This window comes from Zingiber officinale, chromosome 5B (genome assembly GCF_018446385.1).
Source record: "Zingiber officinale cultivar Zhangliang chromosome 5B, Zo_v1.1, whole genome shotgun sequence".
NCBI classification, from domain to species: domain Eukaryota; kingdom Viridiplantae; phylum Streptophyta; class Magnoliopsida; order Zingiberales; family Zingiberaceae; genus Zingiber; species Zingiber officinale.
In genome coordinates, this window is record NC_055995.1 from 138,990,867 (window position 1) to 139,062,147 (window position 71,281).

The following is a 71,281-nucleotide window of genomic DNA, read 5'->3' on the forward strand; positions in this document are numbered from 1 at the left end:
CGGAGTCGTAACTTCCAATTTGACTTACCTCTTGGGGCGGTAGAACGCTGAGCAAGTGAAATTCCGCATTTCCGTTGGCCACGAAATCAGCTTGCTCCTTCTTCATCCAGTTGTACTCTTCTTTGTCTTTTGACGATGCATATCCATATTTCATTATTAAAAGTATATCAAATTCAGTATTAAAAAATACTTCCATTCAGCATTTCCACGTAACGAAGTCTCTGTCGAACTTCGGGAGATGAATGTTTGCGCGCGGCCATCGTCTTGATCTTTGTGCTTCAGTCGACGGTTAGTCCTTCTGAGGTTGTCGGGCTCTGATACCACTTGTTGGTGCAGCGGGACTGGCAAGAGGAGGAGTGAATTGCTTGAAAAAAAAAATAAAAGAGTATACCCTCCTCAAGACTTTCAACTCAAACGAAAAAAATACAACAGTAATAAAGTAAACTAAAAGAAAAAGACTCAGCAATTTACTTGGTTACAACCAAGAAGGATGTTAATCCAAGGCAGTAGAAAAAGCTCTGAAAGATCTCATTCTCTGAAGACAGAGAAGCCTTTTACACGCTAGAAGCTCAGAACTATTGTTAGAAATGAATACAGAGTTGAATACTTGATTCCTAGCTCTAGGGGCTTTTATATAGCTCCTGAAAAGTCTATCTCGAGTGTTGAAGGTGCCTCCAAGAGAGTTGAGGGCGTCTCCAAGGAGTTTGACCGGATAAAGCTTTATCCGATTGCAAACGTTCATCTTGACTGGGTTTGAGGTGCCTCCATTGCCCTTGAGGGCGCCTTGGACTGTTTGAGGCGCCTCAAAGGGAATGGAGGCGGCTCCAAGCCTGCAGGCAGTGCAGGCGCCGCCAGCTAGCTTCTTCAGCTCCTTTTGGCTCCTTTTCATATTCCGAAACTCCGATTGATTGGGTGATTGCGGCCAACCGGAAGAGGGCTCACCCAAACCCAATTCCCGACCTTTTCCTCGAGCAAGTTTCCGTCCCGACTTCTCGTCCCTCGAACGTCGCACACGTTCTTCTCGTCCACTGGATAGCTAGCAGGACCTAACCTAATTTGATTGATCATATCAAAATATTTACGGGATCCAACAATTATCTCCGTGGTAATACTGACCATTAGCACAAGTAAAACGTCCGGCTTGTCGAGTTCCCTTCATGGGAAGGGAACGTCAGACTTGGCCAAAGTCGATATGTTGGTAATGTGATTCTCAACTTAATGTGTTAAATTGTGTGCTCTATGGCTGGAGGGCTAAATCGAGTGGATTGTGGAGCTGGACGAACTCAATGAGATAAGTTGTGCATGGGTCACTTACGGAGACTCATAAAATTTCAGAAACTATAATCAAACTAAACTTTGCACTGATATATACTCACTCAAATGTCAGAAATCAAAGTCGCAAAAACTTGCCCAACCAAGGAAGAGACACTTTCCTCTATATGTATGATCACTTGATCTCGACATGGACTTTGAAGTCTAAAAAAGAGAAATTTTAACAGCAGGCGATTAATTATGTCCTCTATACTGGTATGACATCTACTTTTGATGAGTCCTCACATCTCAATATTAATCCTTCAAGGTTTGCCGGAAGAATGCACTCCGACCATTGGTATCCAATGGGAAGGGGCTCTGAAGGGGGCACTATCGTTAAGACATTATCGTTCCTTCGGACGACCCCCATGATGCTAACGGTGCTGCCTTCTTTTATGTAGCTGCAATGAAAAAGGTGAACTAGTAAGTTGTTGAAGAGGATGATCTTTTGAAAATTCTTATCACTAGCATCTTGCTTCATATAAGTTCTCAATTTAGGTGCTTATGGTGTCACTAGGTTCATGTATAAATGTTTTATAAAGGGACGACAATATGCGTATGCAAGGAGTTGCTAGGTACCCTTCCTTCAGGCGCATTTCGCGATCATCACTCGAAAGGTTCCTCTTGCGCAACCACTTGAGAAAATCAGGAGCCATATCCTTGTTTTTTGTGTTTATGTCGATGACAACAGACTCGTCCACATACGGGGTCACTTGAGCACCGTAGCCAGCTTTGACTAAAGCTCGTAAGCCTGATTGGAAGTCTGAGATGTAGAAATCAACCACATGCCTCTGCAAAAAGAGTGATGACTAAACAAGCTCACACAATGCAAAATCTATAAGATTGAGGTTTTGCGAATGGTGGGAAAAGTCATGGAAGAACGTGAGAATGAAAAGCTGTGTAAAGGAAGCTATTGAATCTTAGTATACCTCCATTGATCTTAGTCCCCATGTAAAGCGTAGATGCTTGGGATTGGCAGCTTTCGAGTCCCAATCCCTATACTCATATAGAGAAGTAGATGTATAGACACATCGAGGAACTTTACAGTATGAAGATTCGAGGGGAAGATTACCACATGTTACAACCTGAAAGAAGCTTCAAAGTTTATCTGACTATGATAGAACAATGGTATAGAAAGTTAACTAATTCGGCTATAGTTACATACCCCAGTGACCTTAACATATTGCCCATCTTTTGCACTTTGCAGCTCAGCATCAGGGTATCGGGCAATAAATTGTATGACCGCTCTCTTCCCATAGAACGCATTCCAAATGAAAAATGCAGCGACTGCTCCAGAGGAAACCACAACAACGATAAGAAGAACAGCATTGTGAACAGCACCGAGAATGAAACCACCTGCTATAAACCCCATTGCAAACAACAAAACAACAGACCACCAAATCGGCTTTGGCAAACTCCCCTTGAATAGATAATCAGCATCCTGACTTAGATTAGTGACAGCCTGATTGCGGGCAATGCTCTTTGTATGTAGCCTCATTGATCCAGTCGAGTCAAGTGGACCAGATACTTTACGAGTAGCACCAGTTGAGTTAAGTGGTCCAGAATTAATTGGCCCAGATGTGATCAAACCCGTTGTCGGTAGCACTGGTGGGAGGGGGCCAGAATTCTGGCGAGCCATTGTGTTTACTACAGATTGTGGACCAGATGTCTTTTTAACTGAATCCCCATGTTTAAGAGGTCCAGAGTTAGAAACTTGTCTGTTTACTGACGAGCCAGAACCAGGAATTGCGGAAGCGAGAGAACCCGAATAGCCGGTTCGACCAGAAGCATTAGGCATGACAGGTCCTGAGTGAGGAGTTGTGCCTCTGAATGAAGCACTGGTGAGAGGTCCAGATTTTCTCAATTTCTCTGTGTGAAGATCAAACATTTTGCCAAGCTCACCAGATTTCTTTACATCTCCACCAGTGTATGGCATGGCAACTGAGCTCATTGTTGAAGGCTTCTCCTTTGGCTGCTCAGGCCTGCCTGAAACATACAAGCCATTGCTGAGCTGATGCGATGGGAATCTTGAGCCCATTATACTTCTGATAATAGCTCCAACCGATCTTCTATCTTCTACTATGGTTCACATAACCTGTGCTAGAACAATGAATTACATCATAGATCCATAACAACTAAATCATGAGTGAATGTACATGTTTAACATACTGCATAACAAACTGAGAATATACGATAAAGCAAATAAAACTAATATGCATATCAGCTTCAATTGTGACAACAAATTTGCAATTTAAACATGAAACTACAATTGTCGAGTAGCATCCAAAAAGATTCCTAATCTTGCAGCTAATCAGAATTTTTTTCTACTGATTTTGAAGTCCCTCTCTCTCTCTGTTTCTCTCTCTCTCTTTCTGAATTCAGATTTTATTCCTGGCTTAAGAGGAATTTTTGTGCTAGCTTGCATCTTAAACATACAAGAATATTATCATATAAACATTTTGGTAGACTAGTAAATTCGATGACTCAAATGCATCTCAAACTTCAAGTTGCAGGTAGTTCTAGATGTTCAAATTCACTCCCTTGTAAACATTAGAGTAATAAGGAGATTCCTAATAATGGGGTATGACACAGGCAGTAAACTATCTAGTGGAACAAAGTGTTCAAGAGGAAAAGGAAGTCTGCACGCCGCCAACTAAGGGAGCAAAAAACAGAACAATATCAGCAGCCAATTCTGGTAGCAAGTCAAGTATAAGATGCACATCATTACTCCATTTGCAATCTAGAACATGGCATGCCGCCTTGCAGGGCTATGGTAATCATCCAATAACATTAGTATCACACATAAAGTGGAGCTTATTCGTGAGTACAGACTGAAATCATGTAGACAGACTGATGGTCAAAAGCTCAACAGGAATGATTTGTTCATAGATTGAGATCTTGATGCAAACCATCACTGTGAGGTGATGTCAATAGCATAGACAAAATACATTCTATCATCCCAATGTTAATCTACTAGAGCTAAGTGAAAGATAAATAAACACGATAATCACAAGCTCTCATTTCATGAAGGTACATAAACATAGATCAAACTACAAATTCTCACATGGAAACTCCGGATCTTAAGCTTCTATTACTGTGAGACGATAAGTCCTTTTTACACATGAGAGAAATTTGAACAAGAGAAATCAAAATAGAGATTAAACTACAAATTCTCCCATGAAAACACCACAAATCTGTATATCATCTGTGATAATGATATCCACTCAAGAAAAATCGCCCTTTTTATGGCACACTGAATAGATCAAGACACCAAAATATCCCCAAATACATCCAACATACCGAATCAAAGGCGATTCACAGTTTCATTACTGATATCTGACAAGCATTGCCAAAACCAAAACATATGGAGGAAAACTTAAGCAATATACAATAGAACAATTTCTCACTTTACTAAAACTCTACTTTTTTACTGCCTGTGGACAGTATCAGTAAATCCAAACAAGCAAATCACTAATTCCACAGATCGATAAAAACAAACACGCATTTCATTTTAATCAAGAAGTTTTTTTTTTCGTTTCAAACTTTAGATGCCAATAACCTCTCCAAAACACAAACTTTTTAGCTTCTAATCAGCTCAAAGATAAAATCAAACAGCAAAGCGAAAGTTTAATCCACAATGTTCAAAAGGCACAGATCGCCGGAAAGGATTCGAAGCAGCAAGCAAAAGAGGAAGCAACAGATCTCCAAATACCTCCAGAAGTCGACAAAGATCCGCGAGATCAAAACCGTACTCGAGCAAGAGGCGCATTGAGCTGGAAATGGATGATCGTTGGAGTATCTTTATAGCTACAGCGAGCAAGAGAATGCGTACGTTGAGATCACGATCACGAACCCTTCACGGCTTCCTTCACCTGCCGTCGTCCAAAAAAAAAAAAATTTTTTTTAATTCTAAAATGATGTCAAAATTTAGCTTTTTTCATAAACCCCCCGAATTTTCTAAAAAAGAAACTTGGAGTATGTAATCATTAAATGGAGCAAAATGTTCCACGTGGCCTTTGGTGAGCCACGTAAATCGGCCATCAAAATATTATGCCGACATTTAATTACAAAAAAAAAGCATAATAATTTATTTTATTTTCCTTCGAGTTCAAGTTAAATCAAGACTTGAACATCACTCCATTGAGTTAGGTGAGTGCCAACAAATGGCTAAGTGAGATCAATTTTTCCTTAAGCAAGCAGTTAATTTAACTCCACCCTTTTCACAAATGTTTAATTTGGTCCCAAAATATTTCAATATTTAAATTTGAAGACTTGTAATGAGTTTATTAATCCATGTAGGACTCAGATAATTCTCACAAAAGTCAAAGCTCTATAAGCGTAAAAAATGTTTCTATAATTTCTAAAAAAATTTATTTTTTTTCATAATATGCATGATCACTACAATTATTATTTTTCTCATGAAGAAGTTTGGGATTGCTTTAGTGTCACTGCACGTGATAGAGATCTCAATTCCTACTTGACAATGATAGATTAACCATGGCCTTTTCTTTAATAATAAGCGTAAAAATGCGAAGGGTGTCCCAAATAGTTTTGTTAAAAAAAAGTCAAAAATATTTCATCAGTGGTTTAATCTGCGTAATAAATAATTTTTGTTTTATATTAGTGTAGTAGCTATTAATAACTCTAATGTGTAAAAGTCATTATATAATTACTCTAATATGTAAAAATTATTATCTATTTATTATAATATATTTAAGATTTAGAGTTTACAGTTTAACTATTAGTAATTGCTACCGTTAGGATATATTTGATTTAAGTTATCATTTATAACTTAAGATTATAGGTAATAAAATATAATTTAATATTATTTTGTTAATTATAGATAATGTAATATAAACTTATTTATTTGGAGGTGTTAATGCATAACCTGATTAAATATTAGGATATGTTATAACTAAATCAATTTTGTATTTAATTAATTTTTTAAATAAATTAAATTAAATTAATAATATTAACATTTAATAATATAAATAAATAAAATTAGAAGTTATTTTATTTTTTATTTTATAATCTGTTTAAATAATTTACTAAAGTTTTACTTAAAATTTGTTTTAATTTAATAAAATTTTAATTAAAATAGAAACATTTTAATTAAAATATAAAAAAAACGTTGGTTCTTCTTCCTCCCGTTACTCACCGTCGCGGACTGCCTTCGCTACCCACCGCCCACCCGTCTCCCACAGCCTGCCGCCCACCGTCGACCTCCCGCCGACCTTTTCCCATCAATCGCCTTCTACCGCCCGCCTCTCGCTACCACCGCTGGCGATCTGCTGCCATCTTCGGCAACACCTGCTGCTACCCGTCTACAGTCGCGGCTGTCGCCATCGATCGGACGATCTGCTGCCACCTCCGGCGATGTCTGCTCTCGCCCGCCGACCCCGTCCGACGCCTGTTGCTGCCGCCTACAGCCACATTCGTGCTCTAGTCAGATTGCTTTGAGGGTAATTTGAGAATTTTTTTTTCCCTCCAGAATCGAGAAAACCCAAGGCAACCGAAGTTAGATGCCCCAATTGATGAGGTGTGCCGACGTTTCATAATCAAGGAAAATTTCGAAATCCAAAAAAAACCTTGTACCAAACATGGTAATAGTGGATAACCATAAGCAGGTAACCCAGATTATTCACGATAACTTCGAAACCAAACACGTCCTTATAGTTAAATTTTAAATCCTAAAACTTTAAACAATTAATTTTAAACTAGGAATACTATTAATTAAAATCACTTTAAATTATTTAAATTTTATCAAAATTATTTTTAAATTAACCAAAATGAGAATATATTAAAAAGGTGTTATAATATTATTACAATATTGATCCTATCCTAAAACGACAAAGATAGCTGGCTGAGGATGTAGGTTCGCGATTGAACGTGTGAAGACTCCGCTCTACTCTGTAAAACTAAGAACGTCAGTACTACGTCAGGAAAGGAGGCTCGACATTGACCCTTCGACCCTCAAATCAATCATGGGAATAGTAGAAAGACTACAAAGAACTGCAGTAACAACAAGAGCATGAATACAAATAACGCATATCTCCGCCGGTGTATGGACCCCCGTTTATATAGTGCTCTAGTAGTAGACGTGCGTGCACGTTTTTCCAATTGCCTTATAAAAAGATATGTCAGAAAATTATCTTTAACATCATTTCTAAACAAGACGTACAAATTCCTGATATGACAGTGGAAACTTTCATTGTACGATTTGTCTATTGACCATATCTTGCCGTCAGCGGCACCAACTCCTAGAAGGATATAATGAGATAAGCAAGGGGGTCCCATTGTTTGGTCGAGCGGGGGAGCCACTCGGCCGGGATTCCCTACCCGATTGCTCAGGGTTATTCTTCTCCACGATCGCTTAGCTCGATAGGTTGTTCCTTGTATGGCTGGACGACGGTCCGATCGTACTAGTACTTAGAGGGTCGTCACAATTGCGAATATTTGTTCTCCTCTCTTTAGTCGTTCGACTATCGGATCGATGCTTATCGCCCCGGTCGAACAAGCAATCGGGTCGGACGAGCCTCTAGGCGGCATCATGATACCGAGACCTCCTATTACCTAGTGAGTACTAATTTCATACCCAATCGCCCCATTGTCATTCGCTCGGTCAACTTTGGTGATCGGGTGATTCTTGGGCCGCCTTGACTTTGACCTATATTTTGACAGTTTTTCCCACCTTTAACTCATCCTCGGCGTGCTCATTTTACCACCGCATCAAATATTATATTAGATGTTACATGTTACAATAACTACGAATAACTAGAGCTTTCAGATGGGCCCACCCATAACATGGTGGCTCAAACTTGTCATCTTACCCAATTGAGAAATCCTGAATCCAACGGTCCAATCCAAGACGAGTTAGGTGGTCAATCCATGAACCCACTAAAAAATAAAAAATATATATAGGAAAAATTAATAATTTTAAGTTTGAGTTACATATTAGATAGGTCAAACCCATAAGGTCATTGAATTTTGAAGAATTTTGTTTTCTAAATACGCAGACCAACTGTTTATCCCGGGTAGATTCTGGAGTATGCAAACTGATCGTCGAGGCTAGTGTTCGACACTATCTCCGTAAACGATATTGCTCAGCTACGGTACTTAACGGATTGTTGCAATTCGTTCCCAAGATACAATGACGACGAACGTCTCAGAATCGTAGCACTCCGACTTCCGAGACCAGCGAACCTTCTAGTAGACTTCTTGGACTCTTGAATGCACAAGATGAGATGAATGCTTGAGGAAGAGAAGAGAGGATTGAGTTAATATTCCATCATCTGGAGGGTTCTATTTATACTGAAAGAAGAGGTTGAGTGTCCTTTGGGCGAGTGGATGTGTTCTTTGGGCTGGATCGATCTAGATCATCCATTCTGAAGGGTTGTAACCCTTCTCCAAGTCCACTTCAATCTCATCCATCAGATCTGAGGAGTTGTGACCCTCAGATCCCGCCTATTGTCATCGGCCATCGGATCTGGAGATTCGATGCTTCAGATCAAGTCTCATCCCAAGCCGTCAGATCGTTATTCTTTGCGATCCAACGCTCTAGATCGCATCACAAGCGATCCATCATACCTATTTGATCAACGTTGATCAACGGTAGCCATCCATTCCCTAAGTCAACTGTCCAGTCATCTCCTTTTGCCCACGAGGATGGAAGTGCAAAGTGCGTCTACAAAGCGCCCATTGCGCACGTGGCGGGTGGCGGGTGGCGGGCGGCGGGCGGCGGGCTCACAGGTGCGAGCACCTGCTCGCCCTGGGCTAAGGGAGCACCTGTCCTTTTATTTTTGTGTTAACTTCATTAACACATCTTCATTAATAAGTAGAGAATACACATCGAGAATTTCCGATGTGGGACTATTCTCTCATGCACTTTATTAATGAATAATAAATGTTATTTTGGGCTGACTTTAAACATTAATTTCTCATTCACCCTTAATCGGTTTTGAGCAAATTAATAGTCTAAATCTATCTACGCGAATCGTAGATTTTAATTTTGAAGTCAATTACGACTTTCAACAATTGATGACTTCTTTCCTCAAAATCATTTTGGTCCATTTAAGGCCTCAATATCCAACAATCCCCCACATGAATGGAAATTAATGCAATGCGTGTATGCATGCTGACACTTTACAAGAGTCTAATCGATAAGTCACTGCATCGGGAGAGGTAGCTTATGGCTTTGAACCTTCCGTAGTGAAATGCTATCGAGTATACTAGGCTGCGCAGTGAACGTGATGTCTTAAACTGCTCAGCTGTTGGTGTATACTTAGACAATAACACCCACACAGAGATCTATCTCACCTACTTTAGGTTCTCATGGTTGGTTCCGTTTCGGCCATGGATACCATCTTGGATTCATGAGTGTTTCATTGAAGCGGCCTGTCTTCACACTCACATAGGTGACACTTCTATCAAGAGTATCCTACCATACTCCACCTTATCAGGTATAGAAGTCACTAAAAGCATAAGCTTAACCTCACTACATGAGGTAGGACAGCACAAATTCATCCTAGGATTGGGATAGAGATAAACTATCTAATGTGCTGGACCACAACTTCTGTAACTTCGTTGTCCCATTGAACCAAGATCTTGGGATCTCCAGTCAACAAGGTTGGGTTACCGCTACAGTCGTTTTCAGTTGTAGATTTTTAATCTCATTCCTCTTGATGAGCAGTATACTTGATCTCGACTCAACCCCTTCGTTAGAGGATCTGCCAAATTATCTTTGGACTTAACATAGTCGATTGCAATCACTCCATTCGAGATCAACTGCCTAATGGTATTATGTCTACGACGTATATGTCGTGACTTCCCATTATACATATTACTCTGTGCCCTTTCAATATTCGATTGACTATCACAGTGGATTAGTACGGCAGGCACAGGTTTCATCCAGCTCGGAATATCTTCCAAGAAATTCCGCAGCCATTCAGCTTCCTCAGCTGCTTTGTCTAGTGCTATAAACTCGGATTCCATAGTTGACTGAGCAATGCAAGTCTGCTTAGTGGATTTCCAAGATACTACTCCCCCACCGATCATGAATACATATCCACTAGTGGATTTGGAGTCTTTTGTATCTAATATCCAATTAGCATCACAATATCCTTCCAACACAGCGGGATATTTTCCATAATATAATCCATAGTTTATAGTATATTTCAAATATCTGAGAACTCGCATCGATGCTTTCCAATGGGTGTCGTTTGGATTACTCGTAAAATGACTTAGTTTGTTGACCGTACATGCAATATCCGGACGTGTGCAGTTTGTGAGATACATCAAACTGCCTATTATCCGAAAATATTCCAACTGCGATATGGTCTCACCATGGTTTTTCGCTAAGTGTTGACTTAGATCCATAGGTGTTTTCACTGTAGAGAGATCGTACGCATTGAATTTTTTCAATACAGATTCTACATAATGGGATTGTGTTAAAACTATCCCTTCTGATGTCCTGAAAATTTTAATTCCCAATATAACATCTGCTTGACCCATATCTTTCATATCAAAATTTCTGGTCAACATTTTCTTTGTAGTCATGATTACATCATGATTACTGCCCATTATTAGCATGTCGTCTACGTATAGACAGACAATTACATAGCCTTCAGGTGTATTTTTGACATAAATGCATTTGTCACATTCATTTATTCTGAATTCGTTTGACAGCATTACTTTGTCAAATTTTTCGTGTCATTGTTTAGGCGCTTGCTTATGTCCGTACAACGACTTAACAAGTCGACACACCTTTTTCTCATTTCCAGGAGCCATGAACCCTTCGGATTGCTCCATATAAATTTCTTCTTCCAACTCACCATTTAAGAACGCAGTCTTAACATCCATTTGATGTATTTCAAGGTCATACAGTGCTGCAATGACTATTAGCACTCGTATGGATGTAATCCTTGTCACCGGTGAGTATGTATCGAAGTAATTAAGGCCTTCCTCTTGCTTGTACCCCTTGGCTACAAGTCTGGCCTTATACTTGTCAATTGATCCATCAGCTTTATACTTACGTTTAGGGTTTAGGGTAGCTTCTGGAGTATGCAAACTGATCGTCGAGGCTAGTGTTCGACACTATCTCCGTAAACGATATTGCTCCGCTACGGTGCTTAACGGATTGTTGCAATTCGTTCCCAAGATACAACGACGACGAACGTCTCGGAATCGTAGCACTCCGACTTCCGAGACCAGCGAACCTTCTAGTAGACTTCTTGGACTCTTGAATGCACAAGATGAGATGAATGCTTGAGGAAGAGAAGAGAGGATTGAGTTAATATTCTATTATCTGGAGGGTTCTATTTATACTGAAAGAAGAGGTTGAGTGTCCTTTGGGTGAGTGGATGTGTTCTTTGGGCTGGATCGATCTAGATCATCCATTCTGAAGGGTTGTAACCCTTCTCCAAGTCCACTTCAATCTCATCCATCAGATCTGAGGAGTTGTGACCCTCAGATCCCGCCTATTGTCATCGGCCATCGGATCTGGAGATTCGATGCTTCAGATCAAGTCTCATCCCAAGCCGTCAGATCGTTATTCTTTGCGATCCAACGCTCTAGATCGCATCACAAGCTATCCATCATACCTATTTGATCAACGTTGATCAACGGTAGCCATCCATTCCCTAAGTCAACTGTCCAATCATCTCCTTTTGCCCACGAGGATGGAAGTGCAAAGTGCGCCTACAAAGCGCTCATTGCGCACGTGGCGGGTGGCGGGCTCACAGGTGCGAGCACCTGCTCGCCCTGGGCTAAGGGAGCACCTGTCCTTTTATTTTTGTGTTAACTCCATTAACACATATTCATTAATAAGTAGAGAATAGTCCCACATCGGAAATTCTCGATGTGTATTCTCTACTTATTAATGAATATGTGTTAATCGGTTTATTAATGAATAAGTAGAGAATACACATCAAGAATTTCCGATGTGAGACTATTCTCTCATTCACTTTATTAATGAATAATAAATGTTATTTTGGGCTGACTTTAAACATTAATTTCTCATTCACCCTTAATCGGTTTTGAGCAAATTAATAGTTTAAATCTATCTACGCGAATCGTAGATTTCAATTTTGAAGTCAATTACGACTTTCAACAATTGATGGCTTCCTTCCTCAAAATCATTTTGGTCCATTTAAGGCCCCAATATCCAACACTAACTAAGCCAGTAGGAATTGACTCACACAGGTTGCGAGCCTAAGTAGGTCAGTTCGTCAAGATCCATTTTTAAATGAATTGATAAAATTTTAATCTAATTTATTTAAATTATTTGATGGAACGAATCAACTTGAAATTGACAATTCAAAGACTTCTATATGACGCAGTAGTAAGAGCATCTCCAACGGCGTTAATGCCTGAGGCATTAACGCCGACGTGACACCCTTTTTTTAATGCTGTAGAGGCATTAACATCGACGTTGCGCATTCTTTAAATATTGTAGTATTAACGCGTTCAAACCTATGAACACGTTAATGCTGCAGATGGCAAAAAAAAATAAATAAAAAATATACATTAATGCTTCACGCGTTAAAAGTACTGTAGATGCTCTAAGTAGTAGTAGTAGATGTTGGAGGGGTTACTTAGCAGCTGCTCTACATTTTAATAGTTACACATAGGGGTATTTTAAAAATAAAACATATGATAAGATACTTTTGATTTGTTTTAAAACAGAGTGCCCATTTCATATTTCTTTAACTTGGGAGGTTGTTTAAATTTGTAACTGTAAGAGTATTCATATCAATTTCCCTATCAATTTTTCTAAAATTTAATATAAATCATCAACTTTATTAAATTTAGAGAATCTTTTTTCAATGTATAGTCCACTAACTACTCTATAATTTATTATTTATTTATTTATTTATTATTATTTCTCTCTTCTATATATTTTTTTTATTATTCATTTAATGTTTAGGGTGTATTTTCATTCCTTAAATTTAGAAAGTTACTGTTTATATAATCAAAATTTAGGGAACTAGTAGAATATTTGATATAAGGATTTTTTTAGGTAAAATATAAAATTTAAGGTAAAATATATATTTAGAGTATTTGATATGGATGTTCTAATAATAATAAAAATAACAAATTATAACAATTAGAGAAGAAGGGCGTAAAAGGCTTCCCAGATTTATTAAAGTCAAATTGATCCGGTTCATTGGATATGAAAACCACATTTTGATTCGATTATGACCGGCTCAATCGCCGTTTAATTCTATATCCACGTCGGCAATAGGAATGCCCCCCATTTACCATGATACGAAACGTGGACGGCCAGGATCAATACGTGACGTGACCGCTTCTTCCGGTTTCATGGTAAAACTCTCCTTTCTCAAATCTGTCTCGCTGTTTCTTTCTCTTCGTCTACCTCGGCGATGGCGGAAGAAGGAAGGATCGCTCCCTCCGATCCCCAGCTGGAAACGCCAACCGCAGATGGTTTTGGTTCGATGAAGCCCCAGGTGCGTGCGATCTGTAGCGTCCCTGCGATTCCGCGTCCTCGATTTGATAGTTCGGAATGGCTTATTGGAGTTAGGGTTTCCCCATATCGACTGGAGGATCAAGCTCTAATTTTTGTTTTCATAATTGTTGTATCTCGTAATTGTATACATAGATTTCGTCTCTTCAATTTTGGATAGATGGTTTCGGTCTATAGCTGTCGGAATTTGAGAGTCTTTGTTCTGAATTAGCTACGGTGGCTTGACGGGAAGCTAACTCTGGTGTAAATGGGCATTTGAAATACTGCAGGCTTATCTGTGCCGTGTCTTTTGTAGTTCATTTGGAATCGAGGGAGGGAACCATGAATTGATCCGATAGTAGATAGAGTGACATGCTTCGACGAGGATTGTTTGCTCTTATTTTTGGGATGTCTAGCATTCACATTTTGCTTTGGCATATACCCAATTACTCTGCATGGTCTTTTGAACTCCGTGATGTTGCCAATGATGTTCTAATTTTGCATTTTCTTGTGAATGCTCCATTACAAAGACGTTCTAATTGCATTACAAAGCAAGAAAAATGATATTTTTTCCTTGAAGAATCTAGTTGTTTATTAACCTCATATATTTTGGCTACGTAGACACTAGATATTTCTGGCTTGAAGATGCCATATGCACTCGTATCACCTGGAACTGCTCCTATATTGAATCCAGAGTACAATGAGCTTGGTGCAGGAATTTATGCGATTCAGTGTTTTCCATCTATGAGTCCAATCTCTGGATTTTCTCCTACAACTCTAATACCAATGAAGTATAACATACCTACGTAAGGTTCCTTTCCCTGTCTACTAATTTGGGTTTTGATTTTTCTTCAAATTAGCAATATGTAAGTCACTAAATGCAACTTTTGCCAGTTCATTAACCTTCTTTCTTCTCAGTTTGTTGGAAATAAAACCAAAGAAACAGGTGAATTCCTATGAACTTAAATTGAAAATTAGTTGTATGGATATTGTTTGAGTCAGCTGGATCTTCATTATCTAACAATTTTTTCAGTAATAATTGTCTTTGAATGGTAGCTGGCATGTGATGTCCTTTTCTCTTCTTGAAAATCTTTCTGAGGTTGTTACTCATGTCATTATTACTCTGCATCTTAAAATAGATAGTAGCCTAATGTTAGAGATGAAATCAATATGTGTGCATGTTTCTATGTTTTCCACCGACTAGTAATTTATTCATTTATTTCATATTCTTTCAGCATGAAACCATACTGACCAATGGACTACATAGCATAAATGTAATATAAGGCTCATGGCAACTTCTTATACACATTTACAACAATTAATTTGGGAAGGATAAGAATCACATATGCATGCACTCATGTAAAAACAACAATGTCAATATTATATACAACTAATATAACAGACATCAACAATATATAAAGTCTGTATAAGATTCATTGCAACCTTTTAGCACGATGATAGAATGATGCCAAAATTTACTGTAGGGTAGTTTCAGAGTTACACTGACTCACTACTGGAGTGACACCATATCTGTAATCACTCATATCCCACAGTTGAATGCTTCTACTCCTGTCTCAGTAGATTGGAGGCAAAAGAAAATGCAATTAACAAGGAAGGTTTATTATGAATGAAACAAACATGGTGTGAATGCAATCAATGCATGTGTATCAACTATCACTAAAAGTGCTACCACAACTCTTATGTTATGCTTGTTATCTTATCAGTAACATGGGGCTATTGCAGCACTGATGATAGGCATCTGGATTAACAATACAGTAATACCACAATACTGGCCCAATGCATCCTATTCATCAACATAGTTCTACCGCAACAGTAACACTATATATTCTTATTCACAACAAATTAAAGTTTAAAATATTGTTTCTAGCTGAGGGGTTCGATCCCCAGCTGGAAGGAGACTTTTTCGTTCTGTTATAGTGATGTTGACAATATGGTATTGTTCACTCCAATGAGGAGGGAAGGAGAAAGAAGAAGAGGAGACAGAGGAAGAAAAAGGGAAGGAGGAAGCTTACTTGGACGCATTGTTGCTGTCGGAGAAAGCATCTCATGACACAGATAAAGCTTCGATATCTCCCTAGCATTGCCTCAGCCAAACAATCTGAAAGCATATATGGGATTCCGCATTGGTCCTACAGAATTGTGATGCAAAACGTTGAGGGAATCACTGTCTTGTTGTCGTCGCAATGAAGAAGGGATTTAGGTACCGCGTTACATGGAGGACCGATGGACCATGAGTACATTACGGTGCCAGTGTTGTCAAGAAGGGCTTTAGGTATCTCGTTGCATGGAGGATGGACCATGAATACATTATGGTGCTAGTGTTGTCAAGAAGGGCTTTAGGTACCTCGTTGCATGGAGGATGGATTGGAAGGAGATTCCTGTGCTTATGTTATTTTGTCTCTTGGTGTGGGAGTGGAACGAGAAATCTCTGCCATGCATTACTAATTGACATGGTAATCCATGCAAAAAAGTGCTACAACCACCCTAATACTGTCCATTCAAACCCATCAATACAATGCAATATGCCACTATAGCTAATGATAACAACACCATGATCAGAAAGTGCAACAACAGTTCAATTAGATTGAGAAATTGACCAGAAGTTGGTGTTTGCCACAACAGATCATCTAGTACATTGAGCTATGCTTATCAGTAAATGTGTACAAAACATATGAGTTCTTCAAATGAAACCGCAACCTTTTGCATTCATTTCTGGCATCTTATTTGCACCTTTCAGGAGGCCAAGTTCTGGAGGCACTAGTAGTGAGCAAGCGCAGGAAGTGAGGCAGCAACATGGACCTCAAAGACCACATGCCAGAAGAGTTCAATTTGCATTTCAGCTTGACTTGGGTCTGATCATCAAGTTAGCAGCTATGGTTTTTCTTTTTAGTCAAGATGGATCACCGCAGAAGCTTCTGCTTCTTATTTTCTTTGCATTGTTCGTGTACCTGTAAGTAAAATTCTTTCATTTTAATACTTAATTCTTTGTCCTCTTATCTAGATTCTGGAACTCATAAATATGTAGAATTTTGTGGACACTTCTATTTTTTCCATGGCGAATTGTTTTTGCCAATGCCTTATTTCTTTATGCAACGTCAATTTCATAGGTATCAAACTGGAGCACTTACACCTTTCATGCGGTGGCTTCAGCAAGCAGCAGCCCCACCTCGGCCGCATGCTCCTCCACAGCAGTTGAATGTTCCTCCTATTGGTCATGATGGCCAGCACAATCCTCAACCACTAGGTATTTTCACAATCGCTTTCTCTATATTTGTTTTCTTCATTTCACAAGCAATAACAATAATGTTAAGGAATCCCAAATGACCAAGTTAAATAGAACCCAGGTTTCCCAGTTCATTTCGATTTTGAGCATAATATATTTTTCACTATGATGCCAATTCAGTTTATTGAAATAATTTTAGTAGTATTAGGTGTGTTCTTGTTTTCTTTCCAAGCTTTAGATGAATCTAGGAAAGTTGACCTGAGAAAGGTCTTGTTGGGTTTTAGTTTAAACAAGTATAACAACATTAATGGAATCATGAATTGCATCTCAATTCTGAAAACACTATTTCATTGAGAAACAAAATTGAACTCAAATGATATGCTTTTCTATCAGGTGCAGGTGAAAATAATGATACCAACGATCTGAATCAGGACCAACCTCTTCAAAACCAGGAACAAGGTGATGCGAACCAGAACCATCAACAACCCGAACAACCCAGAAACAATTTTTGGCAAGTGGTGAAAGAGATTCAGATGTTTGTCATCGGGTTCTTGGCATCTCTTCTTCCAGGTTACCATCCCAACAACAACTAATTTCGTTCATAGTTTTGCTCCAAACTATTCAGGTCTTTTTTTCCCCTATTATGTTTGCTATCTTAAATGGATTCCGGTCATGTAATATTTAAGTAGGGGAGAAAAAAAATAGATTTTGTTGTGCATTTCTGATATAATGATGCAAATAAGAAAACATATTGGTATCGAAAATAAATTAAAAACTGTTTGATTTATCTGAAAATGTATCTTTGATTCTCAACTGTGAAAAACTGCTTCACATTCTCATTTGACATAGTGAAGTTCTCTTCAATTAACAAAAAATAATCAAGAATTTAATTGTACTTAGAATTATTCAAAATTATTTAAGTCGTTAGTTTTATAATTTATTAAAACTTTTAAAATGTTATTTTATGTTTTTGTGAAAGAGTCAGTTAAATTTTATTAGGATTCACTAACTTTTCATCATATTTTTATACCTTTGTTGTGATGGGTGATATATATAACTTCAAATTAAGAAGGTTCTTAGGGGCTTAAGGGAACCAAATGAAAAAAAGGTAAAAGAAGGATTTTCTTGCCTTTTATGTTTTTGAAACTACCCACAACCTGTAGTTACAAGATTAATAACAAGATTTAGATATGAATTCTTAGTTTAACTTTTGTAAAGTGGCCATTGATATTAAGGAAGTTAACAATGATAAAATAAAATAAAATAAAATTTATTTAAATATAAATGATAATATAATAGGAGATATAGTTTAATGGTATAGGAGAATGCATATAGTTAGTTTATACATTACCATTACAAATGACAACTAACTATTTATTTAATAAAATTACATGTAAACTTGTTATAGAATTCCACAACTAAAGGAGAATGGCTCTTTGTTTACATCAGATATTCTATCTTCTGCCTCTTCTAACATTAGTATTTCCCCGAGTAGTGTTGTCAAATTTAAGAGGTACAATTTGCTTAATGTATGACTGCCCCGGAAAGTTTCTTCTTTCCTTGGGGAGTTTTTGTAGTTCGGGCAACCAATAAGCAACATACTCACCTTCCGGATCATAAGTCTTCGCCTGCAAGCGAAAAATGGAGGTGCTAAGTTCGGGTTTCTTGGAGACAGTAAGCAAAATCCTTGACATGGATCATGACTATATCGGTATGTAAAACCTCGTTCGGAGATACTTACTTGCTTTGGGATACTGAAATACCGATCTTCCCTCGGGTCATTACCAACACCTGCACAACCAAGCACAATTGTAGACTTATAATGGAAGAGTTAATCGACATTATGTCGCAAATGAGCTGAGTGAAATGCAATGAATTAGGACTCAAATCATAGTGTTGAAGCCTATTTATTTAGTCTAGGGATTGAATTTATAGGGCGAAGTGCTGAAAGCTGTAACATACAAAAGACTTGTTTGAAACAATGAGGAGATTCAAGCAATTGTGTTTTAGCTCGAAAAAGTTGGGAATACTTGCGCTTACCAGCTCCATAGGTCCAGTTACCATAGTTTGAAGCTGGATCATAATCCAGCAAGCAGGACTCAAACCACTCGGCTCCCATGCGCCAATCGATGCCCATATCTCGAACAAGAAACGAACAAACAATCTGCAAAAGGCAGTTTCAGTATTCTACTAGAACTGCAATTTGTGTTGCCATGTCTAATTGCATTAACTCTCTTTATTTTCATTAGCCTTCGATTATCTCGCATGGACTCAAATACAAGTATCCGGCATGAGTATGAATCCAAATGTCATATATATCTATACAGCTATAACTAATCTATTACCTTGATAATTTAATTTTATATTATCCATTAATCTGATATAGTTTATTATCTTATGTGAGCTAGATTAGTTATATTTGTAGAAGAAAAGTCGGTCTGTGGGAAGTTAGTGAGGGAAGTTAGCTTATGTACCTGGCGACCTCGGTTTGACATGAAACCAGTTGTGAATAGCTCTTTCATGTTGGCATCAATAAGAGGATAGCTATCGAAAGACAATGTAATTATCGTTAGTTAACTTAAGTTGTTCTAAAGAATCAAAACGGACAAACAAAAACACAAGGAAACTAATTCTGAAATATAGTTAGTACCCAGTGTAGCCATCTCGCCATGATTCAAACATCAACTTGTCTTTGCTCCAATTTGACACCACATTTCTTGGACCCCCTGAATCATTGAAGAAACGTCGTGCATTTAGGTGCCGGCATCAGTGGCAAGGAATAAGATGAATCAGGAAGTTTGCAAATCGAGTGTCTCCTTTTTTGTTAGGAAACAAATAACCGGAATGTTATATAGCGAGTAGTTCTGAGCCTCTTAAGGGCACTTAAATATGCAAACGAATGAGAGATCTCTTACCTGAACTTCAAGTTCACAGTTAAACAGAAACATGAATCCCTTGGACACTTCAGAAGAGGTTATTGGAATACATTCGTGCGGTTCTGTTTTTCGTAAGAGTTTAATAAACTTCAAGCGTCACAAAATATAGAACAACATTTGTACTTAATAGTTTAACAAATTCAAATTTTAGGACAGTGTCCATATATATAATGTACCGATAATGAGCTTCCGGATTTATATGTGATGAAACGCTAATTGAAGTAGATTACACTAGAGGAAACATGTACAAGTTCAATGAAAATCTTACAAAAATTGGTAACCAGAAATTCAGAAAAAGTAGAATTCAAACATGTACAAATAGATATAGTAAAAGCACAAAAGTTCAGTAACATGAAAAATTTAGATACTTACCAAGATGAAAAATGGAATTTCCATATTTTATGGATAGAAACCTGAAGTAGTCCCTCCATATTAGTTCAAATAGAACCCTGAAATTGTAATAATCTGGTTAGTCCAAATACTGTTGTAGTCACTTTTAAGATTGTCGATAATGCAGAATTAAAACTTCAATTCGCCTCTAGTTGATCTGGTAAAGGAATAGAGTTATAGACAACGATCTACCAGTATGTTGACTCATTTGCTAGTCTCTGCTTCTCGTATCTCCTCACCTAATCGAAACAGCAGTAGTAGATTAAAGTTTAGACGATAAACCAGGATCAATAGCTTCAATCAAATTAGACGGAGAGGCTTTTCACCTCCTCGTGTATGTATCGCGGAGAAATACTTCCTGAAGCAAGCCAAGGTGAGAACTTTGTCGAGTAGTCTGGCCCCAACATGCCATTCCTCGTTTCTTTGTAAACCTTTAACTGATCCTGTTTCATGGGAAATAACATAATAATTTTACCCACATTATATTTATAGGGAGAAGTTCTACAATTAGTCTAAGCGATGCTTTAACTTTTGGAAAACTTCATATTTTTCATCTAAGTTCATCACAACCTACGTAAATAATAACTGCGAAAGACAGATGTAACCCACTTCAACACATTCATCCAAGCATAAAAGATAAACAATCTGTCAATTATGTTGCTGACTAAACTAGAAAAGAGTGCAAAAATCTCCAAGATTGTTCTTAGAAAGCAAAAAGAATCAGTTAGTAGCGTGCCTTTTTCCAGAAGTACTCAAAAATTCTTCCTAGAGCTGCATTTTCGCCTCCATGAAAATGCATACCTTGTTCACACTGCATTTTAGGCAGAAAGACAATGTCACTTAGTAATTTATATCGGTCCGGTATCGCAGCTGAACTAGGAGTAAATGATCACTTGGCCATAAGAATAACCTGAGGTACTGGAAGATGTGAGATTGGATATCAATATAGAATGATCACTCCATAATTTGGCATAAGATCATACATTCATCAAGAAAATCCATCGACATAGAATGAAATATTTGACATGCCTTTATCTCCTTCAATCCAAGTTGTTCAAGAATTGGAATAGTTCCCCATCCGCCTATTCCATCCAACAAACTATCTTCTGGAAGTGGCCCAAGTGATGGTGGCAACTTGAAACAATTCCTAACTGTGGACTTTGATTCAACAGCCTGCGAAACAATGTGTTACTAAAGAGTTGCAGATTTCGGTAAAATTCCTTGATACTAAAAACTTAGGAACTGTAAATATATAGAGCTGATGAAGTTACTTTTCGGAATTGTGTATAAACATCTGGCAAGTTGTTCGCGGTGAACGGAAGATCGTCACTGTGGTACATGGTAGATCCCCATACTAGCACTAGTTTTGGATTGATAGCCCCCCTTTGGTTTGAAGATCCACCTTGAGGTAGAACCACCTCTTGCAGACCTTTGCGAACAAGCCTTTCGACAAGTAGCTCCTCACTGCATGTTTCTTTCTGAGCATAAACCTGAACATAGAATCAGCAAGCACCCCTATCAGTTTAACATGTTAGCAAAAATAAGTACAGCCCAGAATGAATCAGAGTTGAGTCTAAGCATCAAGGTATAATTTGTCCATCAAACACATCTAACACAGTGATGCTCATACAACACAGCCTGATAAAAAGCTTCATCAAAGAGTTCTTACTGTATGGGCGCTTAAAGTTTTCACAATTTGGGGAAGTATACTCTCAGGCTTCCCATACTGCACGAGAAGATTTAGCCCTCGATTCATCATATTCTTCTTCAGATCCTCCAAGCATTCGATCAGGAACCGTGCTCTGATTGCTGCCAAACGGGCGAAATAGAACGATCGTGCAAATTTCTATTTTTTTTTTTTTGAAAAAAAAAAAAAAGAATTCTTAGGAGCTACCTCCAGTCTTAGGGAAACCGAAGTAATGGGTGGTTCCAAAGTGGCGAGGATCCAGACAGTAAACAGGAAGGAGGCACTCCGACGCCGCCCACGCCCGCACTAGGGCTTCATTATCCAGCAACCGGAGGTCGTTCCTGAACCACATTACGGCGACGCCGCGGCCGCTGCGTTTCAGACCAGGGGAGGAGTGCCGCGCGAAGGCCGCCTCGGCGGCCGCGGCGACGTCGTCGGCCGCCAGTCCGGGGACCGCCGCGGCTCGGGGAGGAGAAGGGGTCGTGGTGGAGCTCATGGCGGGGCGGAGATCGCAGAGGGGAGGGATCGGAGCGGGGTTGGAGGGGAAAGGTCGGATCTTGGAGGAGGAGGAGGAGGAGGAGAAGGATCGAGAGTAGGAGGAGCAACGGAGGGGAAAAGCCATGACTCATCGAACTAGAGGGATTGGGAGAACCGAAAGAGACAGGCGGCCGGAGAGGGAAGCGTCGTCGTCGCGCCACGTCGGACGATTAGAAGGCCCTTACGTGGCAAAATACGAACCAATTGGAAGGTCAGTAATTAGATTTTTATATTTAAATTTTGATAATAATTTTATTAATTTATAAAATTATTAAATTATTTAATATATCGTTGAGCATTTTATTAATTTTAATTTTTTAAAAAATTGAAGTTATATTAAGAGAAAATTTGTATGCAGTCCCCATTGACAAACATAACTTTGTATGCAGTCTTTATTTCTCAAATTTTTTTATTTTCACTCTCTAGTCAAACATATTTACCTAATTATCCATGATATTTTTATATATAAAAAGTTCAAAAATCAGTTTAATTCATCTTAAATTCAGTACATTAAATTTAGAATCTAGTATATTTTTTATCAAATTGAGTACGATTTTTTTTTCATCTTAATTGGATGAAAAATATATTAGATTTTCTTTAAATGATACTCAATTGGATGAAAAATATACTAGATTTTCTTTAAATGATAAATAATGCTGAATTTAGGAGGAATTATATTAAGAAAAAAGTTGTGCTCAATTTAATAGAAAATATACTCGATTCTAGTTTAAAGTGCTGAATTTAATAGAAATTATACTTGTTTTTAGACTATTTGTACCTAAAAAAATACGAGAGTTAATTTTGATAGAAAATATACACGATTTTCTTTAAATGGTACTAAATTGGATGAAAATATACTAAATTTTGTTTAAATGGTGCTGAATTTAGGAGAAATTATATTAAGCTGAGAAAAAATCATGTTCAATTTAATAGAAAATATACTTGATTCAAATGTAAAATATTGAATTTAACAGGAATTATACTCATTTTTAGATTTTTTATACCTAAAAAATCTGAGAGATAATCTTGATAGAAAATATACTCGATTCTAGTATAAAATACTGACTTTAAGAAGAATTATACTCATTCTTGGACTTTTTATACTTAAAAAATCTGAGGACAATTAGGTCATGATATTTATATGAGGGGAGTTGAAGCAAAGGAAACTTTGCATGTAAGGAGTGGAAACAAAATTTTTTGGATAAAGGGTCTGCATGCAAATTTAAAAATGGGATGGGGGATTTTTCTCCACTTTACCATTATATTAACAATCATTGTTAGTATTATATAAGTTATATCATCCGCTTTATTTTAATTCTAAATTTAGTATTTTTTTTAACTTTTAATTCTGGGAATAAATTTAAATCATCAATAATTAATATTAAAAAAATTCAACTAGTATCAGTTTCACTTTCATCAAATTATTTATTTTTTAAATTGCATATTTTAAAATTGAATAAATTCATCTATTTCTTCTACATTTTGTATATCAAGAATAATATTTTCTAGTAGATATAATAATAAAAAAAGGAAAAAATAGGTCCCTTATATTTTATCAAAACAAAATTGTTTAAAATTTTAAAAATAATACGTCTATTTATGCTTTGTATTTTCAATTTGATGATATTTTTAAATTTGATATTATCATATTATTACATGTATAACTATAATAAAATAACAAATAAATACTAATATTTATTTAGATTAATTAGAATGAACATCTATAAAAATGAATATTTAGAAAAATAATTGATTCAAATTAAAAAAAAAAAAATTGTGTTCGAGTTGGTTCTAAGCCGTTTCAGTAACAAATATTAGCAATAAGAAATAATAAACTATAGCAAAAATCAAATAGCTTGTAATTTGTTGACATTAAAATGAAAGAAGTTGGGAAGCATGAGAATGGATTCGACTTCAATAATTAATTAAAAAAAATTAACACAAATAATTTAAAAATATTAGGGCTCTTGGCCGAACGAAGTAGGGGACTTGAGCATCGACCTCCTTGAACCGGGTTTGAATATAAAATTAAACAAATATCTTGAATATCAACTTCTAAATGGGTATAAACTATACTTCATATTTACTCTCATAGACGAATAATAAAAAAAAAAAGGATAAAACCCGAATGCTTAAATTATAAAAAATATTAAAAATATAAACATAAATTACTTTTTTTTTGATATATGTATTAAACTCATTTATAATTATACATGAATAAATTATTTAGATTAATCTTAGTATTTAAATCTATCCAAGATAAATAGAGATGATATGAAGACTGACGCCTTCATGACCATATGAGTAATTTGACATGGTCGATCTTTTTTTTAAAATATCTCTCATTTGAATGTAATAAATTTTTTTTCTTCTCTCTTAAATTAAAATAATTTTCTCTCTCTCTTATTATTGCATGTAACAATCATTGTGGTACTGATGTTATAACGTTGTAGTAGTTATAGCTGCTATAATGGTACAGAAACTATTACAACGGTATAAAAGCTACTACAATTGTGCAGAAGTTATTATAACGGTACGATAACTGCTATAATGATATAGTAGCTGCTATACGTTGTAGCAATTACTACACAGTAACTACTATAATATAGCAACGACTATGATATTATAGTTACTACACAGAAACTACTATAATATAATAGTTGCTACTATATTGTAGCAGTTACTGTACCGTTATAATAGCTATTGCACCGTTGTAGTAGATACTATTTAGTAACAACTACAATATTATAATATCTGTACCACAATGATTGTTTAATGCAATAATATGAAAGAGAAGAAATCATTTTATTTTAATTTAAGAGGAAAGAGAAAAGTTATTACATACAAATGGGAGAGGAATTAAAAAAAATAAATTTTGATCACATTAAATCGAGGAATTAAAAAAATAGATTTTGACCACATTAAATAACACACGTCAGATTTCACTCACAGTCGTGCAGGAGGCGTAGGGCAGCATATCATTTCTCTCTCTATATATATATTTTAATTTTGTTTTTCATTTTATAGCCTAGTAAGGAAAATTGGATATATCATTCGAAGGGCTCAAGTATAATTTTATATGAGAAACAAAAATAAGGAGTGTATTTATAATTTACCCCAACGAATTACATTAAAAAAATTATTTTCCAACCAAAAATCACACTATAGGTGTAACATAGAATAATTACTTCTAAACCCTACTTAATGGATCCTTAGCATTTAGGCATCACATTGTAAGACTGCTAATTGTGCGAACTCAAATGGCTGTGTAATTGGGGAATAAGTGCATCAACTTGTTCAAGGCTTCTGGCAAAAATCTTCGAGCAAACAAGTGACAAGGTCTTCTCGTTCCGTTCCATAAGCAAGGTTTCCTCGTCTCGACTTTCTGCAAAAAGAAATGAAGTTCATATTGTTGTTAGTTTTCATGTTTTGTAAGAATAATGAAATGGTGTTTCATAATCTGTATTTTGCTTTGATTTATATTAAGACTTTTAGAACTACTTGTCTGAAATAAAATGTAAAAAAAGAAAATCAAAATATATAACATGACAAATGACTTAAGAAATGTAGATTCTGAAGTTTGTTGATGTTTTAAGATCCACAATGTATTAGTTCTTAACATGCATAATATTAACATGTTTCTAGTGGCTTAAATGAATTGACTTGTAGATTGGTGGACACGATTACCAGACTAGTAAAAGGTCAAGAAAAGTTAGATCCATAGGCTATACATTATATGAATCTCAGGAAAATTTCTTCTTGAAGTAGATAAGATAATCAACTAATTGTCAGCTTAAACTTCATATTTCTAGAAAAGATGAAATGTGTTTCAGATGGATCATTGTCTTGTAAACATACCAAAGGAATTATATTGTTCTTAATGTGGAACCTGAGAACATAAAATAATACCGACTTTGTTGCAAACAATGAGCATAATTTTTGTATCATTTTGTGATCAAAATGGAGGGAGGGCACAGGACTAGAGTATGAAAAAGAAGCAAGAGTTTGACATTCAAATAAATTATGTATAGTAGTAGTACCTTCTCATCACTTGTGACATGGAAAGTTTCATCAATGGACTGCCGACGCAAGCAACATCAGAAACATATGTTAACACTGAGATTCCATGAAAGAAGGGGTAGAATATTCCAAGAGCAGAAAGGAAGAACGCGTACTCTTAGCTTCTTAAGAAGCCCATATGTCACCTCCTTGGCTAGGTAGGATTTCGGATGCCACTTTCCTTCAGACCAATCCACGTGTGTCAGTGACCAATTTGCAATGCCAGTGGGATCAAACATCTGCATAATAGAGACCAATGTTAGACTGGGTACCAAACTCTGTCATGGCACGGGTGCCGATCGATCCAAGTGTTTGACATTGTTATCTCTAAAGTTTTCTACATGTGATCAATATAGATATGAGTGACCACTCAAAAGTGGCAATGTCCAAATGTCAATATTTGACATGGGTATAGAGAGGACAGACGAGTCCAATAATCCAAGATAAAGATATACAAGCGAAAGCCAAATTTCCAGATAGATGGATACTTGCAATACAAATGTTGATGATGCTCACCGTGAACAGAGTTGGCAGGTAGTGTTCATAAGAGTAGCAATTGTGTCCTTCAAAACCTGGCTGCAAGTTTAGAAGATGTAACAGTGTGACTATTGTTACTACCTTTCTTTATCGTATCACGTCATTCATACATAAAAATGGATATACATACAACAAACTTCCAAAGCAGCTATTTAAGTGACAGAACCAGGTAGTCAAGAACCTAAGACTAGAATTATCAAAATTGAACAAAAATATAAACTTTAAAAGCGTGTACTTGGTATTAATTTCATAAGTCACAAATAATAACGACTGAAATGAAAGTCGTGAAGTGGCTACTATGGATGAGTGGTCCAAACATAGCTTATTTTGCCTAAAAGAACAATCAAATTACCTATCTATGCAAGCAAGCAAACAGAATGTTTGTAAAGCTTCTCATAACAGATAGGCTACATCAAAATGGTTTTGTCAAATTTAGAGTGACGAAAAAGTTGAGATTTATTGGTTCTTGCAAAGTTGACTTCTATAGTTGTGTTTCATTGTTTGAAGTGTGGTTGAAAGATTCTCACGATCTTTGGAGTGATAGAACTTGAAACAAATGGCAAAAGTATTGATTTAACCACGGCATAAAACAAAAACTTAAATCATATCTTGATCTATCAAATAAAATGACTAATCTAGTTTACCAGAGCTTCACCAAACAAGTAACAACTACACGTGACCCCATTTCATGAAAGCAATTTTCTGCCTACTATGCCACCATTGAGGGCATTAACCCCATATAAAAAGCAGAAATAGAGAGGTAGGCAACTTAAACCTTGCAATAGAATCTGAACTTTGTGAAATAAAGGTTGTCTGCCATCATTATTAATGCGTGTTGACGCTTCATTGAGAACCACTGCAATATGGGTAAGACTCAGCAAGTCATAACAAAAATAATTTTGTAAATGTAATAAATACGCACACATAAATATATATATGTAAATTTTCAGATTTAATATATATGATTACTAGGAAAAGACCAGGTGCAAAATTAGCATTGGACTACAATAGTCCACTTGCTCTCCTTCCCTTCTTATTAAGAAATAATTCACCTTCATTTGTTGCAACTGGTGAATGAAAAATAAGCTTACTTGTGAACCCTTTTTGAAGTCCCGGTGCTCAATCTCAGGCATCATATGCTCACTATATCTACCATTACCATGTGGGCCAGGATCAAAAAAGCTGTAACAATATCAAACAGTATACCGGAAGTATAGTGAATCAGTGTGTCAAAATCAGAGGTCATAACATCATGGTAAGCCAATATTTATGAATATAATTTATATATTGGTTTCTAACAGTGCAAAATTTGGCAGTCTCAACTTGTTACATGATAAACAGTATTAAAATACTAAAATAGTTAAGTGGAGAAAATCTCAGTAAATCCTTTTGCATCTGAACCATACTTGTCAATGAAGCTGACATTTGTTCCCATCAGATACTTGTACACATAATCAAAGTCATGTAACGGAATGCAACTGCCAAAAAGGATGTCAGTATGCACTTAACACTAGTTGAATAGGACTGTGAAATTACTTCAGAATTCAACCACCTGTCAGAAAGCAAAACAAAATGTTGATTATCAGGGTCTTGAAGTGCATATGCCAGGAGCCTTTTTTCTGCCTCAACCATAGATATTTTACCCCATAAAACCTGGATGCACGCACATATACTCATTTAAAATATTACCTGTGGGTAAAAATTTGCTAGAATGTGAAGAGAAATTGTATCCATAATAAATGCAGACTTTTTTAGCAGTTGACAGATCATAGTTTCTAATTATATTAATGAATAGAAACAAGGTAATCCTTTGATATGAAAGGTGAAAATCTTAATTTTAAGAGTTTCCATTAGGTAAATAACAAAAAGGAACTTTCCTGATCACAAAAGATCAAGTTTAGGGATTCACTCAAAAAGTAGGCTATATCCTTCAAAGTTCCAGTTGGCAGTCCAAGGAAAGTGAATCACTTATGAGACTGAATAAATGGATTACAGCCTTTCAGCATATTAGCTAATAGCGACAATTATAACCCAAGTTTCGACATAGAAAATGCACCAAAGTTATAGTTTAGATACATTTTCTTCCACAAAAATTCTATGACTTTCATATAAGATTTCAAAAACTTACATAATTGGTATGCACAGACTCATTGTATAGCGAAGTGTGGAATATGAAGACATATGGAGTGCATACATAATTGATATTAAAGATAATAAAATATTTATATTGATAAAAATGACTAACATTCATGCAATAAAGTATATTTTACTTATCTGCGTGTCCAATTCATACTTTGACCTAGAAAAAAATTAAACATATACTTGAAAACACATGAAGTTTAATAACAAATATTAATCAACAATGTGATATTGATCATATACAAAAAAGTACACATGTAATCAGTATCCAAAGAGTTTCACTTGCAAAACAAAGTGTTTAAATTTCACACTTAAGATATACAAGCTACAAGATAGGTAGGTAGCTTAAGGTTTTAAGAAGATTGGGTTCAACCTAAATTGAATCCAAACACCAAATAAGTTTCATTAAGAAAAACAAAACTAAAAATGTAGATTGCATATGCCATCTGCAGCAATATGTGGTCCTTAAAAGATCTTCAAAATATCAGTTTCAGCTGCATATGGAGCCCAAGCAGTGACTTTTTTTCCAAATCATGCTTTTGTCAATGGTATCAGTGAAGTTTCTCACATGGAATTTGTATAATATAATTGCAGCCATTAACATTTGCACATAAATAACAGGTGGTCCTTTTGATATAGCTACTCTACGCTCAAGCTGATCATCTAGATAAAGGTTTTATCAGGATAGTAAACATCATTTCAGGCATTATGATGATCATCTTACTTGAAGGGATGTGTATTAAACATTGGCATGTCACCTACTTAGATTACAAGCATTAGACAAGTTATCAAAATTATTTGGATTTATATCTTTATGCTGTATTCGATTGTAACTCATGTGCATGAAAAACATCAAGCTAGAAACCTTTGCACTCTGAATATCTTTGCCAGAAAAGAATGAGCTTGCATGTCCAAATTTCTGTTGTGATGAATGAACATATATGGAAAATCTCCCTTGGTGGCCCTGTGGAGAAGATTTAGCCATAAGTAGTAAAATATATTTTTTCCTGTCGCCAATTTTTAACAGTTATATGTCATCTTAGATTGTCTAGCATAAGAATGCGAAGCAATGTAAATGAACCAAACATGCATATGCTAGCTTGATATTCGGTAGTAAGAGCTTGTTTATGTTCCATTTACTATTAAGAATGAAATAAAAACTTTACGATATTTTTAACTTGTGTGCACAGTTTGTTAACATTCACCAACAAAGTTTGCAAATAGCTTAGACTAGTTTACAAGGTCATTATAGCTTATTTATTAACCACTTAGCTCGCTTATGCAAATGGAAAAAAAATATGGATGTGAAATGTATAACACATAGTGTTTGTGTCGACAGATATATGAAATACTTATATCTGTAATACTACTTGCATGTATTCCTTGATACTCTAAAAATTCTAAGGATCTAAATTAACTATAATGTGAAGCACGCTATAAAAAAGATAAATTCCATTTATGAATAACATTTTAGCTAATTTTTCACAACCTCGTCTCTAGTGGAGAGTGATGAGATTTTAGTTATACATTCTTGAAGATAAAATTTTGAGTTTAACTCAAACTCCTTTTTTCTGATAACAATCTTGAATATACTTGAGCATGGTTCTACTAAGCTCAGCTCCTTTGAGTCCTTACAAATTAGGGCCTGGCTTCCGAGCAACAAAGAACCAAATAGCATCATAAGCAAAACTTGTAAGAGGTCAACAGGTGGTTGGACACTAAATGGTTCAGAAAGAAAAAAATTGTCAATGGAATGCAGAGATGGAAAAAAGCATGCCGACAAAATGTACAAACAAATTAATGCAAGTGCAGAGAGACGATACACAAGGTAAATTGGTGGAATAAGACTGAATCACAAAGGGATAATTTCATCCAATACATGATAAATTACCATATTTTGTATTAGAGCGCTTGCCCACTTAACGTATTAGCATTTTACTATCTTAATTCAGGTTGGAACTTGGAAGTGTTTTATTAAGCATATATATTGTAGGACACTATCTACAAAATACTGATTCCCATTTCTTTGAGAGACACAACAAGGGATTTGTGTCATGGAATCTGTTGATCAAATTAACAACTCATTTGGCTTACATAAAAAATAACTGCTTTAACAATTGACCATATGTCTAAAGTAAGACACAGGGTTTAATATGCAAATTTTCAATGGGTCTAATTCCAGTTTTAAAAAATGGCATTTTATCCCATATCCTCCACAGATTTGGAATTTACAAGAAACGAAGAACATGTATGATACATTAAAAATGTCAGCTTATTACCGGCTCATCTCCTCTCCACAATGTAGATGCATTGTTGACAACATATCACCAAAAAACAAAGATGGCTATTAACAATCTTTCATTTTCTTATTTTCAGATGAGCCATTATTTCATCCATATGAATAAATAGGCACTATTTCTACACCATGAAAAATTGAATCAACTAAAGTAAAGATTGTTGGAAAAAAATGAACTAAATAATACCCACATAGATTTCAGTTAATCACTTTAACAAAAAATGGAGAGGTAAAAAAGACACATCATCTATGTTTTCGTCTTGCAAAATGGGAAAAACTATAGTGCATCACCGGTCCAGGAAAAGGCAGATTAAAATTAGAGATAATATACCTGAAAAAATTTCTCCCAAAGTCTTTCTAAGGGCAATGGACCAGGCGTCAAGAACATGAAAGCAATCTTGGGATTCTTTGGTTGACGTAATGGCATAGAGAGTATATTCCTAAAGACAACATGGGCGACAAGCTCCTCGTCAGAGAGTTCCCGTGCTACAGGGGGCATCCAATCCTCTGCGTACCACCTAGGAGGGTGGACATATGCACTGATCAAGTAGACAAAAACCAAACATAATAAGATGATTATCCATTTAGGTAGCCTTGCAGTGGGTCTTGTGCGTGTCACTGGCATAAGATGCCTCCCATTGCCTAGCTGCCATGACACTTTCATCTTCTTCTCATTAGAACAGTCTGACTATAATTATTCCTTTGTTAACCAGAGCATCAATAACATTTGCATCTGGAAGAATCAAGAAAAAGCCATACTCTACTGAAGAGCTTTCAGTTATCACCTTCTCACCATTCACTGCAAGCAAAATGCAAGCATCCTTTGCATGTCAAATTACTGAATTATAAGTATTTGCTGCAGGAAAGAAGCAAAAAAATGGGTTCCACACCTAAATTTTAACTATCAAGCCTCACCCAACGCATATCAGAGACAATTGGATAAGATAAAGGATGCCATCGTAGGCCAAAGATTAAAACTTCAGAAAAGAGATAAAAAAAAAAAGGTCCTTGTTTTATACTTCCAAATCCATTTTTATAAAGCTATACATCATTCTATTGCGTAAAGGGCACCTTAAGGAAGTACACAGCTAAACTTGAACTCAATGATGAACGAAAAGTGTAGGTTATTAAATGAAAGGAATCAATAGACACAATGCGTATACTTTTTCCCCATCGATTCTTTCGGTTTCACGACCTCACCAGCACTGTTTACAATAAATTCCTATAAAAAGTTAATTAAACCGGCAGCCAGTGAGAGAATCTCGATGAAGTCACATCTGCCGGCGGTTTCCGGGCACCAAGCTCAAAAACTTTAATCGCAATCCAAGTTAATAAGACACTAAGGCGAAAAACAAGCATGGTTTCGGGAAGCGATTATACAAGCAACTACCGAAGACGCCACAGAAGAAGCGAGCCTTCGCCGGTTCCAATCATTCCTTGCCCTAGACCTCCAGATACAATCCTCCGATCGGCAACAAATCGAAATCAAATGAAACCGAACAAAAAAAGTAACGGAATCAAATGGAAACACCAAAGAAAAATCCAAAGCGCAAACCTTTTATCAAAAAACACGAGGAATTACCACGGAAGAAGGTGAAGCGATCGCAGCTAAACTAATTCCGCAAACCGCAAGGGAATCGGGACAAGCACAGATCCAACGAAGGCCACAAGAGTAGCGAGGAAGAAGGCGATGAGAAAATAACCCGACTGGAGGCGATTAGAAGAGGTAATTAATTATAGGTCGAAGATAATTATTCTTTAATATTATTTATTTAATAATTTCTTGACCTCTAATGTCTTTAGTTATTTTGCCTTTTTTTTTTTTAATAAAAGACTCTGGTAGTTCCTATAAAATAACACATTTGCTGTTAGTTCGACATTATTATCTCCCATTAAATCCAGATCCATTAGTTAGTTATATGAATATGATAAATAAGACCGTTAACGAGTCGAGTCGAGCTTTAGATTGTTCAAATTTATTTAATAAGGTAATCGAGCTGAATCGAGTCGAACTTAAAACGAACCAAGCTTTTGAAATGATTATTTAATCTTGGCTTGATTTTTTTTTATGAGCTTGAACTTATTTAAAGTTTGGCTTAAGTTTTATTTGTTTAGATGTTATCAAGCTCTCAATTCAAGTTTGGTTCGAGCTTGGTTCGTTTAGATATTATCAAGCTCTAAATTCAAGCTTGTTTAATTGTTTAAAACTTTTAGTTATTTGATTGATTATTAAACTTGATAATTTAAATTTATTTATTTATTTTATTTTATTATTTATTTAGTATATTGAAAAGAGTTTTATTAACGAATATGATTTATGAACATTGTTCACGAACGTTAACAAGCTGAACATATATGTGAGCTGAACATATATGTGTCCAAACTTATTTGTTTAATTTAACGAGTTGTTCAAGTTTACTTGTTCAATTAATCTTGTGTATATTAAACGAATATGATAAACTCTTACCAAGATGAAACGCTTCAGTCATTTACAATTCTAATCATAAATTAATTATATGAATATGATAAATTTACTAAGTCGACAATTGATATCATGCATGTTGACAATTGCACACTTTATTTACTGAAGTAAAAAATTATGATATTTACAGATTTAATATATTGATATATAATGAGGGTGGGAATTTTTGGACAATTTACCGTTAATTTTAAATGGACTCTCAACCACCTATTGTTTTCAGTAACTAATAATATAGTCATTAAAAAAAATAATATTCTAATTAAATACAGGATTAATTAGCCATCAAAGATTGGCCCAGCTCATTGAGAAAACCGAATAATAATGATCGAATAAATAAATAAAAATTCATTACCAGAAGCAATACACAAGTTTATTGTACATCCTTGCATAAAATTAAGGCTCCAATGCACTGAAACGAACTATTTATGGCAAAAACAGCAACACCATGGTGTTTGATTTATTACAGTGCCTCAAGAAATTAGGGTTTCATCCTTTGTGAATTAACACAATTTTGTAGGTATTGACAGAAATAGCATGCTCACGAACATGCGAAAATTCTGAAAAGATGAACGGGAGCAACAGCGCAGTTGGAGATATTTCCGCCTCCTCTTGACTGCACGGGAGATGATCATCGCATTTCATCTTCGAGGTTGCGGAATCCAATGCTAAGATCATCGTACAGTTTGTTGAATTTTGCCACGAGAGCTTCCTCACCTTCGGCAGGATCTTCAAATTTTTGGGACCTAAGGCAAAAACATAGTTGAGCCTTCAATTGATAAGGTCTGGAAACTTGTGTAAAAGTTTACCACTTACACTAGTCGATAGAAAAGGTCGCCCAACCGATGCTTGATGACAGTGTAAGTGATTTTTTGGCCATCAGAACCTGCTCCTCTCTCCACTGCCTGAAAATTTAATGAAAAACAAAGCTTCAGGGAATCTAAAACGTGAACTTATGTCATTGAAACTCTTGTAATGCCAGTGAAATTGGGGGAAAAAAGGCAAATGGATGATCATCACACAACTTAAATTGAATATCAAGTGGCAACTTAGTTTAGTCTCAAATAAGAATGCAAGACAACGAAATCAGTATGCCATGAATTATTAAAAATAGTAGAATAGGGTAGGGGACTACCTGGTTTGCCAGAGTATTAAAATGGATAATGTTACGCATCATCCAAACTGATTTGTAGAAGGGGCAAAATTTGTCATATCTATTGCAGAAGTTGGGGATTGGTTAGCTTGAGGAAGAAAAAACAATTTTGAGGTAAAGCTGTCTCAACTGATTATGTCAAATACAACTTACGGAGTAAATGCATTCTGGGCGAGATAATCTTCACGCAGAAGCTTTGCAGTCTCCAACGTAATCTTGTCGGTTTCTGCTAATGCATCTTTACCAACTAGCTGCAGCACCAGAAGCCAAAAAATCAAAATAACTTTTTCCATATGCTGGTCTATTTGTGGCACAAGGTATATGTTACGCATATTAGTAAAAAAAAAACAGCTCCATAAATCAATAGAGGCTTAAAAATGTCAGGCATTAAATCAAATTCCACAACTATGTAAAAAGTTCCACAAATAAATCATTTTGAGTCATTGATATATGCTGAAAAGAATTACCTGCACAATTTCATTGAGATCATCTTCTCTCTGTAGCACCTCTCGAGCCTTGGTCCTAATGTCGATAAAATCTTGATCAAATTTCTCATAGAAAGACTCCAAGGCCTGCAATACAAGTGAGGAATTGGGGTGTCTTGATATTGCTTCAACAGAATTTTTGTCACATTTGCATTACATAAAGAAACTTCAAGTCTAGTAATTTTCAAAACTCTAACAGCAAGAGACGAACCTTTGAGTACTTGGAATATGAAATAAGCCAATTCACTGATGGAAAATGCTTCCTCTGGGCAAGTTTCTTATCAAGACCCCAAAAGACCTGGATAGAATAAAGAGCATGGCATCAATGGTACTTGGAAGGATAATAGGTACTCAATGTCAATGGAAAACATGAAAAAAAAAAAAACCTTTCATACCTGAACAATACCAAGGGTAGCAGACGTAACTGGATCGGAGAAGTCACCTCCTGGAGGGGAAACAGCACCAACAATTGTGACACTTCCAGTTCGGTCTGGCCCACCCAGACATTTCACTTTACCAGCACGTTCATAGAAGGAAGCTAATCGTGCAGCAAGATAGGCAGGATAACCACTGTCAGCTGGCATTTCAGCCTGAGAAAGAAGAGGTTAGCAAATTAAATAGGAAACGTATTACAAGTAGAAATCAATTTCGGAACAGTGGTTTTCACAAGAGAGAGCACATTGGCATTTGGACTCAATCTCCTCAGTTTTAAAACAACAAACATCTGTTGCTATGCATCAGTTGCCTTAACCAGTTTTTTTGTATTTGTTAATCATAACACACAATAAATTTGGAAGAAAGGTAGTTGTGATCCAAAAGTTTTACTTTAATGTAAAAATGGAGGGATAATAAGTTCAGATTCCAGAATAATTTCCTATTAATAATTGTTAAGGCTAAGATTGAGTAAATTTCCATACTGTAAAGTTTGCATTAGGGTCCAATTACTTGGATGGAAGAAACATCAGAAAGGAGGAAAGGTGTCAAAATAATGTCAATAAATGCTGAAGCTCCCTATGTAATTTTGTAATCCTTTTCTTCCTTTCCCTCATATCTTCTATCCCAGTAATGAGAACCTTTAAGGTAATTACAAAAAGCTTAAATAATTTATGTACAAGGAAATAAAAAAAACTTACCAGTCGTCCTGAAATCTCACGCAAAGCTTCTGCCCAACGGGAAGTAGAATCAGCCATCATACTAACATTGTAGCCCATATCTCGGAAATATTCTGCTATTGTGATGCCTGAGGAATTCCAGGTTGGTACCATACATTACCTTAGAATAGCTGAAAAAACTTGCCAACAGAAGACAACATGCATGGTGCAAAATTATAGAATCCATTTTGATTTTTCACAATATAAGAGATAGAAAGAATATTTTTTAATATTATTTTTCATCATCGAGTTACTGATCATAAGCACGGTGACATGTTGGAAGGTTTGCCTGTGTGATGGCAGAACTACCACTGGACACATATCATCAATTAAGGATGACCCTTAGGCATTGATAGAGACATTAACCCTTACGTAGGGTTGATTGTGATACCCAGATAGTCACATTTAATGAGCTGTGTGGTTATTGTGATACCCAGATTAATCACATTTAATGAGTTGTATGCTAATGAAGGGGATTAAGGAACTTAAATGCATGAACTAACAATAACTTGGGCCTAAAAGATTATGAGACAGTGATTGATTCTATCAAGTTAACAGATTAGTTGTATCATCTAAGTGGACTGTGACAATTTTATACAAATGAGAGGCAAAAGAGGTTTGAGCCCTAATGTATCAGGGGAAACTCACTGCTAGAACTCTAGAAAAATACACTTCTGGATCAAAAGAATGAATCCACATGAGATTCTCCTTGAAGGAAAAAATATTAGTTTTTATTGTGCAAGTGGAGTACAGATTCCTATTTCAGATAAAATCTATACAATTATGGCAGTCAGAATATTGATGATAACAATGATCTACTTGAGTCAGGAGTAATGCTATTATGTTCAGCATATTTCAGTTCCAGTAAGTTCACTTGAGAATAATGATAAGAAGAATATTTGATTTCAACTCAAGATGCATTCAGTCAACCTAACTATGTTTACGCAGATTCTCAAGAAGACCAAGTTCCTGGAATGTATATATGGCAACTAAAAGATGGAATAAGGAAATACTATAACTATTAAAAAGGTCTGATATCCTCATGTAGAACTAATAATCTACCACAATTGACTTCCAAACAGTTATTGACATCTTCAATTTCATTTCTTTTACTATAAGTCCACCAAATACTAGAAAATTCTTAATAGTTATATTCACCATATAACAGTATATACTTCTAGATTCTAATCTCTTTCCATGTGATCTATCTAGTGGAAATTTTAGACCATTCAAAGACAATTGGCAATGTTGATTACTTATTACATATGAATAAGGTGATAAAGAGATTCAGTTCTTGAGATGAGGAAGAGCATAATAAACAGCTGCATGGGCAAGAGACAAATTGAGGGGCATCTTAATCTTAGCCAAATTGAATTTTGAATATCTTATATTACCTGTATATATGGAGGCTTCACGAGCAGCCACAGGCATGTTGGAAGTGTTTGCTACAAGTGTTGTCCTCTTCATCACAGACTCTTCACGACCATCTGGTAAAGTCATTGTCAGTTGTGGGAAATCCATAAGCACCTGGAGATTGTTGTATGTGGAGTCAGGTAAATATTATGAATTATCAAGTATAGTACAAGGACATCGGTAACAAACCTCAGCCATTTCATTCCCTCTCTCTCCACATCCAACATAAACCACTGTGTCAGAATTAGAGTACTGCAGAAGTTGATAAATATGAGATCAAAATTACATAAGAGAAACAAATTACTGTTTCAAACATAAGTACCTTTGAGAGTGCCTGGCTGATGACTGTTTTTCCACAACCAAAGGCACCAGGTATAGCACAGGTGCCTCCAAGAACAGAAGGAAAGAGAGCATCTAGTACACGCTGGGAAAAAAACACAACTTAGCGTGATAGGTACAAGAAAGATAGAACAATCCTTTGTCGTAACAACATACTAAATAAAAGCATAGCATAATCCATAGAGGAAGCAATAAGCTCTTCATGGGTTGATATGTTACCTGTCCAGTTAATAGAGGTGTATCGGCGGCAAGCTTTGCTGAAACTGGCCTTGGAGTACGTACAGGCCAAGTCTACAGAAGAAAAAAGTAAGAAAAAAAAATTCTGCTTTCAGGAAAACAGAGATTGGAACAAAAATTAAAGTTATTAACCTGGAGCATAGTGAATTTCTTGTTAACTCCCTGAAACTCCAGCTCCAGAACTATATCCTGTATGTACAGTGGTAATTAGAAGAAAGAATACAACAGAAGAAGTAACATAAGTTGATTGATAGATGAACAGGCATATGTAGACAAATTCATGGTCACTAACATTCAGACTGTATTGACCAGCTGGGGCAATATAATTTATTTTTCCCATCGAACCAGGAGGAAGAGCAACATGATGCTTCATTAGTGTATTCTCAAAGACAGTCTGCATGTTATAGTGAACATTAGGAGACTGAGAATCTAAAAAAACACACACAAATAGCTAGTCAATTTGTCCAAATTGCCGGTAACTTACTGCATATAAGTCTCCTCCAGTCAGATTATCTCCAACACCTGAAAGAAGAGGAATAACAGATCAAGCTAAAAACAACCAAGATACTTGAAACAAGATGATAAACAAAGCAATTTTTGACATGGGCGGATTATTGGTTTCCATCTAACTACCTAATTTCCCAGGCTCAAATTCCCACAACATATCTTTGTCCAAGGCAGGGACAGAAACACCTCGAGGGATATAGACATCACCAGATTTTATAGCAATAGTCTTTAGTGGCCTCTGTAATTAGGAAGGAACATAAAGTATATTAGGGAAAAAGTACACAAACATGATAATGACAGAGCTCTATGAATCAATATGGTAACCAAGAACCTGAATCTTTTCATATGTAAAAACAGAAAATCACCACAAATTTGAAACCTCTAAGAAAATAGAGGCAACTATCAAATGATGCTTATGAAATTTAATTGAACAACTGGGAAATATAAGTGGCAATCAGACAACACTTGTCATATCCAGCCACAGTTAGATAATGGACAAAATGCATCTTTAAGTGTATAGACAAATCACTGCAAGCAAGAGTACTGAAAGTTTTATCCATTCTACAACCTGAATTCCATCAAAAATGTTTCCCAAGATTCCAGGTCCTAACTCGACTGAGAGAGGCTGCAAGATAGAAATAACCCAGAGGTAAACTCAAAGAATATTCGTACACATTCTTAATAGTTAAAAAAAAAATAATAAGACTCATCACCTTTCTAGTACGCAAAACAGGGTCATTGACCATCAAACCAGCAGTTTCTTCATAAACTGAAATTTAATATCAATAAGAGAGAGATAACATCTACTATATCCGATGAAACAGAATATTATATGAAAGAGGCAAAGGGAATAGAAAGTTGAATATAAATAAATAAATAAATAAATAAATAAATAAATACCCTGGATAGTAGCTGAATCACCCTCCAAACGAATAATCTCCCCAATAAGATTATCATGACCAACACGAACAAGTTCATACATGGCAGCACCACCCATGCCATCAGCCACAACAACTGGCCCAGAAACCTGAAATTTTACATATGTGAGAAGACAAAAACAAAATCCATCCCTAGTTCTCTATGATTTCACTTGTTTCAGAAAAAAACCACAGACAGACATCCATTTAAGACCTCCTCTGAAATATAGAAGAACATATAACTAACAGTAAACAAGTGGATAAGCAAATATGAGATATCCAGGTGAAGATATTAATTTCAGTTAAAAAAAAAATCAAGTAGGTAAACCCAGTTACAATTAGCCTTGACAATAGGCTAGTTTGGAAGATGGACAAAGATTCCTCGTTTGGATGAAACATGAACTTAGCTTTGGTATACAACTCAAATGAATATTTGGAGTTTCAACAAGACTGGACTTGGAGATTATGCAATGGAAGTATTATTCACCTACATCCAGTCATCCAAAACTTGAAAACAATTTTTAATAGAATGAAAAACATTGATGATTAAATTAGAAGTAGAAACATATCGGATTGAAGTATAACAGCTCCACTTACACATTGAGTAAGACTTGAGTATTTCCTGTGGTTGACAAAAGTGCTATCCATATTGACAAACCATAGGAAAGATTTCAACGCCATAGAGCTGATCAATATTTACTAGAGATTTCAGTTTCATCTCGGCCTTGAGCAATGTATTTGCCAAAACAAATGTGATTGTAGTGACAGACACAAATTCAGATGTAGAATCAAATATAACCAACCATTTACTTGACCAAGGCATTATATGCATATGATCACTACACCTGAATTGATATTCTATTTCACTCTTATAGAGAAAAATAACATAAAGCAATACTTAATAACATAATACATGATATGAATGGTACATAATAGAATTACCAAAATCAGATCAACACTTGATCGAATCATATTCTTAAAACTATGTTCATATCTATTAGATTATTAATAAATAAAAATCATATTTATTAATACAAAAATAATAAATAGTATAATCAATCATATAAACATATTTATTAGTATAGACTACTAACTAACACTAGAATATTAACATATTATTTTAATGAATTTGTATTATTGTTTGATACCCAAAATTGCAGGGATACATATAAATCTTAGTTTCTATCTAAAGGAGAGTTTTAGGCTCAACAGAGGCTATTAGGTATTGATCAATCAATGATAAACACTCTTGCTCATATGGTGAGACAAAGGAAAAAAGACATTGGCGAGGTGCTGATACTAGCAGTAGTGGCAATAAGGTTAAATTAGTGATCAGCAATTTTATGGTCAATCTTGAGTTGTAACAAGACTGAGCACTTTAAAGCAGCAACGGATCAGTGAGAAGTTGTCTCTCTCTCCTCCATGAGCTTGCCAGAATTAAAGCTAGTATCACTGAGAAATCTGCTCAATCAGTTTAGATATCCAAAATTCACCTAATTTGACAATTGATACCGTTTAGTTAGCTACATTCAATTTCTAGTAAAATCTAACTAGTTTCTAGCTAATTTCTTTGAATTTACCTTTTTCAAACTTTTTTATAAGAAGCCTGATTTTTCAAGAAAGATTGGATTATTCAATGCAGATACTTAGCCAACTCAAGCAATATGCATCAATATCTGATGATTTTGAATTTTGACAACAATATTCCCTGATGTAAATCTCAGATTTTCATCTCTAGACTTTTATATCACATCTTAAATTAGGTTTCATATTTGAGTGTAATAATAGTCACCTTTCAATTAGAATATGGGTAGATCATTTATCTTGGAAATTCAAGCTATTAGGATTTTTTTTACTTCCTTGTTATGGGTGGCTCAGAATTCCTAATTGTCTGCTCACGTCATATTGTCCTCAATGATGTCCTAACTCTCTATAAAAACTGAACCATGTTTGCTATTCCATTCTAACTATCCTGAGGCTTACCCTACCTCCAATTCTGCTTCTACAAAGCCAGCTAAGGGAACTTAGTTGTGATCTATTTCCTAATCTTGGTCTGAATTTTCAAATGGATTAGCCATTCCCTCTTCACATGTGGATGAGCACACCAGACTAGAGCAATTTTGGCCCAAACCTAACATGTAAATTGACAAGTATATATTGCAGAAACTAGTAGGATTTGTACACAGGGCCTTGTGTATCGTATGTGCCAAACTTATTGGTTGAAAACTTATCATGATTCACGAAAACTCCAATCACTGGGAGAAGGATTAATCTGTGCATAAATTCTTAACAAGGACTATTATCTGATCCCTCTTCTATCCAGACCATATCCTATCACAAAAGCTCCAACTATTAGGAAAAGGATCAATCTGTGCATTTAGATTCTTAACGAGGACTACTATCTGACTCCCTGTCCGTACCATATCATATCCTATCGCGAAAGCTCCAACTAGGAAAACGATCAATCTGTGCATTAAGATTTATGGAAAAGACTAATATCCAACTCCTAGTCCATCCTATGTACTAGCATAGAAAATCGACTAAAAAAATCTAAGAATCAAAAGAAAAGGGAAAAAACCAAAAAGCAAAAGCAAAAGAAACCCCGCAAAGATGCAGAGACCAGACTCGGTAGAATCACACACAACTTTTTAAAGGAAGTGAACTCGAGCGATGTCACAAATCGATCACCTTTCGGACGTATCCATACTCGCTCTCCTTCTCGGAGTCCTCGAACGTGGTCAGGCGATCGCCGTAAGCCATCACGGCGGAATCGATGAAGTGCGAATCGCGAGAGGAACCAGATCTGGAGATGGCGATGCGAACTGAGACAGACAGACAGACCGAGCTTGAGAAAAGAGAGAGAAGACCTAAAACACCGGACGTGGCCCAGATGACAGACCCCAACACTGGCAGTTTATGGACGGAAACTGAGTTGAATTTTACCCGTCTTGTGATTGGCTTTGATCAGGTGGGACCCACTAATAAAGCAGCGAAGATAGATTCTTGAGTAAAGAATGGGGGATGAATAACAAGCGCGCTCGAGGCCTGGCTCTGAAACAGGGCTGGCGGAGAAGATCCGATAATATCATCCGATCCGATTTGAAGTTAAATTTTGTGTCGAATATTTTGTTTTTGTGATTTAATTATTTTTAAATCATGTAAATTTATATTTCAGAGAGTATTTATTTTATTTTTGAAAAAAGGAAAGTAGAAATTAAGGTTCGCCGCGGCTATCGGCATTCACGGAGATAGAAGATATGATTTTTCTTGCACAGACGGTTGGCTTTCAACCTCCACTAAAAATATTCTCCACCAAAAATATTCCTACACATATGAAACCTAGATGATCGGTTTCAAGGAGTTATGCATCGCTTAGCATGATGCCTGGGTTGTAAAACTATGGTCACTGGGGCCATAATATTACAGTATCACAGTAGGATATTCAATTTATTATTTAGATATTTATAATTTAAATCTTAGTTATGATGTATTTATAATAATTTTTTTTCTAAATGAGAAGTGTAATCAAAAGATGTTGGACTTCTAGACTGATCACTGTGTGCGTTTCTCGATTTATTCTAATAATCGATGAAAAAATTCCGTGAGATCAAATCGACCATCCAAAAATAATTAATGAAACTAATTAAAATTATCATATTTTTTTCCTTGATTATGAAATTATGGGCAAAAAATATAAGGTACAGAATATCGAAGAGATTATAGAAGTTGTGAAAATTGAGTGGAGGTTCCAATATGGTGCACGTTGATAATGGTTTCAACATGGGTAATACATAGTTAAGTTTGAATTGGAAGCCAATAAAGCGAATGTCAAGGAGGATGGTCCGATGGTTTTTTATCACTATCTCACAGTGATCAACTGAAACTTGGAGTTTGTGTCCCCCTCAGCGACCGTTGATTAAACTTAGTTGATTATGATGAAATTTTTTTTTTCTATTGGTGTAATTTTTTCTACATCAAAGTTGGACGGATTAATTAAATTTGAGTTAGTTTAAAATTGAGTTTTGATATTTGAGTTTTGATGTTTGATAATATATGAAGATTGTTGGTGCAATTATCCATATAGGAAATTATTGGTCAAAGTTTGACCAAAAGACAAATAGGTTAAGATTGACCGGATACTTGACCAGGAAAGTCCTAACTGAAGGTTAGGCAAGGACAAGTCCCATAGGAAGGTTGATAGAAGATAAAAATCTAAATAGGTCAGTGTTGAATAGACACTTGGTGTGAAAGTCTTAGTGAGTGAAGTCAAGTAAATTGGGAAGTCCCGATAAGTGAAGTTGAGAAGTTGAGAAAGTCCTGATGAGTGAAGTCAGGTAGTTGGAAAGTCCTGGTGAAAGTCTTGATGAGTGAAGTCGGGTAGTTGGTAAGTACTAGTGAGTGAAGTCAGACAGTTAGAAAATCCTGGTGAGTGAAGTCATGCATATGAAAATCCAGCTGGATCAAAGTTGACCGGACACATGTGTGTGAAAAGTCCTAGTGAGTGAAGTTGGGCAGATGAAAATCCTGATGAGTGAAGCTAAGTAGGAAAATCCTAGTGAATGAAGCTAGGTAATGAAAAGTCCTGGTGAGTAAAGCTAGATAATGGAAATCTAGGTGGGACAAAGGATTGACTGAATATCTGATGAGTGGAAGTCTAAGTGGGTCATGGAGGACCGGACACTTGACATGAGACGATAAGTCCAAGTGGATCAAGGTTGACCGAACACTTGGCACAAGGAGAAAAGTCCAAGTGGGTTAAAGGATTGATCGAATACTTGGCACGAGGAGAAAAGTCCAAGTGGATCAAAGGATTAACCGAACACTTGGTGGAGAAGTCCTAGCAGGTCACGGTTGACCTGATGCTAGGCAATGAGGAGTTCTAACATGTCACGATTGACTGGATGTTGGGTAAGGAACCCTAAGACTCAGGTTTAGGAGCTAGGGTTGCAAAATAAATTGGAAGAATTGATTTAGCAGATCTTAAGGGATTAAGCTGCTTAATCGTTTAAGTCTCAAAATCACGAAAATGGAAGGGTGCTAAATTGCTTAGGGTAATCGATTTAACGGACCTTAAGCTATTAAGGTAATCTCTTAAGGAACCTTCTATTCGAAACAAAAGATGGGGTAAGTGATTAAGCATGGAAGCTTAATCACTTATGACGTTTCTCATAATCAACTAGAAGAGAGCAGAATCGATCAGGAAAATCGATTCCGCCCTTCTTAAGCGATTAGGATGATCACTTAGACCCTTTCCGTGAAGAAACAGAAAGGTTGGTAAGCGATTAAGTAAGGTTTCTTAATCGCTTACGACCCTTAGCAATCAAACAGAAAGGGGTGTAATCGATTACGCCCTATTTAAGTGATATGGGATAATCACTTAAGGTTCAAAAATATAGTCATTCTGAACAGGTTGCAGAAGTGGTAATCGCTTAGAAATCCATAAGTGATTAAGGCTCCCAAAGAGCCCTAGAAAAAGGGTTGACGCGAGCACTGTTTCAGTAGTTACACACACCTCCTCTCCTCTTTGCTCGCCAATTCGTGGAAGTTTTGGGAGACAAAGTGTGATTGCATTTTCCACCTTCAAAAGACATTTAAAGTAAGAAAAGCTCAAGGTATTCAAGGTTCAAAGTGTTAAGTCGTTTTCGATTTGTATTTACATTTGTTTCCTTATTTTGAGTTGTATTTCTTGTTCTTAAGTTGTATGAGGTTTCTCTACCTTTGGATTATTTTGAGAAAGAGTATTTACATAGTGGAGAGTGTGCTCAATTCTGTGTTTACATAGAGTGTGCTCAAGTCTGGATCCTTGAATTAGTCATCACTTCTTGAAATAGATATTAAGTAAATCCTTGTGTTAGCATTAGTGGAGCTTTGCTTCATGTTTTCCGCTACAAATCATCATCGACGAAGTGAGAAGAACTATTCACCCCCTCCCTCCTCTAGCTTCCTGAGTGTCCCAATATTCTCTTGGCTCTAGCTTCAACTGTTGGATAGCCCATCAAAGTGGACATGGTGTCAAAAGGTAAATACGCTCGCCCCCAGCACCCCGCCAATCCGTACCAGGGCCAACATGGAGGAGGTAAATTATGGATGGCTACTAGCCTTTGAAATAATGACTAGCACATAAGAGAGACATTTACCTTAGCTTTACCGAGATTTGAACTCCAGACCTCATGGTAGTAACACCTCATGCGCTAGCCGCTAGACCATCCTGAGGGGACTCCCATCAAAGTGGATATGGTGGCAAAAGGCGAATACGCTTGCCCCCAGCGCCCCCGCCAACTCGTCCCAGGGCCAACACAGAGGAGGTAAATCATGGGTTGCTACTAGCCTTTGGAACAGTGACTAGCACATAAGGGAGACATTTACCTCGTCTTTGTCAAGATTCGAACCCCAAACCTTATGGTGGTAACACCTCATGTGCTAGCCACTAGACCATTCCGAGGGGACAACCCATCAAAGTGGGCATTGTGGCAAAAGGCGAAACGCTTGCCCCCAGCGCCCCCGCCGTACCCGACCCAAGGTCATCACGAGGGAGGTAAATCGCAGCATCCGAACGAGCATGTGACGAACAAAGTATAATACGGGGATAGGAGATTTATTCCCTAACTGTTCCGAGGATCGATCCTGCGATCTCATTGTGAGAAATTGACAAGAATATGTGTAGAGATTGATCTTACTAAGTCAATGGTGAGGAAGGTATGGCTGAGGGTCATTGGTACAAAGTACAATATACTAGTCTTCATGTCATTTGTACGGGTGTGGGTGCAATGATCATCTGGCCGTAAACTTTTTGGTGAAAAAAATCACCATCGAAGGAGATGGAGAAAGTCCCGAAGATGACTAATTTGTTGGTTGCTGGTGAACGAGATAAGGAAGTTGCTACAAACGTGGAGATAAATCCGGGATTGGAGGCTACCTTAATTGGTGTTAGTGTATGCACTTATGTGCCAAGACACTACTTATGTATTTTGTGGATAAATAATAATTATTTAATAAAAGCAAGAATTTATCATTAATTATTTATTTTTCTGTATGTATATGATTAATGATAAATTCCCACAGATTAATGAGTATATTAATATGAAAACAGTCCTTGATCGGATAGATATCTAGAGGGGACATGGATATCTAGATCAACGCTGAGTATGACTAGGTCGAGATAGACCGGAGGGATGGATATCCAAGTTGTACTTGGGGTGCCTTGAGTTTAGAGGTACACTGGACACGATCCGCTCAAGAGGAGACCACATATTAAGCATCATTGGTTATTCCTCTTATGAACGAGTGTAACTAATCTTTTGACTTGAGACCTTCATTTATTCTATGCGTGGAGTTATGTACTTTGACGCCGTTAAAAGCAGTCTTTAATCGGATTGTGATTAATACGGTAGTTGGGTGTATGACAAAACGTAGAGAGAATAGTGTTGAGTCAATAGATGATTCATCGCTCTCTTGGATTAGGAGTTAACATCCTGACCACTTGATAGAGATATTAGTGACTCAAAATCCATGGCCATGGGAGGAATGATTTATCATTCAAGAGGAGTCTATTATATCTTGGAAATCAAGTAAAATAATTAATTTGGTAATGATGCATAATGTATCGAATTAATTGGGATGTAGGATTTAGATGAAGAGATTGAATTACACAGTAATCGGTTCATAGTGGTTTACAGTTTATGACTGATATTAATTTTATGGCGTTGGGTGACTAAAAATTGTTGCTAGACGGTTACCTTAGTCTGTGTATGGATTTACACTGCCTTCGTGTATAAAACCTAGAGGGTCGCACGTATAGCACGTAGACATGAACAAGAGTATCGGAAGCTAGTCGAGATCAAGATCAAATATGGATTTATTTGATACAAAGAAGAGAGAATTCGAATAGCCATAATCATGATGATTAATGGAGAATTCGAAGAGTCATCATAATGATAATTAATGAAGAATTTGAAGAGTTATCATAATGAAGGTTATAAATGAAGAATTTATGGAGCCTATAACTCTTCATCTTCCTTATTAATGAAGATCATAAATGATGAATTAATTGAAAGCTTAACTCTTCGTATTCCTTGGAAGCTATAAATAGTCATCCTCGGAAAGAATCAAAGTAAGGATTTCATTCTCTCCATTTCTCCTTCGTCAACTTCGTCTTCCACCGAAAGAGATCGATAGTGTTTCCAAGACTTTGTTGATCCAAGCAGCTAGCACCTAACGGATCGTATCAAGTTCGTGATCTAGTGCGCGTGGATACCGCTAGAGGAGTCACACGTGGGGCTCTTATCTGTCTATCTATCTGTGATATCATTCACACCTATCGAGGACTCGAGGTATGTTTCATATTATTTTTGTGTAAAACTATATGTACCACGAAAGATCCATAATTCAATATGTCTTCCGCTGCGCTCCGAACCCAACAATTGGCTTGCATAAGGAGTAGGAAGAGATTCATGAGGAGTGGATGATAGTTACTCGAAAAAAACACTCAACTTTAAATGGGAAGGATAAAAAAAGGTACTGTACTATCAAGAGGGAACAAATATCAGGAGCTTTCAAAAATTGCCAATTTGACGTTGCATGATTATGTGAAGGAATCCCATGATCTTCTCAAGCAAGTTAATAAGTCAATATGTTCTAATCAGGCTGGCCCACAAGTTGTTAATAGGGACTCGAAAAATTAGAACATAATGAAAAAGAGGAGACATGATACAGGATCTTCCTTGGTGGGTCAATTAGTAGCTAATGTAGCTAAGACACATGATTCTCAAGAAAATTTTCATATGCCTCTTAGTACTAGGGCCCCTTTTCAGGATGGACCCACAAAAATAAAGGATGAGATTATTAATCCTCCTCATGTACAACAATAGGTGATCATTCATAAGAATCAGGAAGGGAATGGATAACTATCTCAATCTGTTGTTCATTGGTCAATTCATGACCGACAACTTTTAAGTCCCGAATCATATTACCCATCTCCCTTAGATGTTGGGCCATGGTAACATTTGACTGTTTTTATAGCTAGCAAACTTAATTGTTAGCTGATAGAGCTTACTGAGACTGACTCCATTATATTTCTCTCTAAGGGCTGCCTAGACAGCATGAGCGATGGTAATGGCTCATACTTAAATACCAGGTATCCACCATTAAACTAATCAATATTTCCTTAGCAGTGGAGTCCTTCCTTTTCCATGCCTTATAGGCATTAGGGTCACATTTGTGTTGTGTTATAGAACAATCAGCCGGTTCTTCCATGAATTGATTTATAGTCTCTAGAACTTCTTGTTCCTTAAGAACGTATTGTATCTTAAGACGCCAGATTTTATAGTTATCCCCATATAATTTCTCTCCTTTATTAAGTTCAACTATGATGTTCTTAGTTGTTATAATCTACCATAAATAAATACATTATTTATTATATTAGTGTAATTTATATGCATGTGATTAATTATTGACTCAGTATAAATTAAAATTGGTTTACAAAATCAAGTGATACTATGTTTCCACTCATCATTTGTATGTGACATTCCAATTGGCATTGATCAATTATATTATATACATCCCATCAAATGAACTAATCATTGAATAAACTAATCATATATATGAACTAATCATAAATAAAATGAACTAATTATTTTCACATGAACTAATCATTTAATATGGACTAATTATAAAATATGAATTAATCATAAGCAAGTCAGTTAACACATAACACAACTATTTTTTCATAGAATATAACAATGTTTGTATAAAATAACAGTTTCTACTACATTATTTTTTTTAAAAATAATATGAGCTAAAATTGTTTGTACAAAACACTAATAACATATATAAGCTAGCACCACTCCCATTAAAAGCTTGTTAGTTAATTTATTTTAAATCTTAGGGAACTAAGTATGGTTGACTAATTTTTAATTTAGATTTTTTGAAGGCTTTGAGAGCTATATAAATCTATGCTTAGATAATGTTTCGGACAAGTTTTTTGGATATTGAATCAATAGTCTTCATGAATAGATTTGTTGATTGTTTAATATTGACACCTAACTATGACCTAATAAGCATATGAACAATGATGTTGATTATGACTTTTGTGCAATCTTAATTTATTTGTATTGAAAATTTGAGATTATAAGACTCACTCGTTTTATATTTTGATTTGCTAGATTGTCTCAACAAACTTAATTGGTTTGTTAATATGTACAAGAGAAATAATTCATCTCACGGAGTATGAAGACATGCATACTACTAGCAAGAGGATCGAGTAAGAAATTATTGAATGTAAAAAAAAATTGGAGCCCATTATCACATAAAGTATGAGAGGAAAGAAAAGTTTATCAAGGAAGGTAGACAAAGAGAAGAAAATCTCAAGAAGATGATTCGTAAAATGAATCAAAAGGTGGAATATACAAATTAATTTTATCTAGGAGGATTTGGTTCATGAAAATCATGATAGACAACGTAAAACTTAAATTATTTACGGTGAAAATTAAAAATCTATACAGTTACATATAATTTGAGTATTAATTAAATTTAGTTGATTGATGTAAATTTGTATTTATCTCAATGTCAAGTGGATGATGCTTTTGGATTTAGAAATTAGTTTTTTAAATCTTTTTAATTAATTTTAAATATTAAATAGCGCCTCGAATCCTTATTTACCAATATATCATCTGCGGTTAGATTAAATAGCGCGTGTAATTATGAACAAACTATTACCATGATTGAGAATTTAAATTTTTAGAATTTGATTATTTTTTTCGGCTAATATATATTCAGGATTAATTATTTATGGCACGGAATTTATCTATATTAATAATTAATTGGTTAAACGAATTATTCTTTCCATAAATAATTTATAGAAATATTTGCCGTAAATAATTCTTTCTTAACACGAATTATTCTTTCCATAAACCCCTTTCTTAATATTTGCCGAAATAATTTACTTAGTAACAACTTTGATTTTATACTTATTACAATATATATAAATTTACTTATTCAATAATATTCACAATATAGTAGTTATTATTCATATATAGCTGTATAACTACCATAGCAATTATGAAATAATAACTGCTATAATGTATATTTATCTTATTTATATAATTGATTGATGTGATTAGATGGTAGGAGATAATATTATGAAAATAGCTTAATGAGACGGATGAGAGATTGATAGCGTGGTGTACCTTTTTAATTTTACTCAAAAATTTATAATAATTAGGAAACTCATGCCATAGAGGTCTAGCTAATTCCGAGCCTACCGGACGTCATCGCTCTACTACTAACTCCTCCTCCTTCCTGTTGTGCGACGATGGTTGAATTGGTGTTGCAGCGCTTCCCTAGCTAGCATGGAAGGAGGCTAGAGGTGTTAGGGTTAGTTGGCTTCTTTATGACGATGGCTAGATTGGTGTCTCGGCACTTTCGGACAGGATCAACTGTTAAAAATAGCTTTGAAGCTCTATTTGAACTATAGGAGTACACTCGAGTTCTTCTAACCTCTACCAATAGACGACGTTGGAAAAGAAATGGGAAAATTAAACGAGTATAATTTCACAGTCCCAACGCTAATTAAGTTTGGCTGAAAATTAAACCTACGTTTAAATTAGATTAGATTGTGAGGAAAAGAAACATTGAAACTTGTCAAAACATGATTTTTGAGATAATTTTATCGATTTTATGTCATTAACAAAAGGGAACCATTTTGGATAAAGCGATATTGTTTGGGAACGATTTTAGATTTGCACTTATCTATTAATGATTTATATTAATTTGTTATCTTGTGTTTTATTTATCTTTGTACTTAAACTTTAGACTTGAATTTATGTTTATGTTGTGTTTTTATTATAAATATTTAATTGTTTAAAAGTTTAAAATTATGAATAATTTATTATTATATGAATTAAAATGTTCTATATTTTATGTTATAATTTTGATTAAAATATTTAATGATCAATTACAAAGAATATATCAAGTTTCTTTTAAAATTGATTTAAAGTATGATGTAAAATCTTATAATTTTATGATTCAATTTTACGATCTAATTTTCTGACTGCTCTAACGATTTTACCTAAACTCTCGATTTTGATAACACTTGTCCTTATTTTCTCCTTCGCTCGACTAGAAAGGGGTTTTATTTATCTCCTTCCATATCTGGACTGACTCGGGTTACTGATGTCGTTCCGGATTTTTTTAAAAAGCTTTCCAAATTATTTGATTTTTTTTACAAACTGGTAAAATGAAAGGGGCTAAGTGAAAAATATTCTCAAAGCTTCGTTAATGAATACCCTTAATCTGGCACCCAAGGAATATTGTTTTGTTGTTTCTGCAGCGAGGAATAATGGCTGCATCTATAATATTTTATGGATAATAAATTCATATATATATATATATATATATTTTTTTTTTTTTTGAATGCCCTTAATCTGGCACCCAAGGAATATTGTTTTGTTGTTTCTGCAGCGAGGAATAATGGCTGCATCTATTATATATATATATAGGCAAAAAAAACTCCCATAATTATTAAAATCATAAAAAAAAAACACCTCCTATGTTTAAATAATAAAATAACATCCTAATGTATTTCTTATCCTAAAATATTGTATTATATCATATTAAAATAAGTTAGTTCAACTTAATTAAAAATATTATATATACAATGCTTTTATAGCAAAAAAAAATCATCAATTAAAATTATCTAAATTTAATTAAATTATATATAATGACTACTATTACAAGTGTGTTTGGTTCAAATTAGATAATACAAATTTTAAAAAAAAATAGCTTGGTACACGAAGCTCCCATCATGCGGGGTCATGGGAAAATATTCATTGTACGCATTCTTACCCTACTTTTTGCAAGAGGATATTTGGTTTAATTTAGGTAATATAATAAAATATGTTTGTTTGAAGGTTTTAGTGCATAACCTAGTATGATATTTTATCGTATTATCCTTAGTTTAATAATGATAATATTATTATTAATAGTTGATGCGGTGATGATGAGAGACCCCACCCCGCTGCCACGGTGGAGGTCAATGGAGGTCAAAGTCAAGACGGTCAACGGATGGACGGTCTTAGCCGGTCGGATGAACGGTCTTGGTTGGTCGGGCGAGGCATATTCCGACCATGGGTTAAGCACCGACCCACCGTCTCCGACACGGAGTAATTAAACCAACGCTCAAGGGACGCGCAGAAGCCGAGCCGAGCGACTCCTCCGCTCGGCCTAGCAGTAGACTCGATATCAGCCGAACACGCAGACAGCGAATTGCCCCCCTCCCCGAGCGGCTATCCCGCTAGGCCAAGCAATAGATCATGTGGACAGTGGACTTCCGGCCAAGCGGCCATCTCACTCGGCCTAGGAATGGACGACACTTGGACAGGGGATTTTCAGTCGAGAGGCTATCCCGTTCGGTGTGACAGCGGACGCAAGGATATCATAATCCTCGTCGAGTGGCCATTCCGCTCGGCCGAGCAACATATGCAGAGTGATATCCTTCGATATCCTTTTGGGAGCTAGTGTCGCTGACAGGCGACATGGTTAGACAGAGAATCGTACAGCGGAAGCTTCCATTATCACTTCAAAAATATGCTCGGCCTGTTAAGGTACTGTGTCAGGGACACTTTACTAACATGTCGCTTCAGCGAAAACTTGGGATAACATGCTTGCTTTAAGAAGCGTGCACACACGCTACATGAGCCATATATAAAGGGGGGTCTAAACATTGGCAGAAGTATGTTTTTTTCGTGATTTTTACTATTGCGCTACAGTTCTCTTTGCTTCTTCTTGCTTCGCTGGAGACTGACTTGAGCGTTGGAGGGCCATCGTCGGGGACCCCTTCCCTGGCTCAACACTGATGCTGCTTCTTATTTTGTTATTTCTATCTTATTTTCTCGTTAATCCCTCTAAAACTTCACGCCCATAATAATCTATATTCTGCTCGGTGTCAGGTTTTTAGGTTTTACTTGAAATGCAAGGTAGCTTCTTTGAACTGGTGTTGTTGATAAGATTGAGTAGTGCTTTGAGGTGATTAATAAGGTAATTGATAACATTCAGACCCATCTTTTAATTGTTTATGTAGTACTATTTGCTAGTTCCCTCGGGATGGACTAGTGGCTAGTGCATGGGGTGTTGCCACAATGAGGTCTGGATGTCAAATCCTGACTAGTAGTCAGGTTCCTGCCCTCCCCTATGCACTAGTCATTGTCCGGGCTAGTAGCCCCCGTGATTTACCTCCTCCGTGTTAGCCTATGGACGGGTTGGCGGAGGCGCTGGGGGCGAGCGAATCGCCTTTTGCCACAATGTAGTACTATTTACTTATATTTGTTATATTTTAGTTTACAAATGTTACAAAATTATTTCTTAGCAGTGTTTAGAGTTGATATGATATTGTATTTGTGGATATTAAATCTTAGAGAACTAAATCTTGTTTAGAGTTCATATGATAATTTATCTTAAATCTTAGGGAACTAAGTCTTGTTAGTTAATTTATTCTAAATCTTAGGGAACTAAGTCTCAGGGCCGTCTCAAGGTTCAATGAGGCCCTAGGTAAAAAATTTTATTTAGGCTTTTAATAACTTTTTTTTTTAAAAATAAAATTTTGCCTCGCTCTTTTTCAATTGGACTTGGGCCGTCATGGTAGGTTTAATATTTTAAAAATAAAATAATATTTTAAAAATATATTTTTATATAAAATTTAATTTTCTAACTTTTTTATATGTAAAATTATTAATTAAATCTTTATATTCAAGTTTTGATAATATGTTTTTTTCAATTGATAAAATTATTAAATTATTTAATTTTTCTTAAGATAAGTAAAACTTTTGTTGATCTATAGTTTGAATAATAGTTTTATCAATATTATTAAAAAAATTATCTTATCTATTAAGTCGTAATTACTATTATCTTCTTTGTTGATATTAATATTTGATGAATAATATTTATGGTCATTAAAAAGTTCTCGACAATTTTTTTTTCTTGAAATATTATCTTTTAGTGAAATTTTAATTAGTTTTCATTTAAATTTTTAATTGTATTATTTTTTTAGTTTTGATTTTGAATATTATTAATAAATCTTTCAAGTACACCATTCTGAGATTAAATAAATTCTTTTATATTTTTTATACATTTTATATATTCTGAATCAAAATTTAGCAGACATATTTATATTTAAATAATAATAATAAAAATAAAATATAAGTTACTATTATTTTTTCAAAATAAAATTGTTTAAAATTAAATGAATAATAAAACTTGATTTATACCATGTAGTTTCAATTTGATAATATTTCAAAGTTTAATTATTTTCTGTACAAATATAATAAAAACAAATAAATATTAAATTATATTTAGATCGATTAATTTAAGTATATAATCTATTAGATAGTATCTATAAATAATTCTTTCTCAATAGATAATAAAATAATAGAAATACAATTGCACATGCCAAGTTAGATTGGTGATATGGAAATACATTTCAAACGATAGTAAAAAAACTTTAAATTAATATAAAAGAAGAGGAAAATAGCACTGAGATCTATATGTAGCATGTTAATCAACTAATAACAAAACTTTATGGACTTTGAAATAAAAAAAGTTACAATGTGCAAAAATTCCTAATTCATGTTCTTATCGAGAAAGAAGAAAAGAACGAAGAAGAACATAACAGAACATAAAATAGCATCTGCAATATCTACCTTCCACTACATTGTAGTTACTCCTAGCAAAATAGCATAGCTATCCTTAGGGCTGTAAATGAACCAAGCGTTCGTGAACAAGTTTGATGTTCGACTTGGTAAGAGCTTGTTTATGTTCGTTCAATATACATAAGATTAATTAAACAAACAAACTTGAACACATATGTGTTTAGCTCGTTAACGTTCGTGAACAACGTTCACGAACAATGTTCATGAACCATATTCATTAATAAATCTCTTTTCAATATGCTAAAAAAATAATAAAATAAAATAAAATAAATAATAAATTTAAATTATCAAGCTCAATATCCAATCAAACAACTAAAACTTTCAAACAATCAAACAAGCTTGAATTGAGAGTTTGATAACATCTAAATGAACCAAGCTCGAACCAAGCTCAAGCTAAGCTCGAACCAATCTCAAGCCAAGCTTGAATTGAGAGCTTGATAACATCTAAACGAACCAAGCTCAAGCCAAGCTTCAAACAAGCTCAAGCTCATAAAAAATAAACCAAGCCAAGCTTGAACACTCATTTCAAAAGCTTGGTTCATTTTAAGCTCGGCTCGGCTTGATTACCTTATCAAACAAGATTGAACACCCCAAAGCTTGACTCGGCTTAGCTTGTTTATAGCCCTAGCTATCCTTCACCCTCCAGAGCTGAGGAATCCTCTCTCTCATTAGAAGAAGAATAGAACAAAACAATAAGAGACCCAAAGTCAAATGCCATAAGCAGTCAATTGCATCCAAGACAAAGAATATCGAGACCTGACATTTATTGGATTAGGTAATCGGTCTTATAAATGAGTGTGATTTAATTATAACATATATAGGTAAAAGACAATTGCATAATTAAATTGTAGTAATTAAAGAGATAGGTGAAAGTGTAAATAGGGTTGGGAATCGAAGTAGTGTGCATGTCCGCATGATGCTCATGCAACTTAAAATTGGACTTGACAATTATAGATTTTATAAAAATAATAAAAAATTTAATCATAATGTGCCCCAATAAAATTGGGGCCCTAGGCATAAACCTTAATGACCTATGCCTTAAGTCGGGCTTGCTAAGTCTGGTTGATTAATTTTTTGTTTATATTTTTTTGAACGCTTTGAGAGCTATATAAATCTATACTTAGATGATGTTTAGGACACGTTTTTTTGGATATTGAATCAATTTACTTTGCTTAAGGCATGTTACTACTACATCTCGTTTATTCTTCTATTTCTGCTCTTGTTTTCTTGAGAAGGTTTTTAAACCTAGATTAGACTATTTCTTATTTTGTTATTTCTATATTATTTTCTTGTTAATCCCTCTGAAACTTTACGCTCAGAATAATCTATATTCTACTCGGCATCAACTTTTTAGGTTTTACTTGAAATGCAAGGTAGCCTTTTTGAACTGGTGTTGTTGATAAGAAGATTGAGCAGTGCTTTGAGGTGATTAATAAGGTAATTGATAACTCATCTTTTAATTGTTTATGTAGTACTATTTGCTTATATTTTAATTTACAAATGTTACAAAATTATTTCTTAGTAGTGTTTAGAGTTCATGTGGTATTGTGTTTGTAGATATTAAGGTTTTTTAGTTTGCGTTTTAAATTAATCAATATGCAATAAAAAAACTAGCAAACCTCTTGTATTGTCTTGTATTCTATTTTGTTATCTATACTTAGAGATTTTTGAATTTAGATTCAAAGAAAATCCTACCTAAATATTTATTCAAACTAACTTAATGTTCATGGTTTTGTGATGTCTATTATTTTAGAGTCAAAATAATCTTCATGAATAGATATAGATTTGTTGATTCTTTAATATTGACACCTAACATTATGAACAATGATGTTGATTATGACTTTTGTACAATCTCAATTTATTTGTATTAAAAATTTGAGATTATAAATTTGGTTGGACAAGAGAAACACTTCATCTCACGGAGTTCTAAGACATGCATGCTGATGAAGGAAGAAATTATTAAATGTAAAAAAAAAATTATCACATAAAGTTGGAAAGGGAAGAAAAGCTTATCGAGAAAGGTAGACAAAGAGAAGAAAATCTCAACAAGATGATTACTAAAAATGAATCAAAAGGTGGAATATACAAATTAATTTTATCTAGGAGGATTTGGTCCATGAAAATCGTGATAGACAATGTAAAACTTAAATTACTTACTATGAGAATTAAAAATCTATATTGTTACTTATAGTTTGAGTATTAATTAAATTTAGTTGATTGATGTAAATTTTTATTTATCTCAATGTTAAGTGCATGATGTTTTTGGGTTTAGAAATTTATTTTTTTAATATTTTTAATTAATTTTCAATGTGTAATTATTTAATGTAAAATAATATCTACATAAGAAATACCGAATATATAAAAATCTAATATAAACAAAGTTAGAAATAAATTTAAAAATAAAATTATATATGGATTATAAATTAAATTATAAATAAATTTATAAACCGATTAAAATTATACTTCATATGTTATTTGAGGCATATTAATAACGAATTTAAAATAATTTTATTTGATAATTTAAAATATATTTATAAATAACTTTCTAATCCATTAGCGGATTAGCGTGAGCATGATTATCCAATATTCAAGTTATCCAATATTCCACGAGGCATGCGTGGAATACTTATCCACGTCGATTCCTTATTTACCAATATATCATCCGCGGTTAGATTAAATAGCGCGTGTAATTATGAACAAACTATTACCATTTAGATTGACAATTTAAAATTTGATTATTATTTTTTTAGGCTAATATATATTCAGGATTAATTATTTATGGCATGGAATTTCTCTATATTAATAATTAATTGGTTAAACGAATTATTTTTTTCCATAAATAATTTATAGAAATATTTGCCCAAAATATTTCTTTCTTAAAACGGACTCGATTATAACTATATTAATCAGCAAACTCTGGAGGAAGGTTGATCATTGGTGACCATGGAGACCGAGCTAATTCCAGGGCTGTCGGACGATGTCGCTCTGCAGTGCCTCCTCCGCCTCCCCTTCTACTCCATCTCCGTTGCTCGGGGCGTCTGCAGGCGGTGGAGGCGCGAACTCTCAGCGTCATCGTCCTTCTATCGCCTTCGCAAAGCGGCCGGCCTCGCTCGCCCCGTCTTCATTGTGCTCTTTTTGAAAATGCCTTCGATATTCTATTACAGGTGGCGTCTAGCCTTTTACGAGCCAGCCACGGGCGCCTGGGGGATCCGACCGTTGACAGACGACAACAACCTCCGCGGGAGGCAGCACTGCCGTCATGTTGTGGTTGTCGGGCGAGAGCTGGTGCTAGTCGGCGGGTGGGACGAGCGGCGATTGCATGACACCGCCGAAGTCAATATCTACGATCTAGTCACCGGCGACTGGCGTCCCGGGGCTCCGATTCCGCGCCCCTTAAACTATGACACCTGCGTTGCCGCTGGGCCACGGAACGTGTTCGTATCCGGCTGGAAGGATGATCCATCGTCGACACTAGTTTACGACATGGCAACTGACACGTGGATGGAGTACCACGTGGCGACCCAGGGGCCATTCTGGTGCCCGTGGCCGGGGTTCAGGTCGGCCGCCGACGTCGCTGCCCACGCGGAGAAAATGAGGTACGAATGTCGGGAGAGAGATGAGGACGAGAAAATGGAGGTGCTCACATGGTGTGACGGCGACAAAGCGAACTTGTGGCGGAGCTTGAGACTGTCGCCGGACGACTTGACTAATTACCGCCGACACTTCTTTGTCTTCCAATTCTAAGAGTACTGGTACTCATTTATAATATTAATCACGAATAAAATTTACATTCACGAGGGTGTAAGACATAAAAGATATATATGAAGTATCAAAACTTTTATATATAAATATTTTTATGCTCTTGATCCTACTTTCAGACTTCCGACCATACTTGTTATGTTATTTAATATGTACATGATATGTACGATATAAAATTTTGGCATATCACAATCCTACATATAATCCATCTCATGAATAAGAATTAAAAACTAACTGTCCCCGGCAACGAATCCTACTTGTCAAAACTAACTGTTTCTGTAAAAATATTTAAAAAAAAATAGGGGAAAAAACAAAGGATTGTTTTTCTTTTTCCAATGGAATCAAAAGGCATCCATCCCACCAACCCCTTTAAATGATTTGATTGTTTTTGATGTTATTGTTTTCTTGTCACATACATTGTATATTATATACCATGTTAGAAAGATAGTCATAAATACTATAATATAAATTTATCTTATTTAATAATAATTTACGTGGTAACAACTTTGATTTTATAATTATTACAATATAAAGTTGTCTTATTCAATAATCTTCATAATATAGTAGTTATTATTTGTAGCTGTTATAACTATCATAGCGATTATGAAATAATGACTATTATAATGTGTACTTATCTTATTCGTATAATTGATTGATGTGATTAGATGGTAGGAGATAATATTATGAAAATAGCGTAATGAGACAGATGAGAGACAAATAGGGTGGTGTACCTTTTTAATTTTTATCCAAAAAATTATAATAATCAGGAAACTCTTGCCATAGAGGTCTAGCTAATTCTGATTCTACCGGACCTCATCGCTCTACTAATACCTCCTCCTCCTTCTTACTTTGCGACGATGGTTGAATTGGTGTTGCAGCGCTTCCCTAGCACGGAAGGAGGCCAGAGATGTTAGGGTTAGTTGGCTTCTTTGCGACGATGGCTAGATTGGTGTCTCGGTGTTTTCGGACAGGATCAACTGTTAAAAGTAACTCCACTATTGAAACTCTGTTTGAACTATAGGAGTACACTCGAGTTCTTCTAACCTCTACCAATGGACGACGTTGGAATAGAAATGGGAAAATTAAACGAGTACAATTTCACAGTCCCAATGCTAATTAAGTTTGGGCTGGGATTTTGGGAGTCTAATAGAACACCTGAAATTGGTGGCGTACCCTGTTGGCTGAAAATTAAACCTACATTTAGATTAGATTAGATTAGATTAGATTGCAAGGAAAAGAAATTGGCCTTGGCATTGTTACGGCTTCCCTTGTTCTCTGACAACCGTACCATGTGAATCATCAGGAAGAAAGCTGGAATTAAGCCGTGTTTGGATCGATCAGCAGCTGAATTTGTTGTATTATATTACTCTTTGATGGTTGAATGCTATTTATTGGGAGCATGTTCGTTGGCACTCAACTTCCCGGGTGGTGCCAGGTGGTGATCATGATGATGCACCGAAAGATGATTATATTAAACCCCTAGGGGGTGTTAAAGCCATTCAAAGGCTCGAACTTCTTATTTAGATTAGAGATCATCAAATGCTTCGTTGTGAATCGACGCAAAAGGTTCAAGAAGAAAGCAAGGGAGAGGGAAAAAAAAATGTAACATAGAGATGACCTCGTTCTTCTTCCTTGGACAAGCAAAGCAGATCACATACCTTTATATATATATATAGGCAAAAAAACTCCCATAATTATTCAAATCATCAAAAAAAAATCTACTATGTTTAAAAAATAAAATAACATCCTAATGTATTTCTTATCCTAAACATTGTATCAATTATATCATATGAAAATAAGTTAGTTCAACTTAATTAAAAATATTATATATACAATGCTTTTATAGCAAAAAAAAATCATCAATTTAAAATGTTTGATTTAATTTAGGTAATATAATAAATGATGTTTATTTGAAAGTTTTAGTTATAGTTTTTAGAATCACGATCCTATTTAGAATCGATTTAGGGTCAGAATCGAATCGTAGAATCGTATGATTCAATCAAAAACCATTAAAATCTTATCATCCATGATTAATAATTAGAAATAATACCCTTAAAATCTTATCATACATGATTTGTGATGTCTATTGTTTTAAGCCAAAATAGTCTTCATGAATAGATTTGTTGATTCTTTAATATTGACACCTAACTATGAACTAATCAGCACAATTTATTTGTATTAAAAATTATCGAAGACATGCCTGCTACTAGCAAAAGGATGACGGATGAAATTTTTAAATGTAAAAAAATTATCACATAAAGTAGGAGAGGGAAGAAAAGCTTATTGAGGAAGCTAAGATAGATAAAGAGATCTCAATAAGATGATTCGTAAAATGAATCAAAAGGTGGAATATACAAATTAATTTTATTTAGGAGGATTTGGTCCATGAAAATCATGATAGACAATGTAAAACTTAAATTACTTATGGTAAGAATTAAAAATCTATACCGTTATTTATAGTTTGAGTATTAATTAAATTTACTTGATTGATGTAAATTTTTATTTATCTCAATGTTAAGTGCATGATGCTTTTGGATTTAGAAATTAATTTTTAAAAATATTTTAAATTAATTTTAAATGTGTACCGAGTATATAAAATTTTTGGCATATCACAATCCTACATAAAATCAATCTCATGAATAAGAATTAAAAACTAACGGTCCCCGGCAACGAATCCTACTTGTCAAAACTAATTGTTTCTATAAAAATATTTTAAAAATGGGAAAAGACAAAGGAGCATTTTTTTTTTTTTGGCAATGGAGGTTGTGTTTATTTTTAAGCTTTTAATCAAAATGACTACTATAATGACTACTATAATGTGATATAATGACTACTATAATGTGTACTTGTCTTATTCATACAATTGATTGATGCAATTAGATGGTAAGGAAATAATATTGTGAAAATAGTTAATGAGACAGATAAGAGACTCATAGGGTGGTGTTCCTTTTTTAATTTTTACCTAAAAATTTATAATAATCAGGAAACTCTTTCCATAGAGGTTTAGCTAATTTCAAACCTACCGGACCTCATTGGTCTTTTCTTACCATCACAAGTTCTTTTCTTACCTTTATAACGTCACCTTCTAACATCTGATATTCCCTAACACCCGTTATTGCCTTATGATTACGGAAGTTATTAAAGGCAGTATAAAAAGGGATGTCCTCTTCGTTGGTCGGGTGCGCTCACGCGCTCATACACTCGCAACTACAGTTCATTCTTCTTTCTATACTTTTCGCTTTCGTGTAGGGGTGTAAATGAACCAAGCCGCTCGCGAGCTATTCGAAGCTCGATTTGATAAAAACTTGTTTGAGCTCGTTTAATGAGGCTTGTTAAGATAAACAAACCAAACTCAAGCTTTATAATATTCGGCTCGTTAGCTCGTGAACACGTTCGTTAAGCTCATTAAGTAACTTTTAAATAAAAAAATAATAGTTTTGATATTGAATTTATAGATTTTACACTCTACTTATGAAAAATATAGACAAATATATTAAATTTATTTATTAGAATAAAATTATAAATTTTAATAATAATATTATAATTTTCTCTAAATATATAATTTAATTTTTAATGAATATTTAAATTTATGATTTATATTTATTAAGCTTGTTTATGCTCGATTAAAGTTCGAATAAGCTCGTGAGCCATGAATATATTCGTTAAATAAAGCTCGAGCTCGGCTCGATTATAAACGTGCCAAGCTCAAACTCATCTTTATCGATTATACTCCCGGGTGCTTGATATGTGGTGTTTGCAGGCCCGTGGGTACCATCGGCGTTCCTCTCCCCTTACTTTATCGACCCCCGATCCCAGATTCCTCTGCCTGTCAATGTTCTCACCATCGTCACCCGTTCCCCTATCTAACTCATCTTATAGACAGGATCAGTCCTCTTCCACCATGTTCAAAGGCTCATCCTATACCAAGTTAGGGTTTTTGTCGAACTCTCAGTTCAAAAATCTCACTTTTTTCTTAGATTTTCCATAACAAATAGGCTCTACTGATGAAACCTAGAATCCAAACAAATCTCCAAGATTCAAAGTGAAAATTTATGATCAAGGAAGACGCAATATGCATTGTAATGTTAGGAAAAAGAGAAACAATGACCTTCCAACCCAGCACCAAAACCTTTAGATTGATAACAGAAACAAACCACTTCAGCAACTATAAGCAGGGTGAGCTGTTGCACACAATGATCTCAATTATATACCTCCCACAAATCCATAATTTGGCATGGTATTATTTGAACTGGTATGTGTTGTTGTATGTGTTGTTGAGTAAAACAATCTTGCATCCTTCTAGCAAGGAAGACACAACTATGCAGGGCTGGTTGCAGCAATGACAACTCGCTTTCTCAAACTGTTGCTTGTTACACGTTTTACTACCTCTACCGACATCTCCTCACCTCGTCAATCTTTGGTGTTCAAGTTCATTGTTTATTTCCTTCCTTTAGAAGAATATTATGAAACATATTGGTATTTATCATATAAATGGTAGTTTCATAAGACCTGCATCTTTCACTTGCAAAACAGATTTTACAGGAAGTGAATTAGGTTTTACAGTCTGTTGCTTCAATGCAACAATATAAACCAGATCATAGATCAAGCATAAGTGGAGCACAACAAAAGCATTTAAGTGGTTAACTTAGAGCATGACATTTACATAATAGGTTAAATATATTGCCATTCATGTTACAATCAAATGAAAATGAAGGAAGGTGATGAACGCACCACTAGCAAGAGGGTTTTCTCTTGAAATGCAAATTGTTTTTAGACAATTATGTAGGTGTTGAATAACATCGAAGTTCAAAGGCGAGATGGACCAAATATAACACTAGTCGATGAAGAATGAGAAAAATAAATTCATGATTCTAAAGGCAAATACATCACTAGTATGAGATCCTCTTGAGATCTGATTGATTCAAACATGAATGCGTAACAATTAGCATTTAGGTAATAGCAATATCAAAAGTCATCTTTCTCCCTGCTTATTTGGGATCAACTACAAGGAAAACTAAAAACAGAGTGCTAATATGATTGAAGACATAAAAAAAACTCCTTTTCTTTGCTATAACCATACCTCTATAGAATTCATTGTTGGCATCAATGAAATAGCATATTTCTTCATCTCAGGAACACTTGTCTGCAAGTAGCTAACAGCCATCTGCCAAGCTATCAATCCCCAATTTGCGGCCCTAGCTCTAAACTCAAACAAAGACTGATCAATCTCAGACTCATGCTCTGCGATAAAAGGCGCCAGGAATGTCTCATAGACAAATGTTGCTCCCTAAAATGATTTAGATTTGTAATACTAGTTAGACCAAGTTGTAAGGTAGACATGAAAAAGCCAGTCTAGATAGGAAAAATATAAAAACACTTATTGCTTTCAGTATCACTGGATATATCCAACTGAGATTACCCACTTTACATAACTCCAATCATTATTCATTCTTAAGCTAGTTAAATGAAGTATTGTTTAAAAAAAGAAATTTCACAAAATGAACCACAAACAAATTCTGGCAATACAAAAGTTCTTAGAATTAGTTAAGTTGCAGAAAGGAGTATCATACTTTTGTCCGGGAATGCAACAAATACAGGAAGGCGCCAAGCTTTGCTCCGTAATAGAATGGTAACCTACATGGAGAAAAGGAAAATGATAAGAGGTGTAGATATTGCAACAGTCATAAAAAGAACAAAATTCCATGCTCACCATGAGAAGAGTATATCAGCAAATACTCCCAATTCTCTCAACAATCCAAATAGAATCCTAAAAAGGGAATAAATAATTCATCATGTTTGTTTATGAGAGCATATAGATGAATTCTGCTTGACTGACTAATATTGGCACCAGAAACGCCACTGCCTAATCTCTTGCTTATTCAGTTCTATGGTCTTGTAACACTCGTAAGCTGGATAAGGATAGCCACAAACCAGTCTGCAAAGTATAATCAACACACCAGTTTCTCAATGTAAACATCGCCCAATCCAAAACAACAAAGTTTTTTCTTTCTGCATATCATTGCTCTTTATTTATACCTCCGGCTTTGGGCGGTGGATAGTTTGTAATCGCGAAGGAAAGTTCCAGGAAATTTTGTAGGTTAATTTTGTAGTGGAAATTATGGTTTTGATTATGTAACTTATGTTTTTTATTCAATTTTAGTCCGGTTAAAAGTTAATTTATATTTTTAGTCTCATAATTTGTAATTTTTTTTAATTTAATTTTTTTTCTCTAAAATTAAAATTTTTGACTGACAAATACTAAGTTGGAGGTCATTAATTACCTATGTGGAAAAAAAACACCGCTTCTCCTTAACACGTCAAAATTTCATATGAAAAAAAATATTAAAAATAAGAAACGTCGAACCTAAACCTATGTTGATCCCCCTCCTATACGTCGCCGATTGTTGCAGGCTCCAGCATCGATCGTGCTCTCTTCCCCGCTTATGCCTTCTTCCTTCTCCTCCTAACGAAAAGTCCTTTTCTTCCATCGACCCCGTTGATATCCTGACCTTCCGCTATCGCCTCCCCACCGACGCCCACAGGCTCCACTCTAGCGCCAACTCCAGTTGCTACGGGGTCAGCCTCCGTGTGACTCCCGCAGGCTCAAGGGAAAGATTGAGAGAATTGGTATGGAATGGAGGAGATTTGGGTTGGTGGACTGAAGGATGGGAGTCGGTAAGGGGTGCAGAAGTAGAGGAGGGGTAAGAGGAGAACAGACAACAAAGATGCTCTATTTCTTGCTATCGCTGCAATGGCTGTAATTTTTTTCAGAGTTGTTGGTGGTGGCATTAGCACAATGATTTGATCTTTAGTGTGTACCATTTGTTGTCACATCTACTCATGATTATTAATAGAATTCTGCATTCTCTTGATTTTGTTCCTCATGTTATTTCTTCTCCCTCTTGTTTGAATTGCAAGTTTTATGGAAGAATTTTGATCATTTCCATGATCTTTTATTTTTTTAGTCAAAAGAAAAAACTAAGTTCAATTAGGTTGGCCACACCAAACTTAATCCAACTGCAAAAGGAACTAAGTTCCTAAAAAACTAAGTTCAATCTTTTCCTCAATCTTGTTTTGAGTATAGTTAATTATAATAATAAGCCATGTGTTGTCAAGATCAGAGAGATTGGATGACCATAACTTGAGCAATAGTCTATAAAGATTAACAAAACAATTCCTCTTCGACGACAATGATATCTGCCTCACTCGTCAAATCTAGCCAATTCGAACATGCACATTAACTCGGTCATCAAGGAGAACAAAAAGGCATAAGAATGTGTCTCTGTATCAAAGGATATAAAATAATCTCAAGAACTTTGAAAAAGGCAATCAATTAATCATAACACCATTCAAAACTTTCTCCAACTATTTTTACAACACATTGTACCTGTGTCACACGAGATTAAGTTCTATAATGTCCAAGCAAAGCGTTTAGTTTTATAGATTCATGTCTGCCCAGCAGATAAAAGATAGAAAGGGATGAAACAAATAGATTGGTAAATGATACACACAACTACAAAAACAAACGGGACAGATATAGAAGGGCATAACATAAAATAGAACAATGATACAAAAAATCATTTATCCACCTGATATAATGAACAAATAGCAGATAAAAGGGGATGAAACAAACAAATACACACAAATTACATAGATACAGAAGGGGATGAAACAAACAAAAACACACAAATCATATCATTGAAGAATATAAGAGAGAAACCATAATTCATCACATCATTGAAGAATATAAGAGAGAAACCATAATTTATGTACTAAACAAAATAACCATAACTGAAACAATGTTTCATAATTCATGTACTAAACAAAATTTTGCCAAAAAATAACCTAATGGTTCACACTTCATTTGCCTTCACTTATGAGGATTCTTTCTTTTCTTCTTTTTAGCTCCCAATCCACATTCATTTTCAGATACCGAAGCATTTATGTTGGATATTATCATGAATTTTTACCCTCCTTCTTGTATAATTGACTTTGGATTCATGTGTGAACGATTGATGCATGGTTCAACACTTTGTATGTAGGTTCTTCCAAAAAATGGTGCAGGTGCCCTTATATTGGGCATATTCAAGGGAATTTGACATTGTTTAAACTGCTCATACATGGATATGGGAGTCGTAGACCTAGATGGGGGCATTGGTGTAGTTTGTTGAGCCATTGGTTGAGAGAAATTGCTGACCAATTTATTGTGAAGAAGAGTCAAGTAGGTCAAGGTTGACCAGATACTTGATTGAGAAGTCCTAATTGGAGGTTAGGCAAGGGAAGTCCAATGAGAAAGTTAGCAGAAGATGAAAATCTAAGTGATCAGTGTTTGACCGGACACTTGGCGGAAAAGTCCTGGTGAGTAAAGTCAGGCAGAAGAAAAATCCTAGTGAGTGAAGCTAGGTGATGGGAAAATCCTGATGAGTGAAGCCAGACAATTTGAAAAGTCCCAGTAAGTGAAGATAGGCAGATGAAAAATCTTAGTGAGTGAAGACAGGTGAAAAACCTAGTTAGTGAAGCTTGGCAGCTAGAAATCTTAGTGATTGAAGCTTAGTGAAAGTCCTAGTGAGTCAAGCGAAGCAGTGAGGAAATCCTAGTGAGTGAACCCAGGTGAAAACCCTAGTGAGTGAAGCTAGGCAGTGAGGAAGTCCTGGTGAGTGAAGCTAGGCGCATGGAAATACAGGTGGGTCCAGGGTGATCGGACACCTGGTGTTTGGTAAGTCCAAGTGGGTCAAGGTTGACCGGACACTTGACACAAGGAGAAAAGTCTAAGTGGATCAATGAATTTATCGGACACTCGGTGAAGAAGTTCCAGCAGGTCAAGGCTGACCAAATATAGGCAATGAGGAGTCTCAACAAGTCAAGGTTGACTGGATATTGGATAAGGGAACCCTAGACTTCGGTTGGGAAGTTAGGGCTTCGACTAGGTTAGTCGATTACCATAACTTAATCGATTAAGGTAATCGACTAAGCTTGATAATGCGAGAGAGGCTCACTAATCAATTGGTGTAATCGATTAGGACACCGTAAGCGATTAGGATAATCGCTTACGGTGCTTTTCACGTCGAACAGAATATTTCTGTTTAAAACTTAAGCGACCAGGTTGATCGCTTAAGCTAGTTTGTGCAAAAGGTACATAGAGAGTTTGGTAAGAGATTAAACAGGGAAGCTTAATCGCTTACGAGTTGTTCTCGCATGAGTAGAAGCATGCCTTATCAATTAGGATAGTCGATTAGGCATGCGTAATCAATTGGAGCAATCGATTACAATTGGAAAAGTTATCGTTGTGCGCCCGATAAAAGGATTTTGCGTGCACTGTTCCGAGACACCACTCACAAGTTTTCTTCTCCACTCTCTTCCTCAAGCTCGCTAGTTCTTGAAGCTTCTTGGAGACAAGTGTTGCTACACTTCCAAGGTCAAGAGGCATTCCCAAATAAGAAAAAGAAGCTAGATAGGGTTTCATTTGTGTAAATCTTGTAAGATTTTCCTTGTATTTGCTTCTTTCTTCTTCTTGTTGTATTGAGAGTCTTGTACGAGGTTTCTCCACCTCCGGAGTGTTTCTGAGAAGGAGTGTATATTGGTGCGGTTAGCACTGACGATCTAACTCAGGTTTTGATGAATGACAAATAGGTTAAGTTAGTTTCGTTGTGATCTAATACTTTGAATAAGTGTGCAGGAGAAGTCCAGCTAGGTCGAAGGGCTGACATGATAGATGACACAAAGACCAGCTAGGTCGACGGGTTGACCTGATAGCTGGCACGAAGTCCAGCTAGGTCGACGGGCTGACCTGATAGCTGGCACGAAGTGCAGACGGTTCAACAGGCTAACCGAACGTCTGACATGTAAGTTAAGGTAAGTCACTGGAGGGAAATGACTTGGTAAGGACGTGTTCCCCATTTGAGGGAACAGTAAGCGTCGATCCAACTTAGAACGATTTCAGAAATCTAAATTGAGATCGTGACTAGATTCCGGTCTCGGTGAGACGGAATCTAATTACTATTCTTTTATTATATTTGTGTTAACTTTTGTTTTGCAGGGTAGTATAACTTTTATTTTGCCGCAGACTAACATTTTCTTGCAGGTGAAGGACTTTCTAGAAGATGGTGGTTCGGGCGCCCGGAAGGGATCCGGGCGCCCGAAAGGCAAAACTCTATCTTGTCGCAACGAGGAGCGCACTGATTGGCCGGGCCTACGTCACGGTCTGAGCGCCCGGAAGGGATCCAGGCACCCAGAGTACTTCTATAAAAGAAGGCCTCCACCAGAGCTGAGAACAACAACGTCTTCCAACGACTGCTCTACTGCGGTGTGCTTCTATGATGCTGCAACTCTGCGAAACTTCTCGGACAACCTGTGGCTCAAGTTTTTTTGTATTATTGTCGGTATTTTCTCTCTAAAGTTCTTGTACTTACATTTGTAATATGATTTTGCGAACTATTAGTGATTGCCTAATGAAATCACTCGACGAATGCGGGCCTTGGAGTAGGAGTCGACGAAGGCTCCGAATCAAGTAAAAATAGTTCGTGTTAGCATTGTTTTGCTCTTATTTTTCCGCTGCTTACTCTAACTCACTACGAATTTGTGATCGCTATTCAACCCCCCCCCCCCCCCCCCCCTAATGACTTTCACGATCTAATAATATATTCATAGAAGATGTGTGAGTGAGGGCTCGATCATTGGATTAGTCTCCTCTTCTTAAGGTGGATACCAAGTAAAGCCTTGGCATTAGTATTGGGAGCTTGCTTCAAGTCTATTCCGCTATAAATCATCATCATCGAAGTGCGACAAGTTATTCCCCACCCCCCCCTCTAGATCCGAAGTGTCCTAACAATTTTTTGCTTTAATAACAAGTGTTTATTAGCTACAGTCAAAAGCTTTGTGAAGGGTGTGTTTGAAATTTTAGGCAATTCATCCTCTCTTGCCGATCGCATGAGACCAACAGTTTCCCTATTGGTGAATACAACAAGCTTAAAGATCAGAAAATTAGACCTTGCAATGTACTAAAAAAGATTAACGACAATGTCTACAAGCTGCACCTTTTTATTCATTTAAAAACTTCTGATGTTTTTAATATGAAACATCTAAGTCATTGTATTGTGAAGCCAGATACACTCATCCTAAACTCAAGGATGAGTTCTCTTTAACTCCGGACGACTGGAGTAGGAAGAGATTCAAAGTATTCAGATTTGCTTCTTTTGTTTTTTTAATTAGTTATATGTTTATTAAGTTTAGTCGGCTTTTTCTATAATTATATTTAATATTGTCCTAAATCTTAGGGAACTAAGTTTTGTTAGTAAATTTATCCTAAATCTTAAGGAATTAAGTCTTAGGGAACTAAGTCTGGTTGATTAATTTTCCGTTTAGATTTTTTTGAAGGCTTTGAGAGCTATATAAATCTATACTTAGATGATGTTTAGTACAAATTTTTTGGATATTGAATCAATTTGCTTTGCTTAGCCACGTTACTGCTACATCTCTTTTATTTTTCTATTTCCGCACTTGTTTTCTTAAGAGGGTTTTTAAACCTAGCTTAAACTATTTCTTATTTTG

The 71,281-nt window shown here is 35.6% G+C and overlaps 6 protein-coding genes and 1 long non-coding RNA gene across 8 annotated transcripts; 2 read left to right on the forward strand and 5 right to left on the reverse strand.

Moving 5' to 3' along the window:
• Positions 1-1,339: 1,339 nt before the first annotated feature.
• On the reverse strand, positions 1,340-5,189 carry LOC121986369 (uncharacterized membrane protein At1g16860-like). Of its 2 annotated transcripts, none has more exons than XM_042540278.1 (5): positions 5,024-5,189; positions 2,477-3,406; positions 2,241-2,396; positions 1,891-2,102; positions 1,340-1,712 (listed from the first exon to the last, which is right to left on the reverse strand). In XM_042540278.1, the coding sequence occupies exons 2-5, from the start codon at positions 3,347-3,349 to the stop codon at positions 1,520-1,522; spliced, it is 1,434 nt and encodes a 477-aa protein (XP_042396212.1). In that variant the 5' UTR covers positions 3,350-3,406; positions 5,024-5,189; the 3' UTR covers positions 1,340-1,519. The 2 variants fall into 2 exon arrangements, with proteins under 2 accessions (XP_042396212.1, XP_042396213.1); XM_042540279.1 differs by having other exon boundaries at positions 2,477-3,411.
• An 8,448-nt stretch (positions 5,190-13,637) lies between these two features.
• Positions 13,638-17,802, forward strand: LOC121986371. Its single transcript, XM_042540281.1, has 5 exons — positions 13,638-13,775; positions 14,393-14,577; positions 16,530-16,742; positions 16,900-17,036; positions 17,409-17,802. Exons 1-5 carry the CDS (start codon positions 13,692-13,694, stop codon positions 17,606-17,608), a joined length of 819 nt encoding a protein of 272 aa, XP_042396215.1. The 5' UTR covers positions 13,638-13,691; the 3' UTR covers positions 17,609-17,802.
• Positions 17,803-18,368: 566 nt separating this feature from the next.
• On the reverse strand, positions 18,369-22,651 carry LOC121986370 (cryptochrome DASH, chloroplastic/mitochondrial-like). The gene is made up of 13 exons (XM_042540280.1): positions 22,236-22,651; positions 22,011-22,150; positions 21,613-21,831; positions 21,371-21,514; positions 21,078-21,152; positions 20,668-20,784; positions 20,534-20,580; positions 20,324-20,400; positions 19,666-19,741; positions 19,490-19,559; positions 19,056-19,179; positions 18,757-18,806; positions 18,369-18,643 (listed from the first exon to the last, which is right to left on the reverse strand). The coding sequence occupies exons 1-13, from the start codon at positions 22,648-22,650 to the stop codon at positions 18,470-18,472; spliced, it is 1,728 nt and encodes a 575-aa protein (XP_042396214.1). The 5' UTR covers position 22,651; the 3' UTR covers positions 18,369-18,469.
• Positions 22,652-25,613: 2,962 nt separating this feature from the next.
• On the reverse strand, positions 25,614-33,323 carry LOC121986373 (glycosyltransferase BC10-like). The gene is made up of 11 exons (XM_042540282.1): positions 33,179-33,323; positions 31,928-32,395; positions 30,166-30,264; positions 28,714-28,814; positions 28,568-28,639; positions 28,253-28,343; positions 27,937-28,017; positions 27,141-27,200; positions 26,741-26,863; positions 26,606-26,644; positions 25,614-25,950 (listed from the first exon to the last, which is right to left on the reverse strand). The coding sequence occupies exons 2-11, from the start codon at positions 32,258-32,260 to the stop codon at positions 25,822-25,824; spliced, it is 1,128 nt and encodes a 375-aa protein (XP_042396216.1). The 5' UTR covers positions 32,261-32,395; positions 33,179-33,323; the 3' UTR covers positions 25,614-25,821.
• Positions 33,324-34,400: 1,077 nt separating this feature from the next.
• On the reverse strand, positions 34,401-43,156 carry LOC121986374 (V-type proton ATPase catalytic subunit A-like). The gene is made up of 20 exons (XM_042540283.1): positions 42,966-43,156; positions 40,261-40,387; positions 40,074-40,129; positions 39,929-39,985; positions 39,487-39,598; positions 39,338-39,375; positions 39,146-39,247; positions 38,986-39,042; positions 38,836-38,907; positions 38,600-38,701; positions 38,467-38,529; positions 38,259-38,391; positions 36,847-36,953; positions 36,109-36,303; positions 35,925-36,011; positions 35,696-35,800; positions 35,382-35,479; positions 35,211-35,289; positions 34,892-34,980; positions 34,401-34,821 (listed from the first exon to the last, which is right to left on the reverse strand). The coding sequence occupies exons 1-20, from the start codon at positions 43,035-43,037 to the stop codon at positions 34,707-34,709; spliced, it is 1,866 nt and encodes a 621-aa protein (XP_042396217.1). The 5' UTR covers positions 43,038-43,156; the 3' UTR covers positions 34,401-34,706.
• Positions 43,157-58,918: 15,762 nt separating this feature from the next.
• On the forward strand, positions 58,919-59,719 carry LOC121987142 (F-box/kelch-repeat protein At2g44130-like). The gene has a single exon (XM_042541035.1). It carries the CDS (start codon positions 58,919-58,921, stop codon positions 59,717-59,719), a length of 801 nt encoding a protein of 266 aa, XP_042396969.1.
• Positions 59,720-64,819: 5,100 nt separating this feature from the next.
• LOC121987935 lies at positions 64,820-65,538 on the reverse strand. Its single transcript, XR_006113767.1, has 3 exons — positions 65,445-65,538; positions 65,305-65,368; positions 64,820-65,021 (listed from the first exon to the last, which is right to left on the reverse strand). It is a non-coding gene; the product is annotated as an uncharacterized LOC121987935 (long non-coding RNA).
• Between the last annotated feature and the right edge of the window lie 5,743 nt (positions 65,539-71,281).

Excerpts from the sequence above, each read along its gene's own strand:
- LOC121986369 (XM_042540278.1), bottom strand. The coding sequence starts at position 3,349 with ATGGGCTCAAGATTCCCATCGCATCAGCTCAGCAATGGCTTGTATGTT. Across the intron at positions 2,103-2,240 it reads GGGGACTAAGATCAATGGAG|AGGCATGTGGTTGATTTCTA; the intron begins GTATACTAAGAT and ends CTCTTTTTGCAG. Across the intron at positions 1,713-1,890 it reads GAAATGCGCCTGAAGGAAGG|CTACATAAAAGAAGGCAGCA; the intron begins GTACCTAGCAAC and ends TTTTCATTGCAG.
- LOC121986371 (XM_042540281.1), top strand. The coding sequence starts at position 13,692 with ATGGCGGAAGAAGGAAGGATCGCTCCCTCCGATCCCCAGCTGGAAACG. Across the intron at positions 13,776-14,392 it reads TTGGTTCGATGAAGCCCCAG|ACACTAGATATTTCTGGCTT; the intron begins GTGCGTGCGATC and ends TTGGCTACGTAG. Across the intron at positions 14,578-16,529 it reads ATGAAGTATAACATACCTAC|GAGGCCAAGTTCTGGAGGCA; the intron begins GTAAGGTTCCTT and ends TGCACCTTTCAG.
- LOC121986370 (XM_042540280.1), bottom strand. The coding sequence starts at position 22,650 with ATGGCTTTTCCCCTCCGTTGCTCCTCCTACTCTCGATCCTTCTCCTCC. Across the intron at positions 19,560-19,665 it reads TGGCGAGATGGCTACACTGG|CTATCCTCTTATTGATGCCA; the intron begins GTACTAACTATA and ends GTCTTTCGATAG. Across the intron at positions 18,807-19,055 it reads TAACTGGACCTATGGAGCTG|GTGTTGGTAATGACCCGAGG; the intron begins GTAAGCGCAAGT and ends TTGGTTGTGCAG.
- LOC121986373 (XM_042540282.1), bottom strand. The coding sequence starts at position 32,260 with ATGAAAGTGTCATGGCAGCTAGGCAATGGGAGGCATCTTATGCCAGTG. Across the intron at positions 30,265-31,927 it reads TTTGGGAGAAATTTTTTCAG|GGCCACCAAGGGAGATTTTC; the intron begins GTATATTATCTC and ends TCTTCTCCACAG. Across the intron at positions 28,018-28,252 it reads ACTTCAAAAAGGGTTCACAA|TGGTTCTCAATGAAGCGTCA; the intron begins GTAAGCTTATTT and ends CCCATATTGCAG.
- LOC121986374 (XM_042540283.1), bottom strand. The coding sequence starts at position 43,037 with ATGGCTTACGGCGATCGCCTGACCACGTTCGAGGACTCCGAGAAGGAG. Across the intron at positions 40,130-40,260 it reads TGATTCAGCTACTATCCAGG|TTTATGAAGAAACTGCTGGT; the intron begins GTATTTATTTAT and ends ATTAAATTTCAG. Across the intron at positions 39,376-39,486 it reads ATTTGAGCCTGGGAAATTAG|GTGTTGGAGATAATCTGACT; the intron begins GTAGTTAGATGG and ends CTCTTCTTTCAG.
- LOC121987142 (XM_042541035.1), top strand. The coding sequence starts at position 58,919 with ATGGAGACCGAGCTAATTCCAGGGCTGTCGGACGATGTCGCTCTGCAG.